This window comes from Panthera leo, chromosome B1 (assembly GCF_018350215.1).
Source record: "Panthera leo isolate Ple1 chromosome B1, P.leo_Ple1_pat1.1, whole genome shotgun sequence".
Lineage (NCBI taxonomy): Eukaryota > Metazoa > Chordata > Mammalia > Carnivora > Felidae > Panthera > Panthera leo.
Window position 1 is genome coordinate 142,632,136 of NC_056682.1, and position 66,020 is coordinate 142,698,155.

The 66,020-nt window shown below is 40.8% G+C and overlaps 1 long non-coding RNA gene and 1 pseudogene across 2 annotated transcripts; one reads left to right on the forward strand and one right to left on the reverse strand.

The window, feature by feature from the left end:
* Positions 1-13,535: 13,535 nt before the first annotated feature.
* LOC122217103 lies at positions 13,536-35,107 on the forward strand. Of its 2 annotated transcripts, none has more exons than XR_006201291.1 (3): positions 13,536-13,721; positions 30,128-30,524; positions 34,981-35,107. It is a non-coding gene; the product is annotated as an uncharacterized LOC122217103 (long non-coding RNA). The 2 variants fall into 2 exon arrangements; XR_006201290.1 differs by lacking the exon at positions 34,981-35,107 and adding an exon at positions 32,364-32,885.
* Positions 35,108-53,846: 18,739 nt separating this feature from the next.
* On the reverse strand, positions 53,847-62,202 carry LOC122218478 (annotated as a pseudogene).
* Positions 62,203-66,020: the final 3,818 nt, after the last annotated feature.

The window sequence follows — 66,020 nt, forward strand, 5'->3', positions numbered from 1 at the left end:
TAGTACAGGGAGGCAGAAAACAAAATAAATAAGTCAATATACAGTTTGATAGATAGGATAGATTGCTGCAGAGCAAAATAAAGCTTGTTTTATGTGACCTGTGCCTCCAGACCTGAAAAGCAGTAACCAGGAATAAAAGAGATCAGGAGGTAGTGGTTCACTATGAATCCTGAGAGGTGAGCCAACAACACTTCTCTAGTAAGAGAAACGAAGAGCTATTGCACCCAATCAAGCTGGCACAAGTCATTAAATTCTTTCTAGGAAGGAGAATAAGCAGAGTGCAATTGGACCTTCTTGGAAAATGAATTGTGTGGTCTTTTGATAGCAATGATAAGTACCTCGTTGAGAACTGGCATCCTGGTTTCCGGCTAGGGCAGCCCATGTATGATATTAATAAGGAGATTCCAGGGGCTGGGAACCTCCAGGGCGTAATTTGCTGTCTTCACCAAGACTAAGTCCGAGCTGCAGTTTACAAAGGCATTTATCATATCCTGTGGCTGTTCCATGTGGTTTTTGTCATTCAGGCACATGCTCAGTGTTAAAAGTCAGGCTGGTAACAGTTACTAGACTGGACTGAGGGGCTGCCAGGAGGAGGGAAGGAACAGAGCTTCTGTGTCTCTGCCCCCCTGCCTCACCCTTACCCCAGCCTCAGGTCCTAAATACCCAGAGCTGTGCTTAAGCGACCCATGGTGTCCCATCACACGTCCCCAGGAGCAGGGAGAATGCGGTCTGCTCCAAAATTGTCCTCATTCCATTATGTACCTTTTAATTAAAAAAAAATTACATTATTTTATGGTAAGAGATCTCAGAAACAAAACAATCTGATGAAGCCATCTCACTCTCGGCTGTCTTCAAAGTTGAGTGTGCACATCAGGCATCTCAGAGAGTAAAAGGGAGATTCGTGGGCCCCAAGCCAGATCTACAGAGTCAGAATCTCTGTGGTAGATCCAGGTAGCTGGTATGGCCACTGAAGTTTGAAAATTCCTTCCCTTTTCCCAATGACTTTATAAAATAGGCACCTGTTGTCCAAATTTTGCTGATGGTAAGACATCCCTGGCGCCCTGTTAAGCAAACTCATTCATAGGCCCCATCCAAACTCCTGAATCAGAATCTCTAAGACAGAGGCCTGGAAATTGTCTTTTAAATTAGCACCCCCCCCCACCTTTTTTTTTAATCCTCAGAAGAATCTGAGCACTCCGCAATGGAGGCCTCCCTAAAATAGGTGATTTTTTTTGTTTATTTATTTATTTTTGAGAGACAAAGAAAGAACACAAGTGGGGGAGGGGCAGAAAGAGAGTGAGACACAGAATCTGAAGCAGGCTCCAGGCTCCAAGATGTCAGCACAGAGTCCGACGCGGGCTTGAACTCATGGACTGTGAGATCATAACCTGAGCAGAAGTCAGAAACCCAATCGACTAAGCCACCCAGGCGCCCCAAATAGGTGATTTTTTTTTAATTTTTTTTTTTAAAGGTTTATTTATTTTTGAGACAGAGAGAGACAGAGCATGAACGGGGGAGGGTCAGAGAGAGGGAGACACAGAATCTGAAACGGGCTCCAGGCTCTGAGCTGTCAGCACAGAGCCCGATGCGGGGCTCGAACTCACGGACCGCGAGATCATGACCTGAGCTGAAGTCGGCCGCTTAACCGACTGAGCCACCCAGGCGCCCCGATGATTTTTTTTTAAAGATGGGAAAGGGAGGCTACCACTGTCAGACTAGCAGAGAAGGCATGTCATAGATGAGCCCTGGACTGGCTTCCCTTGGGTTAAGTGTCCAGTTCTAGTTCAAGCTGCTGTGGCCAGTGAGGATGGGGTCACATGGTATAAAATATGACCATTTATATCACGGAAAGGAATGTCAGAGTTTCTGAAACTATAACCACAGCAACAAAAAGCACAGATGTGACCTAACTTTTGAGTAAAGGCTTGAGTGGTTTTCAATGTATTGTAAATGAAATTGGCAATTTAATAGGAATAAAGCAAGAAAAGATGTGGAAGGAGAGTTTAAGCTGAAAACCAACAGCACACATACATGTCAGAGTCTGAGTTTTCAGTGGGAGCCTTCCTGTCCCTCTTTGCTTGAACTATCCTGAGTTCACCACTAACTCTGGCAACCAATGGATTGCTGCCCGTATTGGAACGATTGCTCAGAAGGAAAGGAAATAGATATAAGGTAGAAGCTCTGATTCCACATTGCTCTCCCTATAAGATTCCCAAAAGCCATGCAGATGAAGTAATAATCTCTGAATATAAACTCAGAGCTTGCTCCAGCGATTGCCTGGTATGTTGCAAGGTTGTTTGACCCCGTGGCATGTCACATGCTCCTCTAGACCACAGATTCTCCAACCGTTTGGTTTTAGGGACTTTTTACACTAATCAAAAGTATTGAGAATTCCACAGAGCTTTTGTTTAGGTGGGTTACATCTACTGATATTTACTATATCTGGGATTAAAACAGAAATTCTTAACATTTTTAGTTCTTGATTCATTTTTAAAATAACACTAATAGGGGCGCCTGGGTGGCTCAGTCGGTTAAGCGGCCGACTTCGGCTCAGGTCATGATCTCGCGGTCCGTGAGTTCGAGCCCCGCGTCGGGCTCTGTGCTGACAGCTCAGAGCCTGGAGCATGTTTCGGATTCTGTGTCTCTCTCTCTCTCTGACCCTCCCCCGTTCATGCTCTGTCTCTCTCTGTCTCAAAAATAAATAAACCTTGAAAAAAAATTAAAAAAAAATAAATAAAATAACAATAATAAAGGTATATGTTAACATAAATGTTTTTTCAAAAAACTTTTGGTGATACAAGTACCACTGTTTTACCTTTTTGCAAGTATCTTTAATGTCTGGCTTAATAAAAGGCAGCTGGATTCTCATATCTGCTTCTGCATTTGATCAGGTGTGACATCCCATGTCGTAAAGCCTCTGGAAAACTCCATAGCATCCTCATGAGAGAATGATCGTGAAAGAGGCCTCATAGACTCCCTCAAAGGGCTTTGGGGATTCCCAGATATCCTCAAACCACACTCAGAACTGCCATTGTAGTTATGACAGTTGGTAAGAATAGAGGCCAGGCTTTGGAAAACGTAAATTATTTTTTCTTCTTTTTTTTACATAGTTTGAGTAATGTAGTTTTTTGTTTATTCTTGAGAGAGAGAGAGAGAGCATAAGCATGAGCAGGAGAGGAGCAGAGACAGACAGAGACACAGAATCCAAAGCAGGCTCCAGGCTCTGAGCTGTCAGCACAGAGCCCCACACGGAGATCCAACTCACCAACTGTGAGATCATGACCTGAGCTGAAGTCGGGCACTTAACCAACTGAGCCACCCAGGCACCTCTATTTTTTTCTTTTTGAATGTAAACCATCTCTTGCTTGGCTCTTGTTCTCTTGGTCTCTAGCTTCGTAACTTTCTCCAGCCCCTCATCAAATTCATTCTCCACTGCCATCAGCATCTCAAAATAATGCATTAACATTTATTGAGCAGTTTCTCTATGCTAGGTCCTTGTCTAAACACTCTACATGCATTATCTCCTTTCATCTTTATACCAATTGTGAACAATAGAAAATATATTCGTCTCTGTCCTCAGTTTCTCGCACAGAGCTGCTAAAACCCTTGTAATTTCTTAAGTGATAAGGGCACAGGAGCATCTTTTGTTCTAATATTTGGTCTCTGTCCCCGGTTCCCAAATCCCTTGGAATTTCCTGGGTGATAGCAGTGCCTTTGTTCTAATGAAGTGACTCTTGCTAGGATCCTGGATGGGAGCTGGCCACCAGAAGGACCAAGCCATAAATAGAAGCTTGGAATTTTCAGCTCTGCTCCCCCATTCTCTAGAGAGAGGCTGGAAATAGAATTAATAATTAATCATGCCTATGTGATGAAGTGCTCATAAAAATCCCAGAAGTATAGAGTTCAGAGAGCTTCCAGGTTGTTGAATACATGGAGGTGCTGGGAGAGAGGTGTGCCTGGAGAGGGCAGGGAAACTCCACACCCCTGTGCACATACCTTGCCCTACACATCTCTTCTGTCTGGACATTCATCTGTATTCCTTATCATATCCTTACATACTGTAAACAGTAAGTAAACTGTTTCCTGAGTTTTGTGAGCTGCTCTAGCAAATTAATTGAACACGAGAAAGGGGTCACGGGACCTTCCAATGCATTGCCAGTCGGTCAGAAGCACAGGTGACAATGTGGACTTGTGATTGGCATCTGAAGTGGGGAGGGACAGTCTTTTAGGACGGAGCCTTTAACCTATGGGATCTACTCTACCTCCAGGTAGATAGGGTCAGAACAGATTTGAGGGGCGCCTGGGTGGCTTACCAACTTTTGATCTCAGCTCAGATCATGATCTTGAGGTTTTTGAGTTTGAGCCTACGTCAGGTTCCTCGGTGGTGGTGTGGAGCCTGTTTGGGATTTTCTCTCTCTCTCTCTCTCTCTGGCCCTCCCTTGCTCTCTCTCTCTCAAAATAAATAAATGAAACAAACAAACAAACAAACAAAAAGAATGGATTCAAATTGTAGGATGCCCAGCTGATGTCACAGAGAATTATTTGGTGTGAGAAGAACCCTTACAATCTGGGGTCAGAAACGTCCTGAGTGTAGTAGCCACTCCATAGTAGAGGAGAAACACAGGAGGAGAATGGAGGTTTTCTTTTTTTTTTTTAATTTTTTTTTACATTTATTTATTTTTGAGAGATAGAGAGAGACAGCATGAGCAGGGGAGGGGCAGAGAGAGAGAGGGAGACACAGAATCTGAGGCAGGCTTCAGGCTCTGAGCTGTCAGCACAGAGCCTGATGTGGGGCTTGAACCCACGAACCGTGAGATCATGACCTGAGCCGAAGTCGGGCGCTTAACCGACTGAGCCACCCAGGCGCCCCAAGAATGGAGGTTTTCTTAACATAAGCCGAGGAGGCAGGCAGTAGCATTACTCCTATCTTACTGATGAGGAAAAGAAGGCATTGGAGAAGCATAGTAATACACCCCAAATCACAGAACAAGTAAGTTAAGAAACCAGAACTCTAACCCAGACTTCCTGCTTTTAATTATTTGATCTTTCTAAATAGTCAGTAGCCCATTTCAAGCTCAAATATAATTTTGAAGCAAAATTTCTCATTTTGTGAATCCCCTGTGTGTTTTCAGTTTGGGGATATTCAGCTCAGAAGATTACATGTCTCTTGGGAGCCCTACAGTTTGACGTTTTCTCCTTGCCTGTAGTTTGGCTTCTGAAAGCTTGGAGTCTTTGACAGAATGTCGCTTTGGGGCAATCGTAGTCTCAAATACATACCCTTTGAGTTTTGTTTGTTTGTTTTTGTCACCACTGTTGTTCTACCCATTTGTAGTGGGTTGAATAGCATCACCCAAAAATTCCTGTCATGGAACCTCGGGATGTGACCTTATATGGAAATAGGGTCTTTGCAGATGTTATTAAGATAAGGCTTGAAGTGACATCATACTGGATTAGGGCAAGCCCTAAATCCGATGAGAATGCCTTCATAAAAGACGGGAAAAAAACCACAAAGTGACACAGGAAAGAAGGTCATGTGAAGACAGAGGCAGAGACAGGAGTTAGCTGCCACAAACCAAGAAACACCAGGAGCCACCAGAACCTGGAAGAGGCAAGGACAGTTTCTCTTCTAGGGACATTGGAGGGAGTGTGGCCCTGCCGACACCTGAATTTCAGATTTCTGGACTCCAGAAATGTGACAGAAAGAAATTTCTGTTGTGCCCACTTGTTACAGCAGCCCTGGGACACTAATGTGCCATCCTTTAAGACCTCCCCCACAACTCCCTCCTTTCCATGGCCTTCCTTTATCATGTAAGAGAGAGGTGTTTCCCCTCCTCTGAACTCCAAGAGGACTTGCTGTCTGCACCATCGCGGAATTCTTAGGCTTCTATTTTGTGTGTGTCAGCTTCTCCAGAAGGAAAGTTCAGGGCTTTTTTGCTATAAAAAAAAATTTTTTTTTTAAGTTTATTTATTTTTGAGAGAGAGAGAGAGAGAGAGAGAGACTGAGCGCTAACAGGGGAGGGGCAGAGAGAGAGAAGGAGAGAGAGGCACAGAATCTGAAGCAACCTCCAGGCTCTGACCTGTCAACACAGAACCTGACGCTGGGCAGGAACTCATGAGCCATGAGATCATGACGTGAGCCAAAGTCAGACACTTAACTGACTGAGCCACTCAGGTGCTCCAGAAAGTTCATTTTTAAATCCTTCCCTGAGTCTCTGCTTAGCTCCTAACTGGGTAATATACATACATTAAGTGTTTAATACATAATTGTTGAATGCATAGTTTTCCAAATTCTCTCTTTCCATTTAATGAATCCATTCAACAAATATTAATTGAGTGCCTATGATCCATCAGGCATTTTTTTCTTGCCTTTGGGGTAATTCATGAACAAAAATATAAAATTCTGTCCATGTGAGCTTCCATTCTAGTGAGAATGTCAGTTTATGTATTGAAATTCAGATGCCCTAGGCCCATGTTTCAGACTAGTTTTTGTAGCTTTCCCTGTCCCTTTATTGTGTGGATCCCAGTTTCTAATGATGGAACTATTCTGGCCTCCATTCAGATCTTCCTCTGGAGTGCCAAGGTCAAGGAGTGAAGTGACTTGAAGGGCATTTCAGTTCTCTCAGAATAATTCTCTCTCATAAACCTTCTGTGTCCTGAAGTCCCTTCTGTCCGTTTAAACATGTTTATAAGCTGTGTTGTAAGCTCCACTTCTGGAGGCTGTATTTGTAAATCGGCATGCAGGCTGAGAAACGAGGAGGGCACACACAAACATGGGCCCAGTGTCAGCTAGGACCCAACGCTTTGGTCTAGTCCCACACAGGTGGCTCTGTGCCACTTTTGCTGGAATCTGTGGCCCATCAGCTGTTCTCCATTGCTGCCAAAGTACAAGACTCTCTCATTTCTAACTGGGGACAAATGCCAGACACGAGGACCACATGTAGGGATAAGTAGGGTATGTTTTTATAGGAGAAATGTGTAGAACAAAGAATGGTGTTCTCTGGCCTCATTTTGATTTTTCAGCCTCGAGGAAACTGATTGATACGAAATCCAGTCGTAGTTGATTTGACGAGTGGGGGTGGGTGGTAGTAAAGACAAAATACCAGTGCATCCATCAATCTGCCCTTAGTCCTTCAAGAGTGTGGTAAAATAGCCCTCTCATAAATTGTTCCTGGGAGAAAGTAAGGGCAATTGATATAGACTTTCTAGGGAGAATTTGGGCTATATATTTCAAAAACCTTAAAATGTTCATCCTCTCTAATTAAGTAATTTTATTTACAGGAATTGATCTTGAGGAAATAATCTTATATTTTCACAAATACTTATTCAGAAAGATCTTTTTTTGCAGTGTTCTTTAGAATAATGAGAAGCAACACAAATATCCAACAACACAGAATTGGTTAAATGAACAATGTTACATCTATGTGTTAGAGTATGAGCTGGCCATTAACAATTATATTCAAAGATTGGAAAATGTTAATTTTTAAGGTAAGTGATGAGTACATGAGGGTTCATTTTAACATTCTATATACCTTAGGGTATGTTTGACATTTTCCATGACAAAACTAAAATCTCTTGGTTCTCAAAGAATGTTTTACATCTAATAGAAAATGTTTATAAGGCCTTAAGTGGAAAATGCAGCTTATCAAACAGTATGTATGGACATATTGTAGGATTCCATTGGATTTGTTTTGTAAGACAAAACTGCGATACACACACACACACACACACACACATATATATATATACACACACACATACACATGTTATATTTTTATATTGTGATATAAAAATTTTTTTATATTGTGATATTGTGTGTGTGTGTGTGTGTGTGTGTGTGTGTATGAACAGTGGCTGTCCCTGGATTGTACAAACATAGGAACTGTGGGGTCAGTTGGTAGAGCATGCAAATCTTGATCTTGGGGTTGGGAGTTTGAGCCCCATGTGGGGTGTAGAGATTACTTAAAAATAAAATCTTATTTTAACAGTCTATTTATTTATTTTTGTTTATTTATTATATTTTGAGACAGAGAGATAGAGAGCAAGTGGGGGAGGGGCAGAGAGAGAGAGGGAAACAGAATCCCAAGCAGGTTCCATGTTGTCAGTGCAGAGCCAGACTCAGGACTCGGGCCCATGAACTGTGAGATCATGACCTGAGCTGAAATCAAGAGCTTGACACCTAACTTACTGAGCTACCTAGGCACCCCTTAAGTTTTATTTATTTTAGTAACCTCTACACCCCACATGGGGCTCAAACTCATGACCCCAAGATCAAGAGTCACATGTTCTTTCTACTGAGCCAGCCAGGTGCCCCTAAAAATAAAATCTCTAAAAATAAAAAATAAAATTTTTTAGAAGTGTGGGAACTCTAGATTGATTTTTTCTTTTATACTTCATATTTTTAAGCATTTAATAAGCATACATTACTTTTATAATCAGCAAAATAATAGTTCAGTATTAGAGGAGAGAACCGTTTAAAAATTTTTTTTTAATGTTTATTTTTGAGAGAGAGAGAGAGAGTGCAAGCAGGGGAGGGGCAGAGAGAGAGGGAGACCTAGAATCCAAAGCAGGCTCCAGGCTCTGAGCTGTCAGTACAAAGCCTGATGCAGGGCTCAAACTCACAGACCACAAGATCATGATCTGAGCCAAAGTCGATGTTTAACTGACTGAGCCACCCAGGTGGTCTGGGAAAACTTTTAAAGGCAAGATTGAGAGTCAGTCACATAAGTCTGGTCCTGCATGACTGGGGAAAGTTTTATAACTTTCCTCAGCCTCAGTTTTGTGTATACAGTAAGAAAAAAATTTCCCTACTTGTTGAAGTTTATATGAAGTTTAAACAAAACAATGCTGAAAAAGCTTTTAACATGATATCTAATAGAGAGTAAGGGCTCAGTAAATGTTATTTTAATAAAACTCAGGTCTGACATCTGCTGTGGTCATGATAGCATAACTGATAGTTGATTAGACTTCCTGCAATAAATAAGTAGAAAACTGGGCAAAACGTATGAAGTAAGTCTGTGCAGACATTGGGCAACAGCAATGCAGAACTTTGATTCCTGAGAGAAGGAAAACAAATTTAATGAACCTTCAGCCTCACTGAAACAAGGGGCAGGCATAGATCAGAGTTGGGGAGGTTGACACAACTGGAATTTGTGGGCCAAGTTACCTGAGGAAAAAAAAAGTATGCAGAAAAAGGACTGTGTAAGTATTTATAGGGTCCCCATGAGTCTTGGTCTGAACAGTGGGCTGTACATGTATAAGGCAAGACTCTGTAGGCTGGGCACATAACAACATTACCAGAAAAAGAAAAACTACCAGGGACCTGCAAACTGAACAATCACTGAAGTTTGCAGAGGGTTGAGGAATATTCTAGTTCCAACCAGCCAGATATTCTGTAGATTCCAGAAAGGCCATGCTTTAGAAATAAGGCAAAAGTCATCCTAAAATAATGGGTACTTTAGACTCACACAAGAAAAGGTTGAGAATTAGCTTCAAAAAGACCAAGCTGGGGGTGCCTGGCTGGTTCAGTCAGTAGAGCAGGCAACTCTTGATCTTAGGGTTGTAAGTTCGAGCCCCACGGTGGGTGTAGAGATTACTTAAAAAAATTTTTTTAATTAAAACCAAAACCAAAACAGACAAACAAATAAACACAAAAAGACCAAACTGATCTCCAACTAAATTAACTTCCTGTGAGTATAAAGCTCAACATTTTTTTTAAAGGAGAAAAACATAAATCTAGACACTTAACAACGAGACACCCACTATGTTCAGAATCCAATAGATAGATTACTAGAAGTATGAGAAAACATGAAAATATGATTTTTAGCCAGGGGTAAATAGAAACAGATCCAGCAGTGACAGACATGAAGAAATCAGCAGACAGGACTTTAATGATGCTTTTGTAAATATGTTTAAGAATAAAAAACAAAACAAAACAAAACAAAAAAACCTCAACCCTCAACACAGTGAGAAACATGGAAAATTATAATAAAAGAGCCAAGTGTAACTTCTAGATCCAAAAATTAGAAATGCATATCTCATTAGATGGGCTTAACAGAAGACTGCACACCGCAGAAGAAAAGATCAGTGAACTTGAAGATGTATGGGGAGAAAAAAAGTCAAAACTAAAGCTCAGAAGGAAAAAGAGTGGGGGCTGGAGGGAGAAACAAATGAAGAGAACCCCACTGACCTGTGGGATAATATCAAGCAGTCTAACACATGTGATTTTAGTCCCAAAAGGAGAGAGTGCAGAAAAGTTATTTGAAGAAATAATGACTGAAATTCCAGATTTGATTTTTTAAAATACATATATTTACCAAGTGATGTGACAAGCTCAACACCAAAAAACATAAACACAAAGAACTACATCAAGACATAGCTTAATCAAAGTGCTGAAAACCAATAATAAAGTGAATATATTAAAAACAACCAGAGAAAGAAAGACACATCACACTCAGGGGAACAAAGATGTCTATGGACTTACACATGAGAAATAATGTAATATAGAAAGAAAGAAAATGTTATTTTAGAACTCCATATGCAATAAACACAGCCTTTAAAAAGGCAGACTAAATAAAGATATTTTTAGATAATATCTAAAAAGCTAATACTAGCAAGTAATTGTTGCCTGCATTACAATAGCTAATATTAAAATAAACAATAGCTAATTATTAGAAGGTAAATATTGCCTAAAATACAAGGTATGGAAAAGGAAGTTTCTTAGTTTATAAGGAAAAAATACCAGTTCTATACAGAAAAATAAAGGTCATTGACAACAGTAAATATGTGAGTAAAAGTTTTCTCATTATTAAAATTTTCTTCAGAGACAATTGTGTAATTAAAACAAAACTAATATCAATATATTTGGGATCAATAACATATGTGTAAGTGAAAGGTCTGACCAAGGAAGATGGGAGAATGGAAATGGACTGTTGTAGGTCTAACATTATGTAACAGTACAATTTCATTTGAGGATAAACTGTCATAAGGTAAAGATGCATACTGTTAACCCCAGAGCAATCACTATAAAAATAAAATAAAGATGTATAAACAATAAAGGAGATTAAATTAAATATTAAAAAATAATTTGAAAGAAAGCAGCAAACATGAAAAAATGAACAAAGAAGAGATGAGACAAATAGAAAATGAACAACAAGATGATTGATGTAAAAAAATCCAACAATATGGGGCATCTGGGTGGCTCAATTGGTTAAGTGTCTGACTTTGGCTCAGGTCATGATCTCATGGTTCATGAGTTTGAGCCCCATATGGGGCTCTGTGCTGACAGCTCAGTGCCTGGAGCCTGGTTCAGATTCTGTGTCTCCCTCTTTCTCTGCCCCTGCCCTGCTCTTTCTCTCTCTCAAAAATGAATAAACATTAAAGAATTTTAAAATTCTTTATTAAAAAAATTTTTTAAAAATCCAACAATATGCATACTTGCATTAAATATAAACACATCAGCTAAAAGCAGATATCGTTAGATTGGAAGAAGACAAGATCCATGTAAGTAGTTTAAAAGAAACACACTCTAAATGTAAAGACAGAGTTTCAAAATAAAAGAATGAAATAAAATATACCATGCAAATATTAATCAAAATAAAGCAACATTAAAATGGACTTCAGGACAAAGACTATTACCAATGTAGAGAGACATTTCATAATGATAAAAGGGTCAATTCGTTATGAAGACATAACAATTATAAATGTGTATGCACTTAGTAAGAGAACATACATAAAGTAAAAAGTGATAGAATTAAAAAGAAAAATAGACAAATCCACAATTATCATTAGAGATTTTAATACTCCTCTCTCAATAATTGTTAAGTGGATGAACAATCAGTAAGGATATCGGTTTGAAAACACCATCAGTATGACCCAACTGGCACAGATAAAATACTGTATCAACAGTGGCAGATTACATATTCTTTTCAAGTACATGCAGAATATTCACCAAGAGAGACCACATGGTAGGGTATAAAATGTCTTAATAAATTTAAAATGAATACTTTTTATAATGCAATTAAATGAGAAAACTCTATGAAATCTCCAAATATTTGGAAATTAAACAACACACTTCTAAGTAACCCATGGGTCAGAGAAGAAATTATCAGAGAAGTTAGAAATTGTCTCAAGCTGTATGATAATGAAAATATAAAATATCAGAATTTGTGAGATTCAGTTAAAGCAGTGATTAGAGGGAAATTTACACCTCTAAATACTTATATTAGACACAAAGAAAATTCTAAAATCAACATCTAAGCATTTCACCTTAAGAAGCTCAAAAAGATGATCAATACAAGTTCAAAGTTAAGTGGAAGGTAGGGAATAAAGGTAAGAGAAGACTAAAACAAAAGATTCATTTGAAGGGTCAGTACAATTGATAAACATTTAGGTGGACAGAACAAGAAAAAGGGGAAGAGAACACAAGTTACCTGCATCAGAAACAAAAGAGAGGATATCACTATAGACTAACAGCATTTATGACAACTTGGATGAAATTGAGAAATTCTTTAAAGATATAAATAAGACATAGCAAGATGTGGAGTGTAATATTCAGAGTTTGGGCTCTGGAGCCTGGCTGCTAAGATGTGAATCTATGCTCCTTTACTCATCAGCCACATAAGTTTGGGCAAATTCTTTAATTTTCTGTGCCTCAGTTTCTTCCTCTGTAAAATTAGGATCATAGGGTTTTGTGAACATTAAATGAGTTCGATTTTATCATTTCTTAAATCTTATATGATTTTTATGGATTGAGACTTAGGATTGGTTCTGAAGGTTCAAGTGAAAGGGAGGTGGAAATTTTGGGGCAGTGTTAGAGCTTCTTCTGGTCTCTAAGATGGACTATTAATGAATATAGCTAGAAAGTTTACATACACAGTTCAAAAGTCTATTGGTAGTTTGTTTAAATTCAACATAGGAAATCAACCACCTTAAGAAAAGAAGAAACAAACCCTGATGAAACATAGTCCCCTTTGCCTTGACCCTCCTAACCTCTGACATTATTCACTTCCCCACACAATTCTAAAAGAGATTTAAAAGGTTGACCTCATGGTTTGTTGGGAGAGTTATGTTTGCTCAGCAAAATGCAGCTAAAAGTAGCTGTTGGAAACAGGAGGGCTCCCTGGGTCAGTTGCCAGATAGAAGGAAATGAAGGTTATCTTCCTCAGTTTCCAATCAAGTATGGACAGTTTCTCATCCTAGTTCTGAAACACTGGAAGTTTCTTGCCCATCCAACTTCTTTCTTCCTATGTTTCTCTAGAGTCTGAGCTGTGCCTCGTATTCTTTCAGGTCACCGCTGTGCAGCGTGCCTGCCAGCCTGCTGCCATCCATCATGCTAAAAGCCCTGGCATGAGGCTTGGGGCTCTCAGCCAGGGAAGACTGGCAGCCATTGACACTCCTTTCCCGTCTGATAGTCATGCTGGCTTCTCCTGAGAGCCTCTGACTGCTGGCTCCTGAAGCCAGAGGTTGTCTTGTCACAATGCCCTGCTCAGAAGGCTGTGTCTTGGGTTGCTTTGTTGGGACAGAATCCCCACCAAACATCAGCTGGGTGGCAGTGCCTCAGGCAGAGAGGGGAGCCAAGAAATTATCCACCACAAAAGAACATGAACCCAAGCTGAATCTGAACATCTGTTTCCTATGTAACGCCCTTCAGAAAGCATGGCATTGTTTGCTTTCAAAATCAGTTCCCAGCAATCCAGGAAAACAAAAAGCCATCAGTGTCTGAGGTAAAGCTGGCTCTTCTCAATGTGGACAATAATCCTTCTTCCTGAACCTTGGGGTCCTGAGGGATCCCAACATTGCCAATATTTAAAGATCATGCAGACTGACGTTCTGGCAGAATCTATGAACTCTGATCTTCATGAGAAAATTGGAGTTCTCCAATGAAGGGAGAGAAGTAGGAATGTACTTTTAAAGCCTTGAAGAATCTGGGAAGGGACTACCTCCTTAAGGCAGAGTAGAATAGCTGATCTAGAGTCCAGACCTGCTGTTCTGGTGAATGTCTATGGCCAGAGGTTCCACAACCACAATGACCAGGACATGGGCTTGGGGTTACATAGGCCCCGGAATTGATGAGCTCTGGGCAAGAAATGTAATTTCTTGGAATTTTCACTGGTCAAATGGAAATAATAATGCTTTATATTTGGGGATATTGTGTGGATTCAATGACCTAGCACTTATAAAGCACTTGAATAGTGTCTAGCATTGAGTAGATGCTTAATATTATTAGCTATTTTTATTACTGTCTTTATTAGGCTCACACTATCAATCAATTCTCATGAAATACATTCTGTTTGGCATATTGGGTTTTTTAAATAGAAAACAGAAATATGTGATTTCTTCCTTTGAAGAGTTTATGTCCCAGAAGGTTTAAAATGATCTAACCCACAGGGGACTTTTCCACTAGTTTGTCATGGGGGGAAGCAGATTAGGAAAGGAGAGCTTTATGAAAGAAGTTGGATAGTAGACTCTCAGTAACTACAATGATTACTACTTTCCAGTTGCACCCATTCATCCACTTAACCAGTTTATTCATTTATTAACTCACCAAATTCATGAAGCAATATTTTTAAGGGCCTTTTCATGTCCCAGCCAGTAACTTTGACTGGGAAACGCCTGAGGTATTGTGGTCATGGTATGGAGTGGGAATTATGGTCTCGTGGTGAGATCTGAAATAAGCCACTTTGGTCAAGCCAACCTCTTGATTCCTTTTTTTTTTTTTTTTATTTTTTTTAATGTTTATTTTTGAGAGAGAGACAGAGACAGAGAGTGAACGGGGAAGGGACAGAGAGAGTGGGAGACCCAGAAACGGAAGCAGGAGGCTCCAGGCTCTGCGCTGTCAGCACAGAGCTCAACGTGGGGTTCGAACCCATGAACCATGCGATCATGACCTGAGCTGAAGTCTGGCGCTTAACTGACTAAGCCACCCCGGTGCCCCAATCTCTCGATTTTTGTCATAGATAAAGGTAACCCCCAAAGAAGTTTTGGGGAAAGTAATGATTGGCCACTTCCTCACACCTCACTACCAGGTTATAATGAAAGCAAGTTTTAGACCAAATCCTGTCACATATACAGACATTATTAGATAAATATTCATTAGCTAGCAGACACAACACAGTTCATACAACTGCTCAGGGAGCCCAAGTCTTAGATCTAAGCCCTTTTAGATGCTTCCCTCAGACTCCACATGAAAGGTTCTTTCAAGGTAGGCTGCTATCACTTCTAATGGGTATCAGACAATCAGAAATCCCTGTGGCACCTGGGCGGCTCAGTCAGTTGAGCATCTGACTCTTGATTTTGAAGCTCAGGTCATGATCCCAGGGTCATGGGATCAAGTTGTGAGTCGGGCTCCACACTCAGCTTGAGATTCTCTCTCTTTCTGCCCTTCTGGGTGCACTCTCTCTCTCTTAAAAAAAAAAAAAAAAAGAAAGACATCCTCATAAATCAATAATTCATCATGGAACTTGTTAACGAACAAGCCTCAGGCACCATCACTAAAGATTCATGCCTCAGCATATTTTTACACCTTGTAAATGTGAGAGGACCTCTGCAGTATTTTCTAGCAACTCTACCTACCTCAAATGCCTTTAATTTCACCACTGAAGGCCAATTTCTAACATTAGTCATGCGTATTAATCATCAGTATTTTCTCAATAAAGCCCTATTTTGGACACTGAGTATACTAATTGGAAACCTACTGGTTATTGGTTGAGGTGTAGTAAATCAAAGACTGACTCTGGAGCAGGGTACTTTCTGATGGAATGTAGCTGCTGCCCCTTCACTGTGCTTTCTTGATTAGTTCCAGGGTTTGGGCTTCACCTAACAAACACACGTTTTAAAATAAATCACAGGTGCTAGAACACCTGTGCACAAAGGTGACTCACAGGATAAACTCAACATCATCTGGGATCTGACCATCAGTTTCCCAGGCCCAACATTTAATTTTGTCTTTATACCACAAAAGGAAAGCTCAAGGGCCGCCTGGGTGGCTCAGTCGGTTAAGCATCCATCTTCAGCTCAGATCATGATCTTGCAGTTGGGTTCATAAGTTCGAGCCCCTCATCAGGCTCTCTGCCAGTGTGGAGTCAGCTTCTGATCCTCTGTCTCACTCTCTCTGCCCCTCCCTCGCTTGTGTGTGCTCTCACTCTCTCTCTCTCAAAAATAAATAAAAGTTTAAAAAAAAAAAAGGAAAGCTCAAATTACTCAAGCTTATGGAACCTGGTTATAAACCAGAAAGCCACATTATTTGTTTACAATGAGATCTCAAACCACCAGGCAGCTTTGATATTAATAGGATAACATATTTTCTACCCGGACACCATTTTAAGGGGAAGTTATCATCACAAAGTTGCTTGTGAACATTGGACTCTGTACAAGAGCCTGTGGTTAGCAGGTATAGACCTGCCAGAGGCACCTGAGTCCTTAAGCCAGGGTACTTTTTCTCCTTATCTGAGCCCAAATGGACATTGCTAATTGCTGACTTTGGGGGTTCCATGCTCCATCTTTCTTCTGTTCACACAATAGGCCAGAATTCAGGCCACTGTATAATTCATTATGTTTCTACTTATGAAATTACCGTGATATTGTGGTTCCAACTCTCTAGAAATATCCGTTTTCTTCTTTATTGAAGTTTGGAGTATAATCAAATTCTTCCATCACGCTTTAACAGGGAGATAGCTTTGAGCGTGTAGGTTATACAGATGGAAATTTCAGAGGACTCATGAGGCAGTGTTCTTTTAATTACAAGCAAATGAAAACCCAACTCAAAACCTCTTGGTTTATGTAATTTCAAAGTTTCTGGCACAGCTGCATCCAAGGGATCAGACAATGTCATCAACCCGGTCCTTTGGATGTGCTCTGCTGGATGTTGGCTTCATCTTTAAGTAGGCTCTTGCCACGTGGTGGGCCTCTAATGGCTCCAGGTTCACATGCTTATAGTTTCAAGTCCAGTTGGAAAAAAGCTTCTCTTTTTCTCAATAGTTCACTAAAAAACTCCTGCAATTAAATTGAACTGGCCTGGCTTGGGTTACATGCCCATTGCTGAACCATGGTGTTTAGGGGGAGAGAATTCATGGATTGTCTAGACCTTGGTTACATGGCTACTCCTGAGATCTGGTTTTTGTGCATGGATGGAGAGTGAGTGTATCACAATGATGTTGTTACCAGAAGAAGGGGGATGGGTTCCATGTAGGCAAAACCAACAAGTATTCACTGAAGAGGCAACCTGATGTATCTTCTCTCCAATTTCTAGGGGGGTTATTCTCCTTTGTGCCACATATGTCCAAAAAGTAGGTAGAATGGATGACATTCTGCCATCTAGGATCTCAGTCTAGTAGGGAGAGTGTGCACAAATGACCACCACAAACAAACAAATAACCCAACAAGGCAAACATCATGTGAATTCAGTATAGAGGGCAAATGGGAGTTCTGTAAGTTTAAAGGAAAGAGGATTAGTGTAGTGTGAAAAGATAAAGGAAGGCTTCATGGAAGAGGTAGACTTTGAGCCCTGAAGGATAGGTAGGATTTTGGGGGGAGAGGGGTGGGTGGGAAAGCACAAGCAGGGGAAGGGCAGAGAGAGGGTGCAGAGAATCCCAAGGGGGCTCAGTGCTCACAGGCTGACAGCAGTGAGCCCAATGTGGGGCTCAAACTCATAACCAGTGAGATCATGACCTGAGCCAAAGTCTAACACTCAACTGACTGAGTCACCCAGGTGCCCCAGGTAGGATTTTGATAAATGGAAAGACAGAGGGTCTGACACTACAGGGAGGTGGAGGGTACTACACCCTGGAAAGAGCATGGTGGGTATGTCTTTTGTGTCTATGAGATGCTTCAGATTGTGTGTTAAGGATGCAGTCAAAGTCCATGTGATGTCAGGTTGAGCAGTGGGTCCGTGGTAGGTTTGGGCAGCTTATACAGGGGGAATGCCTTCTGCAAAGGGTAAAGGTGAGTTTCAGGCATTGTGAAGATGTCATAGTTTCTATTTCAGTGTTTCTGAAAGTGTGGTCTGGGATGCGTTTTAAACATGCAGATTTCAGCACTGGTCCCAGACTGATAGAATCAGAATCTCAGAGGGAGTAGGTCCTTAGCCTTTTTGTCTGGGGCTCAGCCCACGCAGATTGTGAGATGTTCTCCAAGCCTACATTCAGCTCTGCCTATCATTTTGACCGGAAGGCCCACTTCCAGTCGCATTACAATAAAAACCTTGTAGCCCTTCCAGAAGACTAAGATTCTTCTGCTCTGCCCCACCTTTACGGCTGTGGCTGGAACCAGAGGCAAGGTGTCACAGCCTCTGGGCTGAGAAGAGTAGAGCTGATCATGGATCCAGAAGGGGGGGCAGGGTACAGGCCTCTCTTGACCTGAAGGAAGAAAGCGAGAGCCTTATCAGATCCACAGAATTGGCCAAGTAGTTCTTCCTGTCACTGTTCTTAATTGGGTACATAGGTACAGACCAAGAAGAGAGGCTTTCGGATTTTGTTTGGAAAAACCCAGACTGCGTGACGTCTGTCAGCACTTAATCTCCAAGCGCACTGAGTACTAACAGACACAAAATGCAATCAGTGGCCTCCCATCCTTTGTAGTGGTGGGCGGGTTTACACTGCAGGTAAATAAACACTTCCATTTCGCACACATTGTCAATAGCTTACATTTTTTTTTGCCTGCTACGGCGCTCTGCATGGAGTAGCCTGAACACTATTATTCTTAAATTAAAGGCTGTTTCCTCTGAGGAAGAAAGCCTGAGCCTGCTGGTAGTTCGCTACAGCAGCTTTTCTGAGTTCATGGTCCTCCTCACACCTTGGGAACTGCGTTAGCATTTTTTGAGAAAGGTAAAAGTGGACCGTGCTGTTTATATTCTTTAAATTGAATCAAGATTCACTTGAAACATACAACGCTCTACCAGAAGTGGAAAGATAAGCTAAAGGGCAGACACGCCCAGGTGGGCCTTGTCGTTTTCTTCTCTGCTTGTTAGTGCAGATGCCTGTTGCCGGAAGACCTGGGACACCAAGTTGGGTGGCCCTGGCTGCTGTGCAGTCCTCCACCTAACCATTGCCTCCACCTCCCTCTTCTGAGATGGACTCAATTAGCAGGGCTGGTGGAGTCCCCTTCCCAAGATCAGGTTCAGGAGGAGGGCACACATGGGCTGCCCAGGGGAATCGCCAGTGAACATGCCTTTCCAACCCTGGTCTGTGTCTCCATAGTACCTTGGTATCCTCTGTGGCCCCAAGCTCATTCCACTCAGGGCAGGCAAACTCAGGCAAAGACAGTATCTGAGCCCAGGAGCTCATTCTTCAATTAGTTGGCTCCCCTTGGCCTGGGACACCAGAGGCGTTCTTTCCCTAACTCTGCCTACTTCCTCCTCCTCATTTTATTTTGTTCTCAATTTTCAATCCCTTTGGAAGAGAAGTGCGATTCTAATTCCTCCTGGGTGATTCCTAGCATGGTGATGAGTCTTTGCTTTCAGCTTCCTGGCTCTGCTATCATGCGTGACCTTTGGAATTTCATGGCTCCCTGCCAGAAACCCTGGTTCTTCCCAGCATCTGTTTAAACACGGTGCTTCCGGTATCAATGCCCTTTGCCTTTCTAACCTTTTTGTCATCTGGCTCTGAGTTCCAAAGGGGATTTTACTGCCTGTCAGGTCAATAATGTTGCCCTGTGGCTGGAAGAAACGCCTTAATAATACATTTTTGTGTGTGTGTGTAGAGAGTTGCTGAATTTTAAAGATTAGCAGTTGGAGAAAATTTCAAGCCTTCTTTTTACATCTTGAAAAGACCAGCCCTTAGTCTGGCATTCAGTGCCCTCCTCCATGTGGGCTAGCTTGCCTTCGAGCCTTTCCTCCAATCAGCACTACTTTCTTTTTGCTTCTACTTGTACTTTATCCAGTACCCTGGCCTCCTGGACTTTGCTTAAGCTGTTACTTCTGCCTGGATCACCTCCCCCCCGCCCCCCCAGGCTGTTTTCGATTTCTGCATGGTGCAATTTCCACCCATATTCTAAGTGTCAATGTCCATTCCAGAAAGCTTCCCCAGATCTCACTGCATCTGATTTACTCTCCCCCCCACCACACCAGACCCTGCCCTCCCAAGCTGCTATTTAAAAAATTTTTTTTTAATGTTTACTTACTTTTGAGAGAGAGAGCACAAGTGGGGGATGAGCAAAGAGAAAGAGGGAGACACAGAATCGGAAGCAAGCTCCAGGCTCTTAGCTATCAGCACGGAGCCCAATGTGGGGCTCAAATCCACAAACTGTGAGCTCATGACCTGACCTGAAGTCAGATGCTTAGCCGACCAAGCCACCCAGATGTCCGGCAACCTGCTATTTTGAGACATAGCCACATTGATACAGCTGTACTGAGATATAATTCAGGTACCAACTCAAATGCATCCATTTAAAATGTTGCAATTCAATGCCTTTTAGCATAATCACAGAGTTGTACAACCAGTCCACAATCAGTTCTAGAATATTTTCATCATCCCATAACCCAATTCCATACTCTCTAGCCATCAATCTGCTCCCTGCTCCCAATCTTCTCCAGCGCTAAGCAACCACTGATCTACTTTCTATCTCTATAGATTTACGTGGTCAGGACATTGCATATAAGTAAAATCACACTATATGTGGTCTTTTGTGACTGACTTCTGCCACATAGAATAGTGTTTTCAAGATTCATCCATGTTGTTACTTGCATCAGTACTATTTCATCGAAGAGGCACACTTTAAAAGCATTATAACATCTCTGAAATAAGGATGCATCTTCAAAGCAATACTGTGCATAGGTTAAATAGCAGCAACTTTTTTTTTTTTAGTACTTCTTAATGATGCATCATCCAATCAATGGCATCAAATGCAATGAAACGTTATATTCACATCTCTGCTCTAACCCCTATTGCAATCAGTGTTGTAGCCAACCCATTTGTTTATGTGTCCATCTTGTCCTGTAAACTATAGGCTCCAGAAGGATAGCAACTGTCTCTTAATTATCTTTGGATGCTTTAAATTACCTGGCATAGCACTTGGCTTTTAGAAAGTGCTCAGTAAATGTGAAGAATATGTTCTATTCAGAGACACATACTTTAACAGTAACATGGCAGAGCAGGAGAAAGGTGCAAAATCTTCATGCACACTTTTTTTTTCATGCACACTTAATGACTATGTGGTGTGCTTGTGATTGTTAAATTTTTGGTGACTGATATAGTTATTTAACTAAATATTTAGGCACCCACTGTGTGCCACATCCTGTGTTCTAGGAAGACATGGTACAAAAATGATCATGACACATTCCCGCTCCCAAGGAACTCATATTTTGGAAAGACATTTATATAAATGGTTATACAACAAGGAGAATGGGTGTGGTGTAGGGGCTCCCAATTCCCTGAGACAGAGAGGTGGAAGAAGCTAATTAGAAAGTGGTGCCTATTGGAGCGCCTTGGTGGCTCAATTGGTTAAGCATCTGACTTTTGGTTTTGGCTCAAGTCATGATCTCACAGTTTGTGAGTTTGAGCCCCATATCGGGCTCCATGCTGTCAGCTTGGGATTCTGTCTCTCTCCCTCTCTCTCTCTCTCTCTCTCTCTCTCTGCTTCTCCCCTGCTCATGCTCTCTCTGACTCTCTCTCTCTGTCTCTCTGTCTCTCAAAAACAAAACAAAACAAAACAAAACAAAAAAAGGAAGTGTTACTTGTCGTTAATACACAGGCATTACAAACATGGGCTTTACAGTCTGATAGTCTTGAGTGACCTTGTGATTATGACATTGAATTCTCCATGTCTCTATTTCATTATCTGTAAAGTGAATGTAATAAAAGTATGTATCTCTTACAGTTTTAAGAATCAAATGAGACAATGAATATAAAATACCTGACATATTAATAAATGCTCAAATAAATGATAGTCATTCTTGTGAATTTTAGATCATTCAGCCGTGGGGGATTTTACAAGTTATTTAGCCAGGGTGCCTGGGTGGCTCATTAGTTAAGCATCTGACTTTGGCTCAGGTCATGATCTCATGGTTCATGAGTTTGAGCCCTGCATTGGGCTCTGTGCTGACAGCTCAGAGCCTGGAGCCTGCTTCGTATTCTGTGTCTCCTTCTCTCTCTGCCCCTCCCCTGCTCATGCTCTGTCTCTGTCTCTAAAAAAAAAAAAAAAAAAAAAGATACTATTTAGCCAACCCTCCCCTAATTTTATCCTTTTGAAAGCAAAGCACCTAGGGCTTAACCTCTAACTGGAGGAGGTGGAGTGGGCATCCAGGAGACACTGGAAGCAGGAGACATTAAAATGGCCAAGAATTTTTGGCAAGATGGGCACTTTGGAGGTGAGTTTGTGAAGGCCCGTTCCTCTGGCCCAACCCATTGGCTCTCCTTTTTTCTCCCCCACAGGCAGCCACTTTGTTCACTTAGGCTTCCTATTCATGTATGTAAAATGTGCCCTGTATTTGGACAGCCCTTAGCAGGAAAGTCTCAGCCCAGCCTGGACCATAAGTTCCAGTTCCTTCCTGGGTATGATTTTTCTCTTCTCAACTAACCTGTACATTCCTTGGACTGTCAGGGGCTGAGGTTTCTGCATTTCTGTTCCTCAAATTCTTAGCTGGATTGGCAAAGGAGTTCTACTTAAGTTTTTCATGTTTTTTTTTAACTTTTTCCTTTGAAATACTAACAAGTATTTTTGAATGAAAGAATGGGGAATGAGTATATTTGAGATGAATTATGAATAAATGCACAAACAAATGGTTACAGGGCTGGCTATAACAATTGTTCCTCAAGCAAATTACATTTTTTTTCCAAGGGGGAAAATGAAGTATAGAATGAAGCTAAAAGAATTATACTCCTTTATTAATATTTTTTCAGTTTTATGAATAACATCTTATAATATCACTGTTCAATCAACAGAGCTAGAATAATTGGGTTTTGATAGTTGGTTTCTTTTCTAATAGACATGGCATCTGGAAAACAGTGTTTTATTTTTTTTCTGCTAACTAGACAGACTGATGAAGCTGTTGGTCCCATGGTTACCAATCTTTGTCTAAAAGAAGATGCTGAATGATATAGAAGGCTAAGAAGTATTTTTAGAAACTGTGTATGTTCTCCTCTCCCTCTGGGTGGTAGAGGAAGGGGTGGGACTACAGTTTCAGGACGCTGGTCTTTCAAATCTGGGTCTGAGCACAGGAAGGCCCACGGGTACACTGTCAGAAGTGGGGTTCTACTAAACAGAGGGCATGAGTGTTGACTCAGTTAATAGAAAATGTGACAGAAAATCTGAACTAATAGTAGTTTAAGCAAGATAAAGTTCATTTCTTCCTCACATAAAACAGCTCCAGATGAAGATAGTGCAGGGCAAGAATAGCTCCATGGTATAGGTTCCTTTCAGCTCTGTGCTCCATTCCAAGGGGTGTGGTCCTCCAGTTTCCAAGATGGCAGCTGGAAGCCCAGCCACCTAATTGGAGGGACAGGAAGGAAGCAAAAAGCTCAAACCACTTCCTTATAAGTTTCTTGAAGATGGCAAAGAACTCTTTTGTTTTTATTTTTTTTTTTTTATGTTTATTTTTGAGAGAGAGAGAGATAGAGTGCAAGAAGGGGAGGGGTAGAGAGAGAAGGAGAAGCAGAATCTGAAGCAGGCTCCAGGCCCTGAGCTGTCAGCACAGACCCTGATGCGGAGTTGAAACCCACTAACCATGAGATAATGTCCCAAGCTGAGGTCAGACACTTAACCAACAGAGCCACCGAGGCGCCCTGGCAAAGAAGTCTTTTTTTTTTTTTTTTTTACTTTTTTTTTTTTATGTTTATTTATTTTTGAAGAGAGACAGAGCATGAGTGGGGGAGGAGCAGACAGAGAGGGAGACACTGAATCCGAAGCAGGCTCCAGGCTCTGAGCTGTCAGTACAGAGCCTGACACAGGGCTCAAACCCACAAACCATGAGATCATGACCTGAGCTGAAGTCAGACGGTCAATGAACTGAGCCACCCAGGAGCCCCAAGAACTCTTTAACTAATATTTCATCAACCAGAACATAACCATGGTGACACCAGGCTTCAGAAGAGGCTGGGAGATGTAGTCTTGATTCCAGGTGATCATGTGCCCAGATTAAAAACCACATTTGGATTACCAAAAAGGAGAGGAAGAATGAATACAAGAATAGCAAGTAGCTATCTCTGCCATAAGGGCACGGGGTCCCAATACGGGCCCCTGAGTGTTAGGATAGGTGTGGATGGTGGGTGGGGAGCTGGGGCTTATCAGCGTCTCCCAGGCAAGTTCTGCCTGGTAACAGGCCCATGTAAAGTGCTGTCCTGGGAGTTAGTAGCTCCCCCCGCTCCCCATAAGAATGGTTCACAAGACTTTGCCCTACCCCCTGGAAGGCAGTACTAAGAGTGTACTATGTGCTAGGCACTATTCTAAGTGTGTTGTGTGTTTTAACTTCATGACAATTCTATGAACTAACCTTTACTATCCCCATTTTACAGAGAAAGTTTAAGTAATGTGCCAAAGCTCTCCTAGCTAGGAAGTAACAGAAACTCTGGATCCAGGTGGTCTGGGCCCAGGGCCTGTGAGCTTAACTGCTAGTGATAAAGCTTCCCCGGGAACTCTCCTCCCGCCCTCTCACCTGTTTAAGATCTTAATCAAAGCTTTGTAAATTTAGCCAGGATCTGACCCTTTTGAAGGCCCCCAACCCCTCCAATCCTTTATCTTCTTAACTTTGTCTCTTACAAAATCTTTTTGGCTGGGGTTAATGATCAGTTATTTAACAAATATTTGTGTCAAGGCTCCGTCTTTCTCTTAAGAGTTCACAGTCTTATTAGAGAGATAAGAAATTGAACGACAGCTATACCATATGACTCAGCAATTACACTTCTGAGTTATATAGCCAGAAGAATTGAAAGCATGGACTTGAACCATGTCTAATGTTCATAGCAGCATGTTCACAATAGCCAAAGAGTGGAAACCACCCAAGTATCCACTGATGGATGAATGGATAAACAAAATGTGGCGTATACATACGATGGAATATTATTCAACCTTCAGAAGGAATGAAATGCTGATACATGCTACAACATGCGTGAATCTTGAAGGCATTATTCTAAGTGAAATAAGCCACACACAAAAGGAGAAATATTGTATGATGCCACTAATATGAGCCACCCAGAAGAGCGAGCCTCATAGAGACTGAGAATAGAATGGTTGTTGCTGGGGCCTGGGAGAAGGGAGCATAGTGTTTAATGGGCACAGAGTTTCAGTTTGGGAAGATTGAAGAGTTCTGGAGATAGTTGGTGGTGGTATTTGCACAAGTGTGTGAATGTATTAAAGTCACAGAACTTTACCCTTAAAAATGGCTATAATTGCTAAGAGGCGGCAGAATAGAGGCACTTGGCCTGGTCATCTATTCCGTCGCTGATATGACCTTTTCCCATCTGCTCAGTTCCTTTTCCTTGGTGGGTCTTAAAGCCTTCCCATCTCTTGGTCTTCAGCGTGGGCCTGTGGGGGCCGTTAGGAGGCCAGGAGCTGCCTGGCAGAGTAGCTCTGTTGCTCCGGGGTAAGGTGGGAATCCTGCATGTGTGGTGCAGTTTGCTGAGGTCTGGACTGGAGCAAAGTGCAGGCAGTCTGGGGCTTAGAAGCTGAGGTCTGACGCCTGTCCTGCTATCTTAGCCATCCGGGTGAGTGAGCATGAGGGTGTGAATGAAGGGGGCAAGAGGAGATGGAGGGAAGTGTAGGGATCAGAGAAGGTTTGATAGAGCTCAGTTAGCATGAAGGAAAAGAGCACCCACAGAGGACGCCCAGATTTCCAGTCTGGGTGACTGGGTGGATGGGAGCGCCACTCCTGAGATGTGGAATACACGGGGAAGAATGTGTTTTTTGGGGAAACCCATGCGTTCCCTTTTCCACTTTTGGATATGCCGAGTTGAAGGTTCTTATGACACATTGGAGTAGCCAGTTACCCTAAAGGAAATATTGGTTTTAATTTTATACAGCAAAGACAAAGAAGGGTACACTAGGAGGAGAGCAGATTGAGATTTAAAAAGAAAAAAGAAGAAAGAAAGAAAGAAAGAAAGAAAAAAAAAGTGGTGTTTAGAGACCTTCCAAAGGGACTATAGGACCAGATGTACAGCTTGCATAATTTTGTGCAAGTCTGGTTTCTGATTTATGTTTATTTTCAGCCAGTAACCCACACTCATTTTGCTTCTCTTGGTTCTTCTTAGTGAAGACACTGATTGGGATCCAGAAGCATGTGTGAAATCCAAACCATCATTCCCAGTGCTTGAAAGGAAGCAGCAAAACCCCGTTGGTTTTGGTTTATAAAATGCATCCTTAATAGTGTGTCATTGCCCTTGCTATCTCTGTTTCTGAGCTTGACTTCCCTTCAGAAGCATTGTCATTGGGGAGATGTTTCTATTATTTAATTTGCTTTGTTTTTTAGATTATTAGTGTTGAGCTCCCATTCTACACCTACTATCACTCCAGCTGCAATCTTCAGACATTAACTTCTGGGAGCACTGAACTGTCCTCAGCCTGTCCAGCCTGTCCCCTCCCTCCGCCAGCCCTCCCAGGCTTGTGGATTCAACTACAGCAGTCAGCAAACTCATACCTTTCTCCTTCTGCCTGAACTTGGGACTGTCTTTCTCTACATGCTAGCCTTCTTTTGAGTTTTCCTTCTTCTGAAGAAAGACATGGGACAATGACTTTTGGGCACTGTCCCTTTGCTTATCAGTTTGTGTTACAACAAAAATCCAGAAACAGTCTTGTTTTTGTGTGCTATGCTGTGGTATACTGAGTGCTTTTACATTCATTATCTTCTTATCACCTCCTGGACCTTAATTTCTTCATCTGTGAAATGGGGATTAACATATCTACTCATCTTTCATACTTCACACACTTGTAAAGACTGTGATTGATAAGGGATATAAGAGCCGATGGGAAATGACCAAATCTGATTTGTTAAAAAATATATATAGTGTTAAACTTATAGCTCTGTTTCTGAAGCTCCTCAGCAGCTTACACTCCTATTTTGTTGTTGTTGTTTTTTCAAAAGAAACTGCCAGCTCCCATTTTAGTGTTCTTTTACATGAGTAATATTAATTATAATAAAACTCCATTAATCGAGCACTTCCCGGAGCAGATAATAATTACATTAAGAATCCCATTGGGATGCCTGGGTGGATCAGTCGGTTAAGCATCCTACTCTTGGTTTTGGCTCAGGTCATGATCTCACAGTTCATGAGTTCAAGCCCTGCATCGGGGTCTGCGGGGACAGCATGGAGCCTGCTTCAGATTCTCTCTCTCTCTCTCTCTCTCTCTCTCTCTCTCTCTCTCCCTGTCTCTCTGACTCTTTCCTGCTCTCTCTCTCTCTCTCTCTCTCTGTCTCTCTCAGAATAAATAAATAAACTTAAAAAAAAATCCCACTTAGTTCTCAGCCTTGAAAGCGGGTACAAATATGCCTATTTTACAGGTGAGGAAACAGAGGCTTAGAGAGGTTAAAACAGCCAAGTCTAATTCACACCGTGAATAAGTGGCAGAGACGGGTTGTCAACCATGTTTGATGTGAATCTGGAGCCTCCGCCCTAACCACTACAATTTCCTAATTCACTAGCTCTCCATTTTTCAAAGTAACTTCTTTTGCTCCTCCTCCGCCTCCTCCATCCCTTCCCTAAAAGCATCTTTACCCTCAGGCCTCTGAAAGTGTCCATTTTGGAAACCACAAGTAAATAAAAGAAACCTGGTCGGATGCTCTCCACAAGCTTGGGGCAAGTCTTGAGTGTGGGGTGGGAAGCTGGAGGCAGAGGGAGCGGAGGGGAGGGGGCTGACTGGCGGAAGGTAAACACTTTGGACTGTTTGCTGTACCTCTTTGTCTTCACCCAGACAGGAGTGGACAGATCCATGGAATACATCTCCCAGTGGAGAGGTTCCGCCTCCCCTCCATGCCCCCACCCCTGCTCCTTTCAGCTTCCCAGTCCCTGGACTCCTCCCTTTTGACAGTGATGTTTTCCACCCGAAATCTAGCATGCCTTGGGGGTTGGCCAGAAGAGGGAGGGATTGGGGGCCCAGCCGGAAAGGGGGCTGGGGAGAGGAGGAAGATTAAGAAAAGAAAAGCAGCTGGAACTCATCTCCTGGGGAAGGTCCAAGAAGGAGGCCCAGGCCCTGGGAAATCTGCTCGCCTCCTGTTATGCACAGCCCCCCTCCCAGCTTCCTTTTCAGTCTGCGTAACCCAAGGATTCTAATCATTCGTGGCAGTTCCCCACAGCAAGCGGTGCAGATAGCCCAGCAGACACAGGGACCCCCACTGGGAGAGAATACGTGCTTTCAAGCTGCAGGGAGCCCGTTGCCAGAACTTAAAAGATGTCCTTCCAAATGTCAACATTGCAAATCAGGAAAAAAAAATCACTGGGTGTACATGACTCCGGTCAGCAGGATGGTGTGGCCAGCAAATATGTGGATATTTAGTGACAAAGGATGATAAAGGTACTGAACTTGGTAGGTGGAGAATTTTAAAACTTCAGTATTTCTGCAGGACTGGTCTCCAGAGGAGCTCCGCAGAGGGTCCGAGCCCATGTGTAAGGAAAGGAACCAGGAAATGAGTTTAACTGACTGAATGTGGGGGAGAGTAAGAGTATCCTCTAAGGAGGGTCTTAAAGTCATTCCAAGCTTGTTTTAAATTTAGAGAAAATTAGGTCATTCTGGAATCATCCTTTGGACCGAGCATGAGGTCAGGAGAAACTATTTTAGAAAATAGATCATATCATGTCACTCCCCTGCTTGAAACCACTGGGAGCTCCCATTAGAATAAAAATAAATCCTGAACTTCCTGCTGCAGCCTGCAGATTTCATGACAGACCCCTGCTGATGTTTCCCACCTCATTTCCCATCCAATAGGCTGTAGCCTTGCTGGCCTTCTTAGGTGTTGAGAGCATCTGCTCTTCCCTTTGGCTAGAAAAATGTTCCTGGCCTCAGCTTATGATGGTGTTTTTCAAATTACAGGTCATAACCAATTAGTGGGTGGTAAAATTAATTTAGTGGGTCATAACCAATTTTTTAAAAGAAGAGCTTAAATATAATAGAAATATTAGACTATACCATAAAATAAGGATGGGTATTGTTTTTATGAAATACATATGTGTGTATGTGTATCCTGGATTATGATGTAAAATAAAATTCTTACTAATGAATCTCAGTCCATAAGCTTTGACAGTCACTGACTTGGGAGTTGGTGATAGATAATTTAGGCTTTTCCACCCCCACCCCACCCCTAACCAGGAGCATTTTTGATTTAAAAGAAGCTTTCTGATTTCTTTGTAGAGGCATTATTACAAATGTTCAATAGAAATGAATTGAGCCTAGGGCGCCTGGGTGGCTCAGTCAGTTAAGTGTCTGACTTCAGCTTAGGTCATGATCTCATGGTTCAAGAGTTTGAGCCCTGCATTGGGCCCTGTGCTGACAGCTCAGAGCCTGGAGCCTGCTTCAGATTCTGTGTCTCCCTCTCTCTGTTCCTCCCCTGCTCGCACTCTGTCTCTCTCTCTCAAAAATAAATAAAGATTAAAATAAAATTTAAAAAAAAGAAATGAATTGAGCCCGGCCTCAAAGACCATTAACCAGCTTTAAAAAGTTTTTATGGATCATACATGAAAAACGGTTAATGTCTTATGTCTTTATGTTGTATGACCTTGTTGTACTCATAGGAGAATGGCTGCATATGGGATCCATGGTTAAAAGTCTTATGACAAGATGGGCTTAAATGGCTCTGCTGGTTAAACATCTGACTTTTGATTTGGGTCCAGGTCATGATCTCAGGGTTGTGAGATCAAGTCCCATGTTGGGCTCAGCGCTGGGCATGGAGACTGCTTGAGATTCTCTCTCTCCTTCTCCCTCTGCCCCTGCCCTGCATGTGCTCTCTCTCTCTCTCTCTAAAGAAAAAAAAAATTATAAAGAAGATAAAAAATTTTTCAAAAGTCCTATGACAGTTATTGCTACTTAGCCGACCCAACAACCTTTCCCAAGTCCTATTCACTTGTCCTATTTTACTGCGGAGGCTGGCAAAACTAAATGTTCCACTTTCTCGACTCCCTCACAGCTAAGAAGGGCCATCACACAGATGTGGTCAAAGATATAGATGAAAGTCTGTTCAAATGTGGCTGAAATTTTTTTTTTCCTTTTCTAATAAAAGAAACTTTGGTTGGCATTGTCTCCATCTCTTCGTTTCCTCCTGCTTTGAATGAAGACGAGAAGCCTATAACTGCTTTGGATCTGCAGCCACCATCTTTGGATGATGAAGGAAAGTCCTAGAAAATCACAGAGATTCTGGCTCTGATGGGAATTCTGCAAGTTCTGCTTGTGTCATATTTGCTGATGTCCCGAAGGCTAAAGCCGCGCTCAGAGTCAGTATGGCAGTGGACTACACAAAGGTGTGGATACGAGAACACATGATTCATTGGAGCCATTAATATAACAATCTGCCATTTCCTTCCTCAAGATACTTTATTTTCATCTGTTGAAAACTGGTTGTAGTATATTCATTTTATTAATATAAGACACTTGGCTGTCATCTCCAAAAAATTATCACAGTAAGTATGCAAATCTATGATGTCTAAAATGTGAATGGTACCTTTTTAGATGCAGTGTTGTGGTGCAGTGCGCAACCTGCACAACCATACTTATGGCCCCAATAACTCTTAGCAGCCCATGTTGAGTGTGAGGGTTAGTTTCAAGCCTTAGGTGTCTTTAGTACTTCGCATCTAATACCATGCCTGACATTTTATGAATACAGGTCTTCTGTCACTTTCTCCAAATTCTGTTTGCCTACCACAGAGCTGCCAGAGTTAGATTTTTAAGCAAAATAACAATGGCAACGAATATATTTTGAGCCCTTCCAATGTTCCAAGCACTGTGCTAAGTAGCTCACTTAATCCTTACAATAACCTTAGAAAGCAAGTGTCTTTATTATTCCCATTTTATAGGTGAGAAAATTGAGATTTAGATATATGTAACCTGCCACAGATAAGCCAGCCAGTACAAGGCAGAGCAAAACCAGAAGTCAGGTCTATTTGCCTCCAAAGTACATGTCACGTGTCCTCTGGGATCCTTGGACCACCTGCATCAAAATTACCTACAGTACTTGTTAAAATGCAGAGTCCTGAGCCACATCTTAGACTTAATAAAGCTTGAACTTAGCATGGTTTATGAGGTTCCTCCTAATTTCGCCTTTGCTCCCCTAACTTCATCTTGGCTGGTCCTCTCCATTGCACTTGCTGCCCCCTGCACACAAGTACGCACACTGCAGATGCACACAGAGGCGTTGGGCATACTTGGAATATGCTGGCCCCTTACCCTTGTACCTGAATTCACACAATTCCTTCTCAGAATAACTCCACTTCCGCTTCTTCCCCCTTACTCACTCTGGTGAAATTCCTTTTACCCCTCAAGTTCCAGTTGAAAAGCCAGCCTTTCTGAGAACTTTTCTTATTGCCCGTTCCACAGACAGGCTGCTGCTTCTTCGGAGCTTTTCTTGGTACTTACCAGATAGCTCTACTCCACACTTACTGACAAGTTGATTTTTTCTTCTCACCCTACTTGCTGCATCCTCAGTGAGGCATTTAGTAAGGCTTTTTGTTTGTTTGTTTAAAGGTATAATTGACATGTAACATGAGTTTCAAGTGTACAACATAATGATTCAATATTGTATATATTGCAAAATGGTCACAGTAAGTCTGGTTAACATCCATCACCATACATAGTTACAAATTTTTTTCTTGTAATAAGGACTTTTAAGATCTTCTCTCTTAGCAACTCTCAAATATGCAACACAGTATTATTTTTATTTATTTATTTATTTATTTATTTCTTTAAGAGAGAGAGAGAGCGTGCACTCAAGCAGTGGGGAGAGGGAGAATCTGAAACAGGCTTCCTGATGTCAGCACAGAGTCCTATGCAGGGCTCCGTCTCATGACCACAAGATCGTGACCTGAGCCCAAACCAAGAGTTAGATGCTTAACCGACTGACCCACCCAGGTGCTCCCACAACACAGTATTATCACCTGGAGTGATCATGCTATACGTTTCCATTTCCATGGCATTTGATAACTGGAAGTTTGTGTCTTTATAAGTTTTAATAAATGTTTTTCAAGAGTCAAATGATTTAAAACAATATTTCTAATGTAAAAATCATAATTTAGTAATAAAGTAGGTCTTAAACCTCAGATTATATTGGAAAGAAAAACACACACACACACGACCACAAAGCAAGATAATTAAAAAAAAAAACAAAAAACAGAAAATAGGAAGAGGTAAAATGTCATGTTCTCGACTTACAAAGGGAAATTCAGACTATTTTATTCTAAATGCTAGTATTTAGAGCAAATATAGAATCAAGAATATTTACTTGTTTTTGTTCTATTTTATTACAGAAAATTCAAATCTACACACAAGTAGAGAGACCAGCGCACGGGCCCATCACCCAGTTCCAATGGTTGCCAACATTCTTCTGTTCTTCTTTCAAATGATGCCAACAATTAAGTTAATTTAAAAATACCCTTGGGTGTGACATTGCAAAACCAGTCATGCTTTTTAAAAGAATGACAGTAACAGCTACCATCTGGTCATTAGTGAACACCTAAAGACAGGAATCACTGTGTGATCATTAGTTTCCTCTCCATGTTGTTATCGGGGAGCAGGGAGGAAGAGGACCCAGACTGCCTTGGTGGGGGCTGACAGCTTGGGGGTGGGGGGGAATCAAAAACCCTTTCCCTTTGCTGTTCAAATTCATCAGAAGCTGGTTGAAAGCTTGAAAAGAAGAAGAAGAATTCGACCAGAAGTTTCTTTGAAGGGAAGCAGATAAAGGTTGTGACTGGAGCCCTAAATTCAGTGACCTGTATCTAGACTTTACGTGATATCCTTCAGAAACTGTCCAACTATATTGTTTTGTGAGTGTTAGGGATTAATTTGTTTAATGGAAACATCTAGAATATTTCACTCTTGTGACTTTATTGGCATTTATCAATTTCTTTAAAAGGTATTCTGGGGGGCGCCTGGGTGGCTCAGTCGGTTGAGCTTCCGACTTTAGCTCAGGTGATGATCTCATGGTCTGTGAGTTTGAGCCCTGCGTCGGGCTCTGTGCTGACAGCTCAGAGCCTGGAGCCTGCTTCAGATTCTGTGTCTCCCTCTCTCTCTGACCCTCCCCTGTTCCTGCTCTGTCTCTCTCTGCCTCAAAAATAAATAAACATTAAAAAAAAATTAAAAAAAAAAATAAAAGGTATTCTGGGAACCTCAGCAAATGGAAGTTCCCTGGGATGCTCTTGACCCCTGAAAGACTGGTGGAGATTGCGATTCAGAAAAAGTTGAGGTCTTCAGTGTTGTCCCCACTTTTCATCATGAGGGGCTCCTGTCTGATGCTGGTGGAAAGAGTGCCAAGGTTACAATTGGGTCCAAGAGTGGCAAAAAGGAAAAAAGACAAAGAGGTCACTGGTGACAGGGGAACATTTGGCTGGAGAGGCAGCAAGAAGGAAAAAACAGGAGAGAGATGTGGCAGACAGACTGAGATTGGAAGTGTGAGAAAGGGGAGTGCACCACGCTCTTGGGGTCCATGAAAGGAAATCTGAACTTAGCTTTTATTTAATCCAAATGTCTTCAACTTTCCTAGGAGAAACCAAGGCCCAAAAGGTGGAATCCTAGTAATTAAATCTGTAAAACCTTGAAAGCAAGTCCCACGAAGCCTGCCCTAGAGATTTCAAGGCGGATGCTCACCACAGCACAGGCAAATGGAAAAGGGAATTTCTGCCCTAAAGGAAAAGGAATACCCTGAGGCACCCATCTCCCCGCCCCCCCCCCCCCCACACACACACCAGAGCCCTCTCAATTAGATCCCAGAGGGCTCTCCACCCCCTCCCTGGGCTGTCCAGCTTCCCAGTAAGGGGGAACAATGAAGGAATTCGGGGTTTCCTACCAAACATGCACTGACCAGATTGGAAGCAACCCCTTGGTAAAGCACGCAGTCAGAATTGCTGACGAGGTCCACCCTCCTTCCCTAGAAACCCGGGGAGTGGGGGTAGGGGAGGCATTGCTGAGTTGGTGATGTCCTGGAGAAAGGGTGGCCTTTGTGAAAAGTGCCGGTTCAGCTGGATGCTTGGGATGACTCCTCCCAACCACCCTGAGTTCTCCTCCAGGAGGGAGAAGGGTGCACAATGAGAGGGTGTGAGGACTTGCTTGGCCAGGCTGGGAAGGCTTGTTGACCATGGCGGTGACAGGCTGTAGGGTGGGGAAGGACAACTAGGGTCTGGGAGAATAGCCAATAGAGAAGGCCTCTGGGGCGGTTCGTTAATGAGCTCATTCATCCAGGCAGGTTAATGGCCAGCAACTGTGGTGCCCAAGAAGCAGTTCACACAGCTGAAGGTTAGGGAGCTAAACAATATGCAGTCATGATGGTTTCCTCTGCCTGTGAGTCAGCAGGCAGTATGTGCAGGAGAGGGTGTGGATAGACCAAGAGAATGTTCTTTCTCCTTTCTAGTAGCAAGTGTGGTGAGCATGTGCAATGGCAATAACTCAGAAATACATTACCCAGAAATCTAAAAATAATGTGATTTTATTACAGCAATAATTATTAATAACATTTTGAAACTATTTTTAATTTGTACCGCCTAGTTAATTTGATCGACTTTAAGCTGTGCGGGGCTCTCTGTAATGAATCAACAACACATGTTAGGCTTTTGCAGTGGAACACCTTTATGTAACAAGCTGCATCCTTTTGGATGTTTATGCACGAAGACCAGCTACACGGAAATGTGGATGAGGCATGAAATTCCAAGATTGCAATAAACAGCAAACACAGGGAAAAACTACTTATTTGGGATGAATGATGCTCTTTGCCAACTGCCTGTTAAAGCATTTTGATTCCAAGTCAGGAAGGAGGGGAGGGAGGGAGGGAGGGAGGAAACATCTTTAGGGTGCATTTAGTAATGCATTCCTGCCTCCCGAGTCCATGCATCTTTCTTCCTTAGAACTCTGTTTTTATCTTTGTTCTCCTTATAGCCTCTTTCAACATTCTTCAGCTGATAGATAGGCAATGAGGCGTGAAGAAGGTGAAGCATCCAAGCTGGAATCCAACACGAACCTGGTTCTCAAGGAGACTTCTCTTAAGACCTCACTACCTCTAGTACAGGCTTAATTCCCAGCCCCTGTGTCCCGCCCCCCCCCCCCCCCCCCTTTTGAAGCTACTTCCTCTCCCATTCCTGAGCATTTGGAGGCACAAAGCCAACATCAGGGGTGGCAGAGGAGCAGAAGGGCCATTTGGTTCTGGCTTCATGTACATCCAGAGACTCACATATGGCCTCTGGCAGAATCTCCAGACGAGCTTCTCTGCACGCAGTCATACCAGCGCATGCGTGCCATGAAAGGCTCTTTAAAATATACCACAATTAAAAAAAAAATGTCTGTAACTTGTTTTGGCGTGTCTTCATTTAAACTTTTTTTTCATGTTTTATTTATTTTTGAGAGAGAGAGAGACATCATGAGCAGGGGAGGGGCAGACACAGAATCTGAAGACAGGCTCCAGGCTCTGAGCTAGCTGCGAGCACAGAGCCTGATGCGGGGCTGGAACCCAGGAACGGTGAGATCATGACCTGAGCTGAAGTCGGATGTTTAACTGACTGAGCCACCCAGGTGCCCCTGGTGTGTCTTCTTCATTTTAAAGATACATTCAGAGCCTCAAAACAGAGAGGCCTCTTGCACCTTCGGAGACCTGAGCGCAGAGTTCTCAAAGGCACACACGCTGCGTAGCCTTTCGGTTACGCAGCGTCAGGGTTGAGGAATGGAGGGTAGAGGTTCTCCGCATGCAGTGGTCCGCCTCTCTAAGAAGCCCGGGGGAAGATGGCAGAATCTATCTTGCAGGGTCTCCAGAAAGACTCCCTCTCTCCACCCGTCTCCACCGGCGCCCTCCACCATCTGTGGCCTGTGCGGGCGCCCAGCAGACACGGGGCGCACGCAGACAGGGGCCCACGCTGTTCTCTGGACGCCCTGAGGCTCCATCCTCACAGCCCGGAGAGCCCGGCAAGGTGGGGTCTGCTCACCCTGCTCCCTCCTGCCCGCACAGTGTCACCAGACAGACGCTTACTGCTAAAAGAAAACCTAATTTGTCCTTGGAAGCGAGGCGCCTTCTAGCGGGGGGAATCTCAGCTGGGGGGCATAGGGGAAGGAGGCGCCATCACGCGGGCCGGGATTGGATGTAAATGCACAGAGGGGAGCAAATGAGGGCAAGTCAAGGAGAAAAACCAGGTCTGAGACTTTAATTAGCGGCTTTCCCCCCTTTGGGATTCCCGAGAGCAAATGGAGAGGAGAGAGGAAGGGATCCAGGGAGAGAGGACGCTGGGCTGCTGGCTGTGGAGGAGCACCTGGGGGGAGACTGAGGCCCGCGGGGCGGAAGGACTGACAAAGCTCTGAGCAGGCCCTTAGGGCTGAGCACCCCCTTCGCGTGTGGTGTCACTGCCCCAGCACGGCCCCCGACTCTTGTGGTCAACAAGGATAGTCGCCAGGGCCTGGGAGGGCCACCGGGTGCCAAGGTAAGGAACAAGCCGCCGCTGCTCTCTGTGCGCAGCGGGGCCCTCAGCCAAGGGGGAAGTGAATTAGAAGACGGCGTGGTGGGTGCTAATGTGGATATTCTAGACGGTGTTCACAAGGCGCAGTCAGGGCCCGGCGTGGGTTAAGTCAGTGTTGTTACAATAATTTAATGTTTATTGTTATTTGGGGTGCAAATGGGGGCCGGCAGCAACCGAGGGTGTTTGTCTTGTTCACTGCTCCCTCACTCTCACCTAGAGTAAGTCCTGGCAAATGTAATGAGAGTGTCCGTTGACTAAGTGTTTATGAGATATTTATTATATGTACATATATGTATAATGTAAAGTTATATGTGTGTAAAGTTATATGTAAAGTGTGCCTGTGTGTGTGTACATCTGCCTCATTTTACAGACGAGCAAACTAAGGCATGAGATAATCAAGCAGCTTGTGCAAGGTGGCATGGTGAATCTGGGTTTGAATCTGGAATGCTGGCTGGCTACAAAACTAATGTTTTTCATCACCATCCTGTAAATAAGAGATCATTTGAAATGAGATATTTTGAAATGAAAAATTGATTTGCGCTGGAGAATCTAAAGCCTTCAGAGATGAGGAAGCATTTCATTCAGGACTTAAAGAATGGGGGCGCCTGGGTAGCGCAGTCGGTTAAGCGTCCGACTTCAGCCAGGTCACGATCTCGCGGTCCGTGAGTTCGAGCCCCGCGTCAGGCTCTGGGCTGATGGCTCGGAGCCTGGAGCCTGTTTCCGATTCTGTGTCTCCCTCTCTCTCTGCCCCTCCCCCGTTCATGCTCTGTCTCTCTCTCTGTCCCAAAAATAAATAAAAAACGTTGAAAAAAAAAAAATTAAAAAAGAATGACTAGGAGACATGGGAGGGCTTTTGGGGGCTGGGCGAGATCTTTTATTTTCACCTTTCTGCTCTTCAGACAGTTGAGAGTAGGGCACCCTAAAAGTCTTGCTCATATTTTGCATTCACTGTGGTTCATGAGGAGTTGGGCCAATTACCTGAGTTCTGAGGCACAGACACTATTGCTCATGGTGCAGGGAGACAGTGAGTGATCACAAGGGGAAAACTAAATTCTAGTACCTTTGTACAGAATTTTTAAAAAATATTGTATTCTGTGAGAAAGTGAAGAGGTGGGGCCATATTCAGCTGGATAAATGTGAATGGAATGAATTTTGTCTGAGTGGTCTACATTTTCCCACCTAGATCTTAACTCTTAGAACGTCAACTTTTTCTTTCTGTCTAGACCTGTACCTGGAAAAAGAAGAGAAATTCATTCACACCAAGGTGAAAATGACTAATAACATTTATATCTCGAATAGGCATTTATTGAAAGAGCCTACCCTGCAAGATAGGTAGGTGAATAGAATAGATAGATTAGGGGGCACCCGGGTGACTCAGTGGGTTAAGTGTCCAACTTCAGCTCTGGTCATGATCTCGGGATTCCCGAGTTCAAGCCCCATGTCAGGTTCTGTGCTAACAGCTCAGAGCCCGGAGCCTGCTTTGGATTCTTTGTCTCCCTCTCTTTCTACCCCTCCCCCACTTGCACTCCATCTCTGTCTCAAAAATAAACATTTAAAAAAATTTTTTTAAATAGATTAAGACAGGAAAAGGAAAATGTTGGTAGAATCTAGGTAGTGAGTATATGTGTTTTTACGATAAAATTCTTTTATTTTTGTTGCATGTTTGTAAATTTTCAAGGCCTTATTTCCTATGTGGGAAAGGGGAGGAATGAGTATGAGTTTAGGGGAAAAAAAGACAAATCTTTGTTCTTAAAGAGCTTTTAGTCAGGAGAGGAGATAAAGCACATACACAAATAATTGGGTTCTAAATCTGGGGTAAGATTTTTAGATAAGTCAGGTCTTTTTCCTCTCTGTGTTCTTTTCTTCCTCCTGACCTAGGGCAAGGGTTATGGCTGACTTTTATATCTAAAAGTCCAAACTCTTAAGAAAAGGAAATGCCCTAGGACAAACAATCCCTCTTAGAATAGAGGAGTGGTGCTGATTCTTAACCCCTAGATGAGAAAGAGATTCTGGAAATGGGGCCCTTCTGCCGGCTTATGTTAGGAAGTAGTAAGTACTCAGATTAGAAATGGCTGTGTGTGGTTTAGGAGAAGATAGCCACCCTCTCCTAATTTATTGACCGAACGAGGACCATTACACTGGGGCACTAAGCATAAAGCAGGACTGTCCCAGGTAAACTGGGAACACAGGCTGCCTCAGAAAAGACTTGAATGCCCTAAGCAGAGCACAGAAGGATGGAGCCCCTGGGTCCAAAGGGGCCTGTAAATAAGAGAAATCGGTGGATGTCCCAGTGATAACCTGGGTGATAATTAATTGGTGGTGCACTTCCCCAACCCCAAGTCTCAGCACTGCCTAAGCCCTGGGGGGCCTTGGCACATCTCTGGGTGATGCTGGGAGTGGGGAGTGGTCCTACATGCCATCAAGGTAAAATGAATATCATTAAACCTGGAAAGGGAAAAAGGGAGAAGGAACAACTAGATGGTAATATGCTATGCACCTCTCAAGAACAGGGATCGTGAGGCACCTGGGTGGCCCAGTAGGCTAAGCAGCTGACTTGATTTTGGCTCAGGTCATGACCTCATGTTTGGTGAGCTTGAGCCCCCTGTCTGGCTCCTCGCTGACAGTGTGGAGCCTGCTTGGGACTTTGCCCCTCTCTCTCTGCCCCTCTTTTGCTCTCACTCTCTCTCAAAGTAAATAAATAAACTTAAAAATAGGGATCATGTCTTTTTTGCTCAATAGCAGAAGCATTTCAAAGTAAAACTTCAAAACTGTTTGTTGAATAAATGAATGAATAAGGTACATGTATGCCCTGGGAAGGATGGTAATGCTGATAACTGAAATAGAGACAGGAAGTAAAAAGGGTTTAGGAGGGAAGATAGTTTTGGTTTTGAAAATACTGGCTTTGAGGTAACAGGGGTATAGTTCCCAGGACCTGAGTGCAAATCAGCTGGATGCTTGGGAGTGGAACTTCAAGACAGGAGGTCAGTGCTGGGTTTAGGAGCCAGATGCATGCTGGTAGTGAATGTTATGGAATGACTATATCAGTTAGGGATAGGGGGCTGGGGCATACAGGAAACAAGGCCAAAGGAGACAATAAGAAACAATCAGGCATTTGAATTTCAACAAGGCTTAATTTTAGTTAAAGGCATGCCTCTCTAAGGACGCAATTTAACTCAGTGGGAAGGTGGGATGGAAGAGAATGGGCCACCTCAGACAGCTGGTAAACATTATCTACAGAGGCGTGCTGTCGTTTCCAATATCTATTTTTTTTTTTAATTTTTTTATTATTTTTTTTAATATATGACATTTATTGTCAAATTGGTTTCCATACAACACCCAGTGCTCATCCCAAAAGGTACCCTCCTCAATACCTGTCACCCACCCTCCCCTCCCTCCCACCCCCCATCAACCCTCAGTTCTCAGTTTTTAACAGTCTCTTATGCTTTGGCTCTCTCCCACTCTAACCTCTTTTTTTTTTTTTTTCCTTCCCCTCCCCCATGGGTTTCTGTTAAGTTTCTCAGGATCCACATAAGAGTGAAACCATATGGTATCTGTCTTTCTCTGTATGGCTTATTTCACTTAGCATCACACTCTCCAGATCCATCCACGTTGCTACAAAAGGCCATATTTCATTTTTTCTCATTGCCACGTAGTATTCCATTGTGTATATAAACCACAATTTCTTTATCCATTCATCAGTTGATAGACATTTAGGCTCTTTCCATAATTTGGCTTCCAATATCTATTTTAAATTGCTTCATTTAGTAATAAACTTTTCCCTCACTGAGTTTTTACCCTCAACAATTCACTTTGTAAAATTTCAAACATACAACAAAAATAAAAGAATTTTGCACCATGAACATATTGACCCACTACCTAGATTCTACTGATATTTTACTCTTCTTTTTGATAATTTTTATCAATCCATTCTATCCCTCTACTCACCCTTCAATCCATTTAAATTTTTGACCCATTTCAAAGATAATTGCAGAAACTCCTAAATTCTTTAGCATGCTTGTTTTAGTACCAGAATTTAGTAATTTTTTAAAAAATATTTATTTATTTTGAGAGCGAGAGACTGACAGAGAGAGTGGGTTTTTGCAAGGGAGAGTGGGGCAGAGACAGCACCACAAACCATGAGATCATGACCTGAGCTGAAATTAAGAATCAAACACTTAACTGACTGAGCCACCCAGGCGCCCCTATTTTTTCTTTTGATGTAAAATTTAAATACAGTAAAATGCACCCATCTTCATAGTATAAGCCCTGAGTTTGTCCCCAAACATTTTGTTATAAAAGTTTTCCAAATATACAAAAAAGTTGAAAGAATTTTATAGTGATCCCTTGTATACTCACCACCTAGTTTCATGATTAGCATTTTCTTTGATTTGTTTTAGCATAGTCTATTCAGTCATGTGTTTCTCTATCCATTAATCCACCTAATTTATGAGGCATTGCAGAAACTTTCCTTCTCCCCAATACTTCAGCATGCATACCATAAATCAGAGCTAAACCTGTGTTCAGTTTTCTTTCTTTTGATGTAAAATTTACATTTAGTAAAATGCACAAATCTTAAGGGTACCTTTGCTGACCCTCAACAAATGCACATACCTGTATATCTCAAAACCCTTTTAAGACATGGAACATTACTGTCACCTCAGAAAGTTTCCTCATGCTCTTTCCCACTCAGTCTCTGTCCTCTCTTTCCCCAAAGACTATCACATTTTAAATTTTTTCCACCATAGGTTCAATTTGCAAATAGAACCATAAAGCATGTACTTTTTTTGTGAAAGGCTTCTGTCCCACAGCATAATATTTTTTGAGATCCATTCATGTTATTGCTTATGTCAGTAGTTCATGTCTTTTTATTACCGAGTAGTAAGCCATTATATGAAATACCAAATGGTTATTCTATTGGTGGATACCTGGGCTATTTACAGTTTGGGAGTATAATGAGTAAAACTGCTATAAACATTCTCATATTCTTTTTTGTGGACATATTGGAATTGCTGGGTGTTAAGGGTAGTCTGTGTGTAGTTTTCTAAAAAAATTGTCTGATGATTTCCCTAATGTTGTGCTATTTCACACTCATGTGGATGGTGTCTTAAAGTTCTGGTTGCTCCACATACTTACCAACATTTGGAATTGTCCGTCTTTGTAATTTTAGCCATTTTTGTGGGTGTGTAGTGGTAACTCATGGTGTTTTAAATTTGGATTTCCCTGATGATTAAGGATAGTGAGCACTTTTTTATTTGGTGATTGGCCATTTGTCTATCTTATGTGAAGTATTTGCTCAGCTCTTTTGCCCATTTTAAAAATTGCTTGATTGTCTTTTTCTTCTGATTATTAATTTTAAGGATTTTAAGTAATCTTTATACTCAACATGGGGCTCGAACTCACAATCCCGAGATTGAGTTGAATGGCTCTTAGGAGAACCAGCCAAGTATCCCTCTCTTTTTCTTATTATATTGTAGTTTTTTGTATGTTCTCGGTACCAGTTCTTTGTCGGATATATGATTTGTGAATATTTTCTCCCAATCAGTGGCTTATGAATTTGTTAGCTTAATGATAGCTTGTGATGAGCAGCTTTTAATTTTGATGAAGTTAAATTTTTTGTGAGCAGTTTGCCAAAACTTTGCCTACTCCCAAGTCAAAGATATTCTCTCATTTTCCTCTAAAAACTTTATGATTTTAGCTTTTACTTTAGGTCTATAACTCATTTAATATTAACTTTTTTTTTGTATAGTGAAGAAGAAGGGGCCAGATTCATATTTTCTCATATGAACATCTAGTTATTACAGCTTAATTTGTTGAAAGAACTTTTTCCCCTATTTAACTGCTTTGGTGACTTTTTTTTTTTTTTTTTTTTTCAAATGACCATATAAGTGCCAGCCTATTTCTGGGCTCTATTCTGTTCTGCAGATCTATTATTGATCCTTAAGCCAGAACCTCATTTTTTTGATGAATTTAGTTTTATAGTAAATCTTGAAGTCTGTAAATGATGTAAGTATTCTAAATTTGTTGTTATTTTCCAAAGTACTTCAGGTATCCTGCCTAGATTCTTTGAATTTCTGTACTAATTTTTGAATGTTTGTCAGTGAAAAAAGTCTCCTTAGACTATGATTAGAGTACAAGGAATCTATGATCCATTTGGGGGAAAACTGTTATCTTTCCACTTATTTAAACTTACTGAATTTCCTTCAACAATGTTTTTAATTGTAAGTATAGAGTTCTTGCATGTCTTTGGCTAAATGTATTCCTAAATGTTTTATGTTTTTTTATATAATTATAAGTTAAGTTTCTAGTTCAATTTTCTTTTTAAAATTGAGTTAAAATTGACATGTGACATGTTAAGTTTATGGTGTATAATGTGTTGATTTGATATATTTATAGAATGCAATATGATTGCCATTGTAGCCTTAGCTAACACTTCCATCACATTACATAATTATCATTTATTACTTTGTGGTGGGAATAATTAAGATCTAGTTTCTTAGCAAGCGCATTTATAACACTATTATTGTCTGTAATTACTATATTGTGCATTAGATCTTCAGGACTTATCTACTGGTTCTAGGTCAATTTTCAATTTTTTGCTGCTAGTATATAAGAACCTAATTATTTTTGTCTATTACCATGTATCCTGAATCCCTGTTAATTTCACTTATTATTTTAACAGTTGTTTGTAGGTTACTTAGGAATTTTTTTGGTAAACAATTTTGCCATATGCAAATAGAGATAGTTTTACTTCTTCCTTTGCAAACTTTTGCCTCTTATCTTTTCTTTCTGCCTTATGGCAAAGGCTAGGACCTCCAGTAGAATCTGAAATAGAAGTCGTTACATTGGATATCCTTGCCTCGATCCTAGTTTTAGGAGGGAACATTCAATATTTCATCATTAAGTATGATGCTAATTATTAGTGTTTGGGTTAGTTGTATTTTTCTAGGAAGTGTTGATTTCATTTATATTGTTTAATTTTTTGGCATAAAGTTGTTTATAATATTCTCTTATTACCCTTTTAAAACATTTTATTTTTTTAAATTTACATCCAAATTAGTTAGCATATAGTGCAACAATGATTTCAGGAGTAGATTCCTTAGTGCCCCTTACCCATTTAGCCCACCTCTCGCCCCACAATCCCTCCAGTAACCCTCTGTTTGTTCTCCATATGTAGGAATCTCTTATGTTTTGTCCCCTTCCATGTTTTTATATTATTTTTGTTTCCCTTCTCTTATGTTCATCTGTTTTGTCTCTTAAAGTCCTCATATGAGTGAAGTTATATGATATTTGTCTTTCTCTGACTAATTTTGCTTAGCATAATACCCTCCAGTTCCATCCACATAGATGCAAATGGCAAGATTTCATTCTTTTTGATTGCCGAGTAATACTCCATTGTATTTATATTTCCAACATCTTCTTTATCCATTCATCCATTGGTGGAGATTTGGGCTCTTTCCATACTTTGGATTGTTGATAGTGCTGCTAAAAACATTGGGGTTACATATGTCCCTTCGAAACAACACACCTGTATCCCTTGGATAAATACCTAGTAGTGCAATTTCTGGGTCATAGAGTAGTTCTATTTTTAGTTTTTTGAGGAACCTCCATACTGTTTTCCAGAGTGGCTGCACCAGCTTGCGTGCCCACCAACAATGCAAAAGAGATCCTCTTTCTCTGCATTCTTGCCAACATCTGTTGTTGACTAAGTTGTTAATGTTAGCCATTCTGACAGGTGTAAGGTGATATCTCATTGTGGTTTTGATTTGTATTTCCCTGATGTTGACTGATGTTGAGCATTTTTTCATGTGTCGGTTGGCCATCTGGATGTCTTCTTTGGAGAAGTGTCTATTCATGTCTTTTGCCCATTTCTTCACTGGATTATTTGTGTTTTGGGTATTGAGGTTGATAAGTTCTCTATAGATTTTGGATACTAATCCTTTATCTGCTATGTCGTCTGCAAATATCTTCTCCCATTCTGTCGGTTGCCTTTTAGTTTTGCTGATTGTTTCCTTTGCTGTGCAGAAGCTTTTTATCTTGATGAGGTCCCAGTAGTTCACTTTTGCTTTTGTTTCCCTTGCCTCTGAAGACTTTTGAGTAAGTTGCTGCAGCCAAGATCAAAGAGGTTTTGCCTGCTTTTCCTCGAGGATTTTGATGGCTTCCTGTCTTACATTGAGGTCTTTCATCCATTTTGAGTTTATTTTTGTGTATGGTGTAAGAAAGTGGTCCAGGCTCATTTTTCTGCACGTCACTGTCCAGTTTCCCCAGCACCACTTGCCAGAGAGACTTTCTTTATTCCATTGGATATTCTTTCCTGCTTTGTCAAAGATTAGCTGGCCATATGTTTGTGGGTCCATTTCTGGGTTCTGTATTCTGTTCCATTGATTTGAGTGTCTGTTTTTGTGCCAGTACCATACTATCTTGATGATTACAACTTTGTAGTATAGCTTGAAGTCTGGGATTGTGATGCCTCCTGCTTTGGTTTTCTTTTTCAAGATCACTTTGGCTATTTGGGCTCTTTACTGGTTCCATACAAATTTTAGGATTATTTGTTCTAGCTCTGTGAAGAATGCTGGTGTTATTTTGATAGGGATTGATTTGAATATATAGACTGCTTTGGGTAGTATCTACATTTTAACAATATTTGTTCTTCCTATCCAGGAGCATGGAATATTTTTCCATTTTTTTGTGTCTTCTTCAGTTTCTTTCATAAGGTTTCTATAGTTCTCAGTGTATAGATTTTTCACCTCTTTGGTTAGATTTATTCCTAGGTATCTTATGGTTTTTGGTGCAATTATAAATGGGATCGATTCCTTGATTTCTCTTTCTATAGCTTCATTGTTGGTGAATAGGAATGCAACCAATTTCTGTACATTGATTTCATATCCTGCAACTTTGCTGAATTCATGAATCAGTTCTAGCAGTGTTTTGGTGGAATCTTTTGGGTTTTACATATAGAGTATCATGTCATCTGCAAAGAGTGAAAGTTTGACCTCCTCCTGGCCAGTTTGGATGCCTTTTATTTCTTTATGTTGTCTGATTGCAGAGGCTAAGACTTCCAATACTATGTTGAATAACAGTAGCAAGAGTGGACATCCCTGTCTTGTTCCTGACCTTAGGGGGAAAGCTCTCAGTTTTTCCCCATTGAGGATGATATTAGTGTTGGGTCATTCATATATGGTTTTTATGATCTCGAGGTATGATCCTTCTATCCCCACTTTCTTGAGAGTTTTTATCAAGAAAGGATGCTGTATTTTGTCAAATACTTTCTCTGCATCTATTGAGAGGATCATATGGTTCTTGTCCTTTCTTTTATTGATGTGATGAATCACATTAATTGTTTTGCAGATATTGAACCAGCCCTGCATCCCAGGTATAAATCCCACTTGGTCGTGGTGAATAATTTTTTTAATGTATTGTTGGATCCGGCTGGCTAATATCTTGTTGAGGATTTTTGCATCCATGTTCATCAGGGAAATTGGTCTATAGTTCTCCTTTTTAGTGGGGTCTTTGTCTGGTTTTGGAATCAAGATAATGCTGGCCTCATAGAAAGAGTTTGGGAGTTTTCCTTCCATTTCTATTTTTTTGGAACAGCTTCAAGAGAATAGGTGTTAACTCTTCCTTAAATGTTTGGTAGAATTCCCCTGGAAAGCCATCTGGCCCTGGACTCCTATTTTTTTGGGAGATTTTTGATTACTAATTCAATTTCTTTACTGGTTATGGGTCTGTTCGAATTTTCTATTTCTTCCTGTTTCAGTTTTGGTAGTATATATGTTTCTAGGAATTTGTCCATTTCTTCCAGATTGCCCATTTTATTGGCATATAATTGGTCATAATATTCTCTTATTATTGTTTTTATTTCTGCTGTGTTGGTTGTGATCTCTCTTTCATTCTTGATTGTATTTATTTGGGTCTTTTCCTTTTTCTTTCTGATCAAACTGGGTAGTGGTTTATCAATTTTGTTAATTCCTTCAAAGAACAAGCTTCTGGTTTCATTGATCTGTTTGTTCTACTGTTTTTTTTTTGTTTTTTTTTTTTGTTTTTTTTTTTTTTTTTGGTTTTGATAGCATTAATTTCTGCTCTAATCTTTATTATTTGCAATCTTCTGCTGGTTTTGGGTTTTATTTGCTGGTCTTTTTCCAGCTCTTTAAGGCATAAGTTTAGGCTGTGTATCTGAGATCTTTCTTCCTTCTTTAAGAAGGCCTGGATTGCTATATACTTTCCTCTTAATGACCACCTTTGCTGCATCCCAGAGGTTTTGGGTTGTGGTGTTATCATTTTCATTGGCTTCTGTATACTTTTTAATTTCCTCTTTAACTTCTTGGTTAGCCCTTTCATTCTTTAGTAGTATGTTCTTTAGTCTCCAAGTATTTGTTACCTTTCCAAATTTTTTCTTGTGGTTGATGTCGAGTTTCAGTGTTGTGGTCTGAAAATATGCACGGTATGATCTCGATCTTTTTGTACTTGCTCAGGGCTGATTTGTGTCCCAGTATGTGGTCTATTCTGGAGAACGTTCTATGTACACTGGAGAAGAATGTATATTCTGCTGCTTTAGGATGAAATGTTCTGGATATATCTGTTAAGTCCATCTGGTCCAGTGTGTCATTCAAAGCCATTGTTTCCTTGTTGACTTTTTGATTAGATGATCTGTCCATTGCTGTGAGTGGGGTGTTGAAGTCTCCTACTCTTAGGGTATTACTATTGATGAGTTTCTTTATGTTTGTGATTAATTGATATATATATATTTGGGTGCATCCACATTTGGCGCATAAATGTTTACAATTGTTAGGTCTTCTTGGTGGATAGACCCCTTAATTATGATATAATGCCCTTCTGCATCTCTTGATACAGTCTTTATTTTAAAGTCTAGATTGTCTGATATAAGTATGGCTACTCTGGCTTTCTTTTGCTGACAATTAGCACAATAGATGGTTCTCCATCCCCTTATTTTCAATCTGAACATGTCTTTAGGTCTAAAGTGGGTCTCTTATAAACAGCATATAGATGGATTTTGTTTTCTTACCCATTCTGTTACCCTATGTCTTTTGATTGGAGCATTTAGTCCATTGACATTTAGAGTGAGTACTGAAAGATATGAATTTATTGCCATTAAGTTGCTTGTAGAGTTGGAGTTTCTGGTGGTGGTCTCTGGTCCTTTCTAATCTTTGTTGCTTTTGGTATGTATGTATGTATGTATGTATGTATGTATCTATCTATCTATCTATCTATCTTTTGTCCCCTCAGAGAGTCCCCCTTAAAGTTTCTTGCAGGGCTGGTTTAGTGGTCACAAACTCCTTTAATTTTTGCTTGTCTGGGAAACTTTTTCTCTCTCCTACTATTTTGAATGACACTCTTGCTGGATAAAGAATTCTTGGCTGCATATTTTTCTGATTCAGCATATTGAATATATCCTGCCACTCTTTCTGGCCTGCCAAGTTTCTGTGGATAGGTCTGCTGCAAACCTGATCTGTCTTCCCTTGTAGGTTAAGGACTTCTTTCCCTTGCTGCTTTCATGATTCTCTCCTTGCCTGAGTATTTTGTGAATTTGACTATGACATGCCTTGTTTGTGGTCAGTTTTTGTTGAATCTAATGGGAGTCCTCTGCTTCCTGGATTTTGATGTCTGTGTCTTTCCCCAGGTTAGGAAAGTTTTCCGCTATGATTTGCTCACATAACCCTTCTACCCCTATTTCTCTCTCTTCCTCTTCTGGGACCCCTATGATTCTGATGTTGTACCTTTTTAATGAGTCACTGATTTCTCTAATTCTTAAATTGTGCTCTTTTGCCTTAATCTCCCTCTTTTTTTCTGCTTCATTATTCTCCATAAATTTGTCCTCTCTATCGCTGATTGTCTGTTCTGCCTCATCCATCCTTGCTGCTGCGGCAGCCATTCGAGATTGCAGCTCAGTTATAGAATTTTTTATTTCATCCTGATTAGCTTTTACTTCTTTTATATCCCGAAAAGGGATTCTAATCTATTTTGGACTCCAGCTAGTATTCTTATTATCGTGATTCTAATTCTGGTTTAGACATCTTGCTTGTGTCTGTGTTGGTTAAGTCCCTGGCTGTCGTTTCTTCCTGCTCTTTCTTTTGGGGTGAATTCCTGCTGAATTCTGTGGTTCAGCTTGTGCAGATTGTTGTGTTAATCCTCAGATCAGTTTTCTAGGTGTGTAGGATGGTTTAGTGTTGGTCTGGCTGTATTTCATGGAGACTCTTATTACCCTTTTAATATTGATACAATTTGTAGATCCTTCCTGATATAGGATATTTGTGTTCTTGCTTTTCTTTCTGGATTAGATACCTTAGGGATTTATCAATTTTGTTGCCTTTTGCCTTTGTTAATTTCTTATCTTTTTTATTTTGTTAATTTCCACTTTTGCCCTTATTATTTCCTTATTTCTCCTTACTTTTGGCATACATTGCTCTTTCTTTAGCTTTTTGAAGTTGAAACTTAAGTATTGATTTTAGAGTGTTCTTTCCTAATATAAGTGTCTAAAGCTATCAATTTCCTTCTATTCATTTTTGTAAGTATATCACACAATTGTTGGTATGTTTCATATCAGTTTAAAATATTTTCTGATTTTATTTATGATTTGTATGTTGATCCAGGTATGTTATAGAATAGTGGTTTAATTTCCAAATATTTGGGGTTTTTCTAAGTTTCTTGCTGGTATTTCTAATTTAATTCCACAAAGAACATAATCTGTATGTTCAATCAGTATGCTTATAATCAATATGCTTCAATCCTTTTTATTGAGACTTATTTTATGGCCATGCATATAGCCTATCTTGGTACATATTATATGTAATGACAATGATTGTATTCTTCTATTGTTGGCTGTAATGTTCTATAAATATCATTTAGGTCAAGGTGGTTTGGGATAGTGGTCAAATTATTTGTGTTCTTACTGAGATTTTTTTTTTGTCTGGTTTTTCTGTCAGATGATGAGGGAGAGATGTTACAAATCATGGATTTGTGTTCTGTCCTCAGTTTTGTCCATTTTTGCTTTGTTAATTTTTAAGTTCTTTTAATAAGTACATAGATATTTATGACTGCTATATCTTTCTGAAGAATTGACACTTCTGTCATTATTAAACGTCCCTCTTTATCTGTGGTAATACTTTTCATCTTGAAGTCTATTTAATCTGATATTAATTTAACCACTTCAGTTTTATGACTAGTGTTCGCTTCGTTTATCTTTTCTCATCTATTTACTTTCAATCTATCAGTTTCTTTATATATATAAATGTGTCTTGTAGAAAATATACACTTGGATCTTGATTTTTATAATTTAGACAGTTTCCACTTTTAAATTGGAGTGTTTAGGCCATTAAAATATAATGTAATTATTCATAAGGTTTAGTTATAGGGCGACAACACTGTTTTCTCTTTGTTTCTGTTTTCTGTTTCTCTATTCTTCCTTTCCTGCCTTATTTTGGATTTAGCATTTTTTAAAATTCCATTTTAATTTACAAATTGGCTATGTTAGAGTTTTTTGCATTTTTTAAATTTTTTATTTTTTAATTTTTTTAAAGTTTATTTATTTATTTTGATAGAGTGAGCGAGAGTGTAAGCATGAGTCGGGGAAGGGCACAGAGGGAGAATTCCAAGCAGGCTCAGTGCTGCCAGCCCAGAGCCAGATGTGAGGCTTGATCCTACCAACCATAAGATCATGACCTGCCCCCATGAACCTGTGAGATCATGACCTGAGCTGAAACCAAGAGTCAGGTGTTTAACCGACTGAGCCACCAGGTGCCCCAAGTTTTTGCATTTTTAACTTGATAGCTTAGGGATTACGATTACAGGTCTTGATTCTTTGTAGTTTTTTAAAATCCTTATTTTTTTCTGTTCTTCAAATTGGATAATGCCTATTGATCTATTCTGAAGTTCACTGATGCTTTCCTTTATCACTTCTGTTTTGCTTTTAAATCCATCCAGTGTATTTTTCATCTCAGGTATTATATGTTTACCTGATAATTTTACTTGGTTTCCTTTGTATAGTTTTTATTTATCTTGAGATTTCCTATCTCTTTGATTCACTATGCACCTTCATTAACAAACATTTTCCTTTGTCTCACTGAGCATATTTATAGTAGTTTAAAATGGTTTAAAATCTTTTGTGGTTTAAAATCTTTTTGTGCTAATTCTAGCCTGTGGGTCATCTCAGGGTTGCTCTTTGCTGATTGTCTTTTCTCTTGAGATTGGGTCACAAATTGCTTCTTTTTCCTATGTCAAGTAATTTTGGATTCTAACCTGGATGATGTGAATAGTATATCCTGGAAACTCTGTATTCCGTTATATATTTCTCCAAAGAGTTTTGATATTTTTGTTTTGATAGACCATGAAGTTGGAATTAAATCTCAAGCTCTATCTTTGGGAAAACTCAAATTTCAGTTCAATTATTATATCTTTATTTATTTATTTTTTAAATTTATTAACCTTTAAAATTTATATCCGAGTTAGCATATAGTGCAATAATGATTTCAGGAGCAGAATCCTGTGATTCATCCCCTACATATAACACCCAGTGCTCATCCCAACAAGTGTCTTCCTTAATGCCCCTTGCCCATTTAGCCCTTCCCCCCACCCACACCCCCTCCAGCAACCCTCAGCTTATTTTCTGTATTTAAGTCTCTTATGTTTTGTCCCCCTCCCTGTTTTTATATTATTTTTGCCTCCCTTCCCCTATGTTCATCTGTTTTGTATTTTAAATTACACATATGAGTGAAGTCATATGATATGTCATTCTCTGACTAATTTGACTTTGCATAATACAATCTAGTTCTATCTACATTGTTGCAAATGGCAAGATTTCATTCTTTTTGATTGCCGAGTAATACTCCATTGTATTTATATATATGACATCTTCTTCATCCATTCATCCATCGGTGGAGATTTGGGCTCTTTCCATACTTTGGCTATTGTTGATAGTGCTGCTATAAACATTGGGGTACATATGTCCCTTCGAAACTGCACACCTGTATCCCTTGGATAAATACCTAGTAGTGCAATTGCTGGGTCATAGAATAGTTCTATTTTTAGTTTTTTGAGGAATCTCCATACTGTTTTCCAGAGTGGCTGCACCAGCTTGCATTCCCACTGGCAGTGCAAAAGGGTTCCTCTTTCTCCACAACCTTGCCAACATATGTCATTGCCTGAGTTGTTAATTTTAGCCAGTCTGACTAGTGTGAAGTGGTATCTCATTGTAGTTTTAATTTGTATTTCCCTGATGATGAGTGATGTTGAGCATTTTTTCATGTGTCTGTTAGCAATCTGGATGTCTTCTTTAGAAAAGTGTCTATTCATGTCTTTTGCCCATTTCTTCACTGGATTATTTGTTTTTTGAGTGTTGAGTTTGATAAGTTCTCTATAGATTTTGGATACTAACCCTTTATCTGATATATCATTTGCAAATATCTTCTATTCCATCGGTTGCCTTTTAGTTTTGCTAATTGTTTCCTTTGCTTTCAGAAGCTTTTTATCTTGATGAGGTCCCAATAGTTCCTTTTTGCTTTTGTTTCCCTGGCCTCTGGAGACATGTTGAGTAAGAAGTTGCTGCAGCCAAGGTCAAAGAGGTTTTTGCTGGCTTTTTCCTCGAGGATTTTGATGGCTTCCTATCTTACATTGAGGTCTTTCATCCATTTTGAGTTTATTTTTGTGTATGGTGTAAGAAAGTGGTCCAGGTTCATTCTTCTGCACGTCTGCACTGCACTGCACTTCTGCACATCTGGACTGCACTGCCCAGTTTTCCCAGCACCACTTGCTGAAGAGATTGTCTTTATTCCATTGGATATTCTTTCCTGCTTTGTCAAAGATTGGTTGTCCATATGTTTGTGGGTCCATTTCTGGGTTCTCTATTCTGTTCCATTGATCTATGTGTCTGTTTTTGTGCCAGTACCATACTGTCTTGATGTTTACAGCGTTGTAATACATCTTGAAATTTGGAATTGTGATGCCTTCAGCTTTGGTTTTCTTTTTCAAGGTTGCTTTGGCTATTTTGGGGTCTTTTCTGGTTCCGTTCTAATTTTAAGATTAGTTAAAAGATTAACTAAGATTTAAGGTTTAAGATTAGTTTAAGATTAGTTAAGATTGTTCTAGCTTTGTGAAGAATGCTGGTGTCATTTTGATAGAGATTGCATTGAATATGTAGATTGCTTTGGGTAGTATCAACATTTTAACAACATTATTCCATTCCATGAGCATGGAATATTTTTCCATTTTTGTGTGTGTGTGTCTTCTTCAATTTCTTTTATAAGGTTTCTATAGTTTTCAGTGTATAGATTTTTCACCTCTTTGGTTAGGTTTATTCCAAGGTATTTATGGTTATTATATCTTCATTTTTGTTCATTTATTTTTAACGGGAGCCATGGGTGTTTTTTTTTTGTTTTTTGTTTTTTGTTTTAAGGTTTATTTATTTTTGAGACAGAAAGAGACAGAGCATGAGCAGGGGAGGGTCAGAGAGAGAGGGAGACACAGAATCTGAAACAGGCTCCGGGCTCTGAGCTGTCAGCACAGAGCCCGATGCGGGGCTCGAACTCACCGACCGTGAGATCATGACCTGAGCCGAAGTCGGACGCTCAACCGACTGAGCCACCCAGGCGCCCCTGGGTGTTTTTAATACATGAAAAAAATTGACATTTCAGCTCAGTAGAAAGGGGGAAAATTATGCAATAATAGAGCCTACCAGACAATCATTTGAATGCAAATAAAAGTATACCCTTACGTCATACCAAATATTGTCAACTAGCATTGTAGCAATGATTCATGAATAATAATGTAAATTAAATTAACTCAACAGAATTTATGTTAAGCATTATAAAAAGGGAGGTATGCTGCCATTATATCAGGTTCAAAAGTTAATTTCTTAAGTCAGTGATACAGCAATTTAAGAAAGTGTACCCATATGTTTCTTGCTGATTTATAATGTTCAAACTATGTATGTCAAAATGTACAGAAAACAGATCTCTATATCAATACATCAAAATAAATGATCTACTTAAAGTCTACACCTGAATTATATAACTCCTACAAAAATTGAAATTTGTACCTTCCATTATTACTAACAGAGCACCCTAAATCAACTGTCTTAAAGATAAATTTAGTCCTTCACAAAAGAAATAGTCCAGAGGTGTCCTTTACAAAAAAAAACACAATAGTCCAGAGGCAGAATGGCTACAAGACTGGTTGGTTCAGTGGCTCAGTAACAACATTCAGGTACCAGGTTTTTTTTTGTTTTGTTTTGTTTTGTTTTTTTAAGTTTAGATAGTTTACTGAGAGCCTCCCTCTCCCACCCTCACAATCTCTAGGTCACTTTTTCCTCTTATAGATCTTGTGTGTTAGCCCCAGGAAGATGGCTAGAGGTGGAGGCATGGCCTACTGCTTGATGAGGCTCATAGGGTGGCTTTAGCTGTCTTCACACTGTGTGAACACAACTGGCAGGTTCAGCTCCTCATATAGTGCCTTCACCCGGGGTACATCCTCGGCCATAATTCTCCTGAAGGACCCGGTGCTGTTCTGGAGAGGCCCGCTGCGGACACTGAACTATCAGCCAGCTGCATTTGTTGTCCTGGATGTCAGTGCCAATCTTGCCTGTCACATTGGGTCCCCAAAGAGATCAAGATAATCATCCTGAATCTGAAAGAACTCCCCCATCTCAGGATCTTATTGGCATTGGCATTGGCATGTTCTTTCTCTTCGTCCGTGCACGCCACATACATGGCAGCAGTACAGGAAGATAGAGGGAGTAGAAAGCTGTCTTGTGCTTGACAATAGATTTGTACCTCTTTGCAGTGAATCTGCCAAGATCCCCATTGCCCTGGGGGGCTGTGATGAGGTCAGGGTCTGGCTGATCTCAGTCTGATAGGAACTCTGTAGGAAAAGCTAAAGGATAGCAGAATTTCATCTAGCACTTCTGCCAGATTGTCACGGTGCTGAGGATGGAATGGACCATCCAGAGACAGGAGAGGCAATTTCCTGGCTCAAGGAGGTCTTGGAGTACGGTGCGAATGAGACCAGTGTCAGCAGAGTTTGACAGCACTGAGAACATTTCAGGAGCTGGTGGAGCCAAGGAAGCAGGATGCTGATAGTCTCTGGTGGGCTGGTGTGTGGAACTGCTCTAAGCTTTCTTCCTGGTGTCATGATGGTTATCAGAAGCCAGGCATAGGTTTGGATGCCATCAATGACGCTTTGCTTCTGGAAGTATGTATCTACCACCTGCTGAAGCCCTAGTGGCAGGAGTAGCCTTCTTACCTGAACTTAAGTTGTAATTCATTTTTGAAAGACATAACGAGACATTACATCCAGACAAGGAGGTATCCAAAAAAAGATTAAGATTCCATTTCACCCTGCATGGTTTCTTAAATCTTTGAGGAAATCTTTTCCAGAAATAATTTGTCAGATACATCTTTTGTTTATCTGTCTAGAATTGGATCCTATGATCAGTCTAAACCAATTGCTAGCAATGAGAAAAGGATTATCATTAATGACAGAAACTGATCTGTGTTTATTCCCTGTCCTGTGATGGGAAATTGACACTCAAACTGGCAGCAAACTGTAAGGAGGCAGTGACTAAGATAGTCCCTGAATGTCTGCCACAAGCACATACTGTGTTCTTAATTCATTCAGTAATAAGAAGGGGTAGAACCTAATGTTTGAAAATGCTATTATATCACATAAAAATACAGATAATTCTTAAGTTACATGGTATTTGTGCTCTACACACTTTCCCTATGTAGGCATCCAAATAGAATAATAGATGAAAAAATTAAAAGTGGGAATATTTTTAAAAACATTTTATTTATTTTTGAGATAGAGACAGAGTACGAGTCGGGGAGGGGCAGAGAGAGAGGGAGACACAGAATCTGAAGCAGGCTCCAGGCTCTGAGCTGTCAGCACAGAGCCCAACACAGGGCTCAAACTCACGAACCACGAGATCATGACCTGAGCCGAAGTAGGACACTTAACCGACTGAGCCACCCAGACACCCCTAAAAGTGGGAATATTTTGAGTACATTTTAAAGCTGTATAGACCACAGTAAGTATTACAGTTCTTTCTCTCTACTGGAGACTTCTGGCATTAACAATTTAGAATTATGCAGAGTTTTCTATCTCTTTTATATATAGATTTCTAATTATTTTGCTGACTCAAATACAGTTGAAAATATTATTTTAAAAACACTGTTTTTTCTCTTAATTTTTCTTTTCTTTTTCTTTTCTTTTTTTTTTTTTTTGAGTTTATTTGAGAGAGAATAGGGGAAGGGCAGAGAGAGAGAGGGAGAGAGAGAATCCCAAGCAGGCTCCCCACTGTCAGCAAGGACCCCAACGTGGAGCTTGAACCCACGAAACATGAGATCATGACCTGAACTGAAATCAAGAGTGAGACACCTAACAGACTGTGCCACCCAGGTGTCCCTAATTTTTATTTTATTTTAATTCCAGTGTAGTTAACATACAGTGTGATATTCATTTTGGGTGTACAATGTAGTGATTCACCAATTCCATACATTAGTAGTGTTCATGATAAGTGTGCTCTTAATCCCCTTCACCTATTTCACCCATCCCCCTTCCCACCTCTGGTAGCCATCTGTTTGTTCTCTAGAGTTAAGAGTCTTTTTTTGGTTTCTCTCTTTTTTTTACCCTTTGTTCATTTGCTTTTTAAATTTCACATATGACTGAAATCATATGGTATTTGTCTTTCTCTGTCTTGTTTCATTTAGCATTATACTGTCTAGATCCATCCATATTGTTGCAAATGACAAGATTTCATTCTTTTTACGGCCAAATAATATTCCATTGTATATACACACTACATATTTTTTATCTATACATCTATTGATGGACACCTGGGCTGCTTCCATAATTTGGCTCTTGTAAATAACGCTGCAATAAACATAGTGCTATATATATATCCTTTTGAATTAGTGTTATTGTATTCTTTGGGTAAATACCCAGTAGTGCAGTTACTGGATTGCAGGGTGGTTCTGTTTTTAATTTTTTGAGGAACCTCCATACTATCTTCCACAGTGGCTGCAGCAGTTTGCATTCCCACCAACAGTGCAGGAGTGTTCCTTTTTCTCCAAATCCTTACCAACATTTGTTGTTTCTTGAGCTTTTGATTTTAGCCATTCTGACAGGTGTGAGGTGATATCTCATTGTGATTTTGATTTGCATTTCCCTGATAATGAGTGATGTTTAGCGTCTATTCATGTGTCTGTTGGCCATCTGTATGTCTTCTTTGGAAAAATGTCTATTCATGTTTTCTGCCCTCTTTTAACTGGATTGTGTGTGTGTGTGTGTGTGTGTGTGTGTGTGTGTGCGCTTTTTTTTTCTTTTCATGTTGAGTTGTAATTTTTTGTCTTGTGATGAGGACTCTTAAGATCTATTTTCCTAGCAACTTTGGAATACATAATGCAATCTAGTCATAATGTTGCCCTGTTAACTATAGTCAACCATTTGCATTGTATCCCTAGGACCTATTTATCTTATAACTGAAAGTCTGTATTTTCTGGAAACGTTCACCCATTTCACCCACCTCATTCACCCACTCATCTATTGATGGACACTTGGGTGGTTTCCATCTCTTGGCTATTGTAAGTAATGTTGCATGAACATGGGAATGCTGATATCTTTTTGAGATAGTGATTTTGTTTACTTCACATAAATACCCAGAAGTAGAATTGCTGAATCATGTGGTAGTTCTATTTTTAACTTTTTGAGAAACCTCCATATTATTTTCCATAGTGATTGTACTAATTTACATTCCCACCAACAATGCACAAGGGTTCTCTTTCTTCCACATCCTCACCAACACTTGTTATTTTCTTGTCTTTTTGATAAATAGACATTCTAACAGGTGTGAGGTAGTACTTTATTGTCATTTTGATTTGGGTTTCCCTGATGATTCGTGATGTTGAGCACCTTTTCATGTATCTGTTGATTTTTTTTTTAAAGATTTTATTTTTAAGTAATGTCTGCACCCAATATGGGGCTCGAACCTACAACCTGGACTTCAGGCCACAGCTTTTAAGATGTGCAAATAGGCCTCTTTCACAGAAAGACCTGTTTTTCGGTCTGCTGCCCCTGCACTGGGTCCTGGGGAAATAGGTGCAGTGAGTCTGTGTGAATCCATTAAGAACAGTTTCTTAGTTTGCTATACCCTTGTGGGGCTTGTGTATGAAAGCCCCATTGTCTTTCAGAGCTGGATGTTTTGGGGGCTGTCTCTCAGTTGGAAATCTTAAAAGTTGGGGTGACAGATATGTGTTCAAATCTTTTCACTCCTCAGGGAGAAGCTGGGAGTTGTGGGTTCCCTCCTGCTTGTGTGTTGTTATGCCTGGGGTGGAGTTTTGTGAGATTGTGTCTTATCCTCTCCTACCTGTTCTGATATGGGTCCCCCACCCCCGCCATTTCTCATTTACCTGATGTATAGGAGTAGTTCAGCTAGTTTCTGGATTTCTGCCCCCCCACCCCCCAGGGAATTGTTCCATATGTAGGTATGGTTCAGTGTGTCCATGGGAGGAAGTGAGCCTGAAGCCTCTATGTCATCATCTTGAACCACACTCTGTATTTCTTTTTAAAAATCTCTTTGTTACAGCAGCTTAAACTACACCTAGCTATGATAAAAATACCTGGGAGTGTCTGTCTTCAGGATCTCTAATAACTGCATGAAGGATAAAACCCAGTTACCCATTTAGTCAATAACAGATAACTAATTTGCCTTAGTTTCTCACTTTTTTCTCCACTGTTTTTTAAAGTTGAGGTATAACCCACAGTCAATATAATACATAGGTCTTAAATGTTCATTTTGATGAATTTTGACAATTTTTATATACTCATGTAACTACCACTGAAAGGAAGCTACAACAGATTATTTCCATCATTCTAGAAGGTTCTCTTGCATTCCATTTCAATTAGCTTCCCCCCATTCCCAGGCAACCACTTTCTCATTTCTATCATTATAGATTAGTTTTGCCAGTTCTAGAAATTGATATGTGGAATCATACGGTACGAACTTTTTGTAACTTCTTTTGATTAATTAACGTAATGATTTTCATTGACGTTGTTACATGTATATCAATAGTTGTTTTTTACTTTGTATTTATTTATTTATTTATTTATTTTTATTAAAACAAATTTTTTTAATATTTATTTTTGAGAGACAGAGAAACAGACGGGGCACGAGTGGGGAAGGGGCAGAGAGAGAGAGGGAGACAGAATCTGAAGCAGGCTCTAGGCTCTGAGCTGTCAGCACAGAGACTGATGAGGGGTCCAAACCCACAAACCATGAGATCATGACCTGAGCTGAAGTCAGATGCTGAACCTACTGAGCCACCCAGACGCCCCTACTTTCTATTTTTTTAAGTTTATTTATTTAAAAAAAATTTTTAAATGTTTATTTATTTTTGAGAGACAGAGACAGAACGCGAGTGGGGGAGGGGCAGAGAGTGAGGGAGACAGAATCTGAAGCAGGCTCCAGGCTCTGAGCTGTCAGCACAGAGCCTGACGCAGGGCTTGAACCCACGAACTGCAAGATCATGACCTGAGCCGAAGTCGGATGCTTAACCAACTGAGCCACCCAGGTGCCCCTTAAGTTTATTTATTTTGAAAGATAGGGAGAGGGAGAGAGAATGCATGCACATTCAAGCATGGGAGGGGCAGAGAGAGAGAGAAGACAGAGAATCCCAAGCGGGCTCCACACTGTCAGCGCAGAACCCAATGCAGGGCTCAATCCCATAAACGGTGATATCATGGCCTCAGCGGAAATCAAGTGTTAGATGCTCAGCTGACTGAGCTGCCCAGACGTCCCAATAGTTGTTTTTTACTGATGAATACTATTTCACTGTATTAATGTACTGCTAATGGTAATTTGTTAACCTGTTGATGGAGATTTGAGCTGTTTTGAGTTTTTTGAATATTGTGATTCAAGCTTCTATTAACATTCTTCTACAAATCTTTTTATGGAGATATATTCATTTCTCCAGAGTTATTATCTAAAAGTGGAATCGCTGGGGCACCTGGGTGGCTCAGTCATTAAACATCTGACTTCAGCTCAGGTCATGATCTCATGATTAGTGAGTTCTGGTCCCACATCCAGTGAGCTGGAGCCCTGCTTCGTGTGAGCGCTGCTTCTCCCTCTCCTCCTCTTCCTCCCTCCCTCTCCTCCTCTTCCTCCCTCCCTCTCCTCCTCTTCCTCCCTCCCTCTCCTCCTCTTCCTCCCTCCCTCTCCTCCTCTTCCTCCCTCCCTCTTCTCCTCTTCCTCCCTCCCTCTCCTCCTCTTCCTCTCCCCCTCTCCCAGGATTCTCTCTCTCTCTGTCCCTCACTCACTTGTACCCTTTCTCTCAAAAAGAAAAAAAGGGGAGTTGCTACACTGTAGAGTAAATATATGTATAATTTTGTAAAAACCTATCAGTTTTCTAGTGTGTTACACACTCACCGGCAAAGCATAAGAACCTCATTTGCTCCACAGACCCACCAACACTTGATTTTAGTCACCCTAGCAAGTGGGTAATGGAATCTTTTATGGTTTGAATTTATATTTCTCTGATGATTTAAATATGTTCCTCACCTTTTCATGTGCTTCTTGACCAACAATATATCTTCCTTTGTGAAATGTCTACTTCTTTTGCCAAGCTTTAAAAACTTGGATTGTTTTTATTGCTGATTTGTATTCATGTGTCATGCATATTTGCATTTATGCATTATGGACAGAAGACTTTTTGTAAGCTACCTCCCACTGACTTCTGATCAATTTGACCTGAAGAGCTGTGGTTCTACTTTTCTTAGCAGGCAACTCCTATACCTTCAAAATTAGCTGGGCCAGTGTGCAAACTTAAGTATCCAGAGTGATGATGAGCATGCACGTTTCCCACTGTGCCCTTCAAAGATGCTTACTCTCTTATCTACCTGTGGAGGCACATTTTTATTTTTTTATTTTATTTTATTATTTTATCTACCTGTGGAGGCACATTTTTATTTTTTATTTTATTATTTTATTTTATTTACTTTTTTTTTTTTTTTTTTTTTTGAGAGAGAAAGAGCACACGAGCAGGGGAGAGGGCCAGAGGGAAAGTGAGAGAATCCCAAGCAGGCTCCACGCTCAGCACAGAGCCCAACATGGGGCTTGATTCCAGCACCCTGGGATCATGGCCTGAGCTGAAATCAAGAGCCAGACATTCAACCGACTGAGTCACCCAGGCACCCTACAATTTGTTCTTAAACCCTGTTACATCATTTTCAAAATGTATTCAAAAACAAGTCTTCAGTAAGATTTGTAGAAAAGGTCAAGGAATCCATTTTTAAAAGAAGGAAAAATGGAGAAATAAGAGGAGTTGCATTCTCAACGTGACAATATATGACTGCTCAGGGTTTTAAACTCAGATTAAAATGATTATCCTTGGGGGCACCTGGGTGGCTCAGTCAGTAGAGCATCTGACTCTTGGTTTCGGCTCAGGTCATGATCTCACGATTTCATGGGTTCAAGCCCTATGTTGGGCTCTGTGTTGGCAGTGCAGAGCCTGCTTGGGATTCCCTGTCTCCTCTCTCTCACCCTCCCACACTCACACTGTCCATGTCTCTCTCAAAATAAATAAACTTAAAAAAAATTATTCCTTGATTAGGGTGAAGTTTCTTTGGACTTTTACATAATAACATCAAAACACATTCAGTGATACATTATTAAACTGAGTTTATTATTAACTTCATTATGAAACTTCTGGAGTAAACTTTGAAAATGTGTTTCTATCCTAAGCTGAAGTTCCTTTTCTACCTGTCTATTGGCACAGAATCCTAGTCCTGGATGGACATCAGACTGTCTTCTTGCCCTTTAATAAATCCATGTGATACCACATGGATCTGTGTTCTTTTTTTTTTTTTTTTTTCTTTTAAGTGTCAGAAAGGAAGATTGGTATTTTAAATTCCCATTCTAGTGCTCTGAACCCTCTTTGCTGGCTTGTTCCTTCTTACCAACTCAGCTCCTCTTATCACATAATATAGTCAAATCCTGTATTCTGTTCTAATTAGAGAAGGGACATTACTCTCTTTCATTCTTATACACATTTAGACATATTGCAAAATATTCCTTTAGGTATCTGTTTTTTAGCTTGGATTTTTTTTTTCTTGAAAATGAAAAAAATGCATGTTTTTAACTTTACTCACAGGTCTTTGCTTTAGTTCTTTACTCATTCCCACTTGATCCTTTGTAAGTCACCAGAAAGAAAAAGAAAGAAAGGATATAATTGGACTCCCTTTGGGAGTGGACGGGCAGGACGAGGACACGTGTAGAGGGTGAGGTGGAGCAAAGCACACCCAGAGACAGAGGCTTACCCCCCTGGACACACCAGGAGACGTAGAGGGACATGGAAGCAGAGCAAGGCAGAGATGAACAGATACAGAAGTTATGTATGTTCCTAAATAGGCCTAAGTCTAAATCTGTTGCTTTAGGCACTTTGAGGAATATGGGCGTAGGAATCTCGTTTGAGAACTTGCTTTCCTTCTGATACCTTCTCCTTCAAGAGGTCTGAAGTCACTGGTTTTTCTTTGTTGTCATGGAAGTAGTTCTTAAAGAATTAACAACTACAGAATTCTTTATGGTGCCAGAAGATGACGCTAGGGTGATAATCCAGAGGGAGAAATCTGTGTCAGTTATCACCTTACTGCGTCTTCGCTCCATGTCTACTCTTGAATGTATGTTCTGCAGTAGTGGACAGATCGCTTCCATCTCCGTTACGGTGACTGTGATGTTAGGCTTTCTCAGCCGAGGGCACTGGAGGAGCAGGAGGGAAGAAAAGGACTGTCCTGCTGATTTGGCTGGTGAATGAGTAGTGTGTGTATGGGACATCTGATGGAGTTCTGCCCCAACCATGGATTGTCTTGATGACCTTGCAGCCTTAACAGGCGATAGCCATCTCCCGGCCCTGTGGACGAGAAGCCTGTTCCCTGAAGGATTCATGCTTTGCTTCGGTGATTCTGCCAACACCTGCTCCACCATGCAGATCACCTGCGACTCAGATGGTTTCCACTGAGAGGCTGCCTCCCCCCACCCCACGCAGGTCCCCACTGCTTGTGAACATCCTTGCCATTGGCTGCTGACAGACTGTACCCAGCTTGTGCTCTGGAGGGTTGTTTCCTGCTTGCCCAGGGATTGCAGACCAGCTCTGGCCTGGGTAAACCAACACATTCTTCTGCTGAGAGTGCACTAAGTTCTCCAGTGAGGTCTGAACCCAAGCCTTGGGGAAGGGGACCCTTTCCCAGATTGTCTTTCCTTAGGTACTCTCCCTTAGCTCAGGGTATCAAATTTCCTTATATCCTATAGGCACTCATCAGAATTAAGTAATTCTTTATATTAAACTTACCCTGTTCAACCCGCTGTGTCAAGGGGTGGCAATACTGATGTTTTAGCAGGAAACAGAGTTGTTTTTCCACTGATAGAATATTAGAGAGGAATTTATAGAATGAAGTAGGAATAAATGAGCCGGTTTCTTCATTTGGAGCTTTTTTCTTACCTAATTCTGATTTTAGGGTTTGGAAATTTGACATTTTTGTGTCATAAGCTAGACTGTCCAATCCATGCTGAGAGAAATTCTAACTCCTGTGTACCTGAGACTTGGGATGGGGCAACAGAAATCTAAGTAAGGTCCCCGCTGAAAAGGTCAGTCATGATTTCAGGTTAGTGCAGATCTCAAGGCAGAACTTCAGATTACTGACATTGTGTGACAGGTTGATTCCTTTTGAGGAAAAATAGTGCAGTTGAGCCTCAAGATGTGCTTAGCTTGTTCAAATTTAAAGCAGATCTGGGAGAAAGTGAGCAGGGAAAAACACCCATATCATAACCTGGGGATTGCACAAAAATGGGACAATATTAACTCATAATGAGTTGTTATTACATAAATTCATGTTAGTCTTTCTGTGATATTAATAAAGACTGTACAATGATTGGTATCAGTGGCCCTCAAACAGTGAAGTATATCAGGATAACCCAGGGAACTTAGAGATGCAGACTCCTAGCCCCCTTGGTGGTGTCTCAACAATGGGCATTTTTTTTTTAAGTTTATGTATTTATTTTTGAGAGAGAAAGCACAAGTAGGGGAGGGACAGAGACAGAAGGAAAGAGAATCCCAAGCAGGCTCCACACTGTCAGCCCAGAGCCTGATTTGGGGCTCAAACCCACAAACTGTGAGATCGTGAACAGAGCCAAAGCTGGATGCTTAACCAGCTGAGCCACCCAGGCACCCCAACGATGGGCATTTTTAACAAGCACTCCCTTGATTCTCATGCATGGTATTTTTGAGAAACCATGCATTAGCTGGTGTCTGACTGAGCTTCCAGAAGAAAGGTGAGGTTATTATTTAGAAATAAGAATTAAAAAAAAAAATCCAAACCGTTCATGTGTTCCTTTCTGATTTTAAAACGGTCTTTATCATTTTATCCCATTCTTCATCCCAGAGTTAAGGCAACAATGAATATCTTGTCCCCAGTATACTATTTCTGTGTAGAACAGCACCTTCACATTTGTCTGATCATTTTATACTTTGCCAGAGATGGAGAAGTTACTTAAGGCTGAAAGTTCTCCCTTTTTCTTGCCAGTAATAAGGTGCATAAGACTTGTGCTCTTCTAGAGAAACAAAAAATAATTTCAACCCAACAGAATAAAGCCAGTAACATGGAAAATTAAAGGTATCTGGAACAATAAAAGAATAAAAAGCCAATGTTTTCCCAGTATCCAGAAAAAAACCCAAAACACCCAATATCTTGGTAAAAGATGCTTGAATAAAATATAAACTTAAGGTAGTGCTCGTATTAGGAACAACTGTGATCTTTTACACTCAGAAGTGATTTTAGATCAGATATTAACAGTGGAATAATAGGAAAACTGGGATGTCGCAGGCTGGGTTCTCTCTTGTATGCCTCAAAGGCCCTCACTTCAACAGATAGCTTCTGTAGGGGTTGACCCATGCTTGCTAATCTTCAAGTTTGGAAATCAGTTGTGCAAAACAGAACCTAAAATGTTCTCCTGGAGAGGAGGAAAAAGTTTTGGTTTTACAGTGTCTCTTGGAAAAACTCAGACACTTTCACTATGGAACCTCCCTGCATTCTTTGGGGTTAAGCAGCCACCACAAGAAACAAAACAGCAGGAGAAAGCCCTGAGTCAACCAGCATGTAGCAACATGCTCAGAACTTCTCAAGTGGCCCAGGAAGTTGGGAGACCTCCCAGTTGTCACAAGACCTCGTCCTTTCTTAGAACTTCACAGGTTTCTCGAGTATCAGCATTTGGATTATTGTGAGGCCACCTCACATCCACCACTTCTGACGGGACATGGCATTTCAGAAATGACCACGTCCACAGTACCGACTGAACAAACATCCTTAAGTCTTGACCAACAACATGCTTATAACTGATTTGCTCATGATCTTGGCTGAGGATATTGCTGGGAGGAAAAAGGATGGCCTCCACTGTAGAGGATTGTTTTTAATAGTGGAAGAGAATGGAAAATAGGAAAGGGATAGAGAACAGGCTTACTGTTGGGCCTAAAGGTATTTGAAAGTTAATAATGGTGAAGTTAGCGGTCTCTTCTCACCAAGCAAGGGTCAAGTTTTGCTACAGTAGGGATCACACCCACCTGAGAATTCATTTTCAGAGTTGCATGTAAAACCTCCCTCATTTCATGTAACAACAGACAGCAGTTCAGTGTAGCAGAGGAGGGAGTGATATCCTGGCAGGTCCTATGCTTTCAGGTGTTTATGTCATGACAAGCATCTGTTACTCTGAAGTCCACTTATTTTGACATGTATAGATCAGAAAAGTGACTGAAAAAAGACTGAATGTGCAAAGTGTATCCAGTCAAATCCTTCAGAGGAATAATTTTGGAGAGTGTTAGGAACTGGGAGCCCCTAGAATCCCCTTGAGGAATTTGACTAAGAGCAGCTGAAGACATTTACTGGCTGGCTTCCACCTGGTCTAATACAGGGAGCCACTCAGTATCAGCAAGACACAGCTAATTGCCAACGAGTTGATTTGGGGCTCCTGTGTTGGCCTAACTCTGAGGAAATGTCAGACGCACTCTATTTCTCTACCTCAAAAGAACCAGGAGGTGTGGCTGCTGAACACTGTCACAGGTTCCACGGAGTCCCTGGGAAATGGGAACTCTGGATGTAAGAGAGAAGCTTTGACGACGTTCCTGGGAAACAGAGGTGCTCTCTTACTGTTCTGATGGAGTCAGCGTATAGCCTCCAAAAAAGGAAAGCTTTGGCTTTGGTGTTGATGGCTCACAAGAAACTTCTGGGTGGCCTGTTCGTCCAAGCTCTTCAAAAGACATCTATATTGGGGACCAAAACCATAGTTTTGAAGTTCTTAAAACCAGGAGATACATTTCATTAAGTAATTAAAATGTCTAGGATGGAAGAGGGCATTTGGTCTCTTGAACAAATTTTATTCTCCCAATTCTCTCTAGTACTTGAAGCTCAAATGAGCAGAACTGGCCACCAGCCACG